Source organism: Durio zibethinus, chromosome 17, assembly GCF_047325235.1.
Source record: "Durio zibethinus cultivar Kanyao isolate XHJ-2024 chromosome 17, ASM4732523v1, whole genome shotgun sequence".
In the NCBI taxonomy this organism is placed as follows: Eukaryota; Viridiplantae; Streptophyta; class Magnoliopsida; order Malvales; family Malvaceae; genus Durio; species Durio zibethinus.
Window position 1 is genome coordinate 12,275,971 of NC_143178.1, and position 72,089 is coordinate 12,348,059.

At 29.1% G+C, this 72,089-nt stretch overlaps 1 protein-coding gene across 3 annotated transcripts; it reads right to left on the minus strand.

Moving 5' to 3' along the window:
• Nucleotides 1-16,917: 16,917 nt before the first annotated feature.
• LOC111282030 (mitogen-activated protein kinase 9-like) lies at nucleotides 16,918-28,449 on the minus strand. 3 transcript variants are annotated; one of them, XM_022869926.2, is made up of 11 exons: nucleotides 27,936-28,449; nucleotides 26,225-26,633; nucleotides 26,016-26,143; nucleotides 25,801-25,860; nucleotides 24,440-24,589; nucleotides 24,137-24,292; nucleotides 23,649-23,786; nucleotides 23,477-23,550; nucleotides 17,963-18,064; nucleotides 17,547-17,766; nucleotides 16,918-17,336 (listed from the first exon to the last, which is right to left on the minus strand). In XM_022869926.2, the coding sequence occupies exons 1-11, from the start codon at nucleotides 28,218-28,220 to the stop codon at nucleotides 17,262-17,264; spliced, it is 1,797 nt and encodes a 598-aa protein (XP_022725661.2). In that variant the 5' UTR covers nucleotides 28,221-28,449; the 3' UTR covers nucleotides 16,918-17,261. The 3 variants fall into 3 exon arrangements, with proteins under 3 accessions (XP_022725661.2, XP_022725669.2, XP_022725679.2); XM_022869934.2 differs by lacking the exon at nucleotides 17,963-18,064 and having other exon boundaries at nucleotides 27,936-28,353; XM_022869944.2 differs by lacking the exons at nucleotides 17,547-17,766; nucleotides 17,963-18,064 and having other exon boundaries at nucleotides 17,120-17,336; nucleotides 27,936-28,353.
• Between the last annotated feature and the right edge of the window lie 43,640 nt (nucleotides 28,450-72,089).

Genomic DNA, 72,089 nt, shown 5'->3' on the forward strand with positions numbered 1-72,089 from the left:
AGTTGAGATGGTCCTAAAACTTGTTTAAAATTTTTAAGATTTCACCAAAGAGTCGGGATAATCTTAAAACTTGTTTAATAAATTTTGGAAACTTACCAAAAAGTCAGGAAAATAGTCTTTTCCATATCTTCTTGTGCCATTTTAATTTGATTGTAGCCTGAAAATCTGTCCATGAATGAAAACAGAGAGTGCCTAGCGATATTTTCCACTAGAGTGTCAATTTGAGGCAATGGAAAACTATTTTTTGGACTTGCTTTATTTGGATCTCAATAATCAACACACATTCTCATTTTACCATCTTTCTTAGGTACTGAGACTATATTTGCCACATATTCGGGATATTTGAACACTTCTAAGAATCTCACATCAAATTGCTTTTTCACTTCTTTCTTTTACTTTCAACAACATTTCAAGTTTCATCCTTCTCAGCTTCTATTTAATTGGTTTGCACTCAGGCTTCAAAGGTAACTTATGCACTACAATTTTAGTATCCAGCCCGGTATATCTTGATACAACCAAGCAAATACATCTACATATTCATGTAGTAACTTTATCAACTCTTGCTTTATTGGTGATGACATCAAAGTACCAATCTTAACCTCTTTTTAGTTTCTTTATCCCCCAAATTAACAACTTCAGTGGCTTCTTGATGAGGCATGATTTGCTTCTCTTCTTGTTTCATTAATCTCAATAATTATGGGGATATGGCATGGTCTTTCACATTCTCTTCATCATCGAGTTCACCAATATAAACAAAAATTTCAAAATCAAATCTCAGAATATTGTTATGATGATCTTCATATTCATTATTTAGATACCTGAAAATAAGTGAAATAGATGAAATGTAGAAGGATGTATAATAATGCAAGGAATTGAAATGAAAGAGGCAAAAGAAATGGACAAATGTGCTACACTTGTCATTTATTCAATTGAACATGAGGAAACAAACACACATAAGACATTTAATGCTTTTAACAAAAGCATTTAGATTAGGTTCACCACATTACTTTGGAGAAAATTTAAAAACAATAGATAGCTCCTCAACATGGAATTTTTTAGTTCTGCACCAAGAGAAGTAAGATAAACCCATAGATAACTGGATCTTCGTTCTCTTTTTCTTTATCCACTATTTGTATTAAAAATTCAGCAAAGATATCTTCCAATGATGGTGTAAACTTTTTCTTTATGTTTCTTGCTACATCTAGATAGATATAGCGAGTTGAGATGAAAGTCTCATAAAGGGGAGGAAAAGATAGGCCTTCAGTCTCTACTTCTTACCCTAAAAAATAAGTTAACCTTTTTTCTCATTCCTCTATGAACTTCATTCTTTTTTTTCGAGTTGGCTTGTACCCCAACCCAAACTAATCATCTTTCTTAGGCATTATCCATGGTCGTTGCATCCCTTGCAAGTTAGTCCATACTTATTATCCTTTCCCTACCACTTCTTTAAGGGTTATCTTGGAAGCTTTGTCACATCCCTTGCAAGTTAGTCCATACTTATTGTCTTTTCCTTACCACTTCTTTAAGGGCCATCTTGGAAGCTTTAGATAGACATGGAATAGGCATTTTTAATCCTTCACCTACATAGGTTGTATTAACAAATACAAAGAATTTGAAACAACATTCTGGGGCTTCTTCAGTTATTTTAACATATAATGCAGTAAAGGGTTTAGTCACCAATAGATTTTTTTCACCAGCAACAATGACCACTTTTTCATCAATTATGAATTTTATCTTTTGATGCAAAGTGGAAGGAACAGCTCATGTTATATGAATCTATGGTCTTCCTAAAATATAGCTATAGGAAGGAACGATATCCATGACTTGAAAGACTATATAAAAAGTACATGGTCCAATTTGGATTGGTAGTTCGATATCGCCTATCACTTCACGATGAGTCCTATCAAAAACCTTCACTATCATATGACTCATTTTTATGTAGGACATGTCAACTGGCAATCTAGATAGTTTAGTCATAGGCATAACATTCAAAGAAGATTCATTATCAATAAGCACCTTTATCAGTGTATGATCCTTGTATCTTGTGGAGATATGTAAAGCCTTAGCATCACCTCTACCACTAGGTGGAATTTCATCATCACTAAATGATATAAAATTTCTCACTGTGATATTTCCCACTATGCGATCAAGTTTCTCTATAGATATATTACGAGCTACATAAGCCTCGTTAAGTACTTTAAGCAAGGTACTTCTATGAGGCTCAGAATTTAACAATAATGAGAGCATAGAAATCCAAGCTGGTAAGCGATTTAATTGCTCCACCACACTATATTCACTGTGCTTAATAAGTTTTAAGAATTCACAAGCTACTTTTTTGTAACTAAATTTTTACATTCTCAATCTAGGATTGGGGCTGGATGAGTCTCTTGAACATTAGGTGATTTATCTTCTTTTTCTAAGCTCGTCTCTTTTTCTTTTGCTTTTTCTTTTCGTGCTCTCTCAAGTGCTTCTAAGGTATAGTACCGCCCACTTCAAGTTATGCCTACTATGCCAGTTATGTTTCCTATGCTTGTATCACATGAGCCATATTGAAGAGAACCATTATCCAAACCTTATGATATGATATTACAATCATATTTTCAAGGGATTGCCTTATTCGATTTGTACAAGAATGGGCTAAGGACCTCAATTGTCACCTTTGGCATAGTTGTATAAAATTAGTTCACCAATTTTAGCACTCAATTTTTCATCATAAAAGATCATGATAGGCTTAAAATTCATATGAACTGGCTTATTAACCTTAACACTTGATTTTTCTTTACAGAAGATGGTAACAAGCTCAAAATTCATTCGATAAGGCCTACTTTTGGATGAATCTCCCATCACAACATTCATGAACTTTTTTCACATTCTTCATAAAATTCAACCAAGAAAGAATCCATCATTCTCTGTAACTTATGTCGAAATGCTTCACAATCTTGAAGTGAATGACCAACCATGCCCATATGGAATTCATAAGTGTGATTTGAATTATATGTGAAATTTTCATTATCTGAGTTTTCAAGTATTGGATGAATCATATTTGCTTTCATAAAGGTAGCAAATATTTCATTAATAGGGGTTTTGATCTTGCTTACTTCTCTTTTAATATTCTGAGTTGTCTCACTATTTAAAGCATTTATTGATCCTTCACCATGATTAGGTAACGGATTAGCCTTCACACTTGGTCTGACCTTGGTTGAGAAATTTAAAATTTCATTATCAATCAAGCTTTAGATCGTACGTTTGAAAGCTATACAATTTTCCAGGGAATGGCCTTAAATTCCATAATGATAATCACAAAAAGCTTTAAGATCATACCACTTCAAATATGGAGGTTTCAAGGGCTCTATGGGTTGTCGAGCCACCAAGTGTTTTTGGAATAACTGAGGGAACAATTTTGTGTATGTCATAGGAATTGGATCAAATCATTGTTGCTCTTAATTATTTTGAGGTTTCCTTTGATTATAGTCTGTGGTATTTTATTGAGGGAAAGATCATGGTGAAAGTGCTCGGGGATGAACATTGGCTTGAAAAGTAAGTGTTTGGGTTTGCACTGGTTGGTAATAGTATGAATTTTGAGAAATGTTAGAAATGGTTGGGTAAGAAGGTTGGTATACAAGATATGAGTGGTATGGGATAAAAGGTCTTGGTTTTAGTTTTTCAGTGGTGACAGCTTGCACTTCTGCTTTTTTTTCTTGGATGATCCCCCTTTCTTTGATCCAAAAACATCACTTCCATCAATCTTTCCATTTTTAATAGCATTTTTTATTATCTTTCTCGTAATCATCATATCAACAAAGTTTTTCATGGCATGACCAATGAGCCTGTCATAGTACGGTGTTCGAAAGGTATTGATGAACAAAATAATTGTTTCTTTATTGGTGAGAGGAGGTTGAACCTGAGTGCTAATATCTCGCTATCTTTGGGCATATTCTTTAAAATTTTCATTAGCTTTTTTTTTCATATTTTGTAAGGATAGTCTATCTAGAGCCATGTCTATGACATGCTTATATTGAGTAATAAATTCTTTAGCCAAATCTTTCCATGAATGAATACGACTCATGTCCAGTTGTATATACCATCTGGTAGCTGATCTAGTAGGACTATCCTAAAAATAATGGATAAGTAACTTGTCATTATTTGTATGCCCAATCATTTTTAGATAGAAACATGGTGATATATGCCTAAGGGCATGTGGTTCGTCATATTTTTTAAATTTTGGTACTTTAAACTTTGGTTGGATTATCAAATCTGGAACTAGACTAAGTTCACTGGCATCAATTGCACTAAAAATATTTACACCTTCAATAGTTCGTAGCCTTTTTTTCTAAGAGATCTAACTTTTGTTGTGCCTTTGTATTTTCAGATTGTTCGGGCATGCCTTTCTTTAGTTTCTCATGTTCTCTTGGGTCATCTAAATCTAGGACGATAATGGGCTCAACATGACTTGCCCCAATATTTAAACCAACATGTCCTTGGCTAGTGATTGAACCATGAAGGGAGGTAAATTAAACTGAACATATGGCTACCTTTCAGGTTGTGTCATTTGCAGATGCACTTGATGAGAGGTTTGAGCATAGGGTGGGGTAAACCCTAGTGGATACAATGGATCTTCCCTATCACTAGTATTTTTTTGAGCTTGAAGCTCTTTGTCAGTGGTTATTTCCTCAGTTACCCATTTTTTTTGGTCATTTTTCTTATCATGTCCACATTGCAGTCATTTCTTTTCGAGTCTCTTCTTGAGTCTTAGTCATTTGTTCTATCAACTCTTATTGAGACCTAATCATTTGCTTTTGCATATCAAATTAAGCTTTTTCTATCCTTTTTATTCTAGATGCTTGCTCGTTTTCCATGATCCTGACTTGTGAACGAGTGTTGTAACAATGATAAGTGATCTGATCTATGTTTTTTAAAGACCTAACTATCTTTGCACTTGATTAAGTTAAAAGATACTCTTGAGATTTGTTATTTTGAGGCATCTTTCTTTTAGTCATGATACATTCTTTAAATGAAATACACATATGATGCATGAATGCATCGATGCAAAGGATGTACTTATTATATATCTAATATTTGTAAAAAATTTTAAGTTTGAACTTAAACCACCATATCGTAACTTCACATTATCTTTACTAAATAATTCTTTCATTACAAAATTTTAAAAGAAACACCTTATATCTTCAAGCTGTGTAGTCATTGTGTTGATGGATCTATGCTAGCTTTCAGAAATCTTTTCTTATTCTTTTTCAAGCCTTCAAGATTTTGTTTCACTTTTATCAGTCTTATCTTTCCACTCATTAATCTCATGCTGAAGCCTCTTTTTTTCAAGCTCTCATATTTCTTTTTTTTTTTCAAATTTACGCTTCATAATTTTTATATCTTCAGGAATCTTTTTAAATGGGTGCCTTCTTGACGGTACGATTTGTTTTCTTTGGGACCAACATTGCTTGTGACCTGATGACTTCTCCATATTAGATATTCAAGTGTGGCTTTATCTGTATATCCCTTATAATCTACTATCCAGGTCTACTTCCATTCTCTGATAATCTTTTTTACCTTTTCCAAAAATCCTAATTCCTTAAAAGAGAATTCTAATTCTTGAAGCCTATGAGACTTTGGGACAAATTGCTCTAACCCTAATTATCGATGAATCAGTGCTGGAGCATAGCTTATACTTCCCAACGGTCCTAAGAATGGAACCCATGGCTTGTCACCACACCTGTATAACATGACTTCTCGTGGCATCCATGGAGCTCTTCATATAAGTGAGATTTTGCAAAGTCAATACCCAATCTTCCTTGGTCTTTGATTCTAGCCACTCAACATTGCAACATTCTTCAATTAGCCCACTTTTATTACTTTTATTACTACTTTTATGAAGCATCCTCATCTTCTTCTATAGTGATTCAATGATCTTAAGGTCTTTGCCAATATAAAAGGAACATGATTGATTTTATTGTCCATCTGCTCGAGAAAGTCAATCATTGATACCTCAATGTGCCCCTGGACCTTCGAAAAAATGACCAAGACATAAATTTCCAAAGCTATCATTCTCATGCCTTGTTCATCTTTTAAGTGTTTGATGATGTAGTCACATAAGATTTCCCACGGGATGCAATCACTTTTGCCTTTTGTTTGGATATATGAGTTCACATTTTGAGTGGGGACCTCTATCATACAGGCAAGTTTCTTTCGAGATCCAAGTTTTTAACCTCACAAATAGATTTTATCTGGATTGGGGAGATGCAGCCATAACAATGTAGTATACTCTTCGATCGTCGGGATCATATATATTTCGTTGAATATGAAACATCTGTATGCAGGGTCCTAAAATTGAATTAAAGCTTTGGACTAGTAAGGCCCCTGATCCTCACCCATAACGAGCGGCCGATGAAAAAAGTTCAATTTGAGTGAAAGTATTTCGTTAGCTCAAGCAGAGGCATTATAACCTCATGAAAGCATAGGTACTCTACTTCCTCTTAAAAAGGGATAGATTTGGAAGCCCGAGTATAGAGCTCGTGCATGAATGCAAATGTGCACATGTGTGAGGGAATGTAACAATTATTAATAAAATTAACAATATAATTAGCAATAAAATAATAACATATAAAAACTAAATGAAACCAAAAAAAAAATTTTATTCTAAGATGAGATAAGGAATTAAAATTAAATATAAAAAGGACCATAAAATCAAAATTTGGATGACGCACATTTAATTTTTGGCTTGACTTTCAAGTATCCCCAATAGAGTTATCAAGCTGTCATAACGATTTTTCATCCGGAGGACTCAATCGCTAGACTTGGTGAAAATTTTCGGAGTCGCCACCAATATTTTTTGTAGGGTGTGATTGGCTACCCAAAAATATCATCCTTTAATAAAAATCTTAAAATTAATTAAGAATTACTAAAATAAGTTTAGGTCTGCAAAATTAGGGTTAGGTCCAGGAGTATGGTTATGAGTGAGGAAGGTATTAACACCCTCACGTCACCCGTTTAAAGAACGGTACCAATTAAACATGTGTAATCTTATAATTTTGATGACACGATCATTTATATTTAAAATTTTTTTTTTAAAAAAAAATTTTGTTGTAAAATTAGTATTACTATTATTGTTTTTATATTCAATAAATTCTACAATGCTTTGGTGGAATTTATAGAAAATCACTATTTAAAAAATATTTCGAGAAAATTGACCATTTACAAAATTTTCGAAATCTTGTCATAAGATATTTTATTTATTTGTTTTAAAAAGGAATTTAGAAACATCCCAACTCTTTGGTGAATTTTCAAAATATATTAAACAAGTTTTAAAATTATCTCGACTCTTCGGTGAAATCCTATAAATTTTGATCAAGTTTTAGAATCATCTCAACTTTTTGACAAGATCCTAAATAAAATTATTTTTTATAATTAAAGGAATTTATTAATTAATCTTTATTATGATTATTTAAAAAACTTTTTATTATTTATTAATTATTTTTATTAAAAAAATTTGATTATCTCGACTCACCGGAGAAATCAAATATTTATATCTTACTCGTATTAAAGAAAATCGAACTCTTTCAATTTTTTTTTAAATATTCAAAATATCAATCATTATTATTTTTCTTTTTTATTTTTATTATTTTTTTACATTGTTTAAATAAACTTTTGCTCTAGCAAAAATAATTTTGGATTATTTCAATTCTTTGGTGAAATCTAAAAAAATTACAACACTTTGGCAGAATTGATAGACAATAACTATTTAGAAAATATTTCAAGAAAATTTACCATTCACAAAATTCTCAAAATCTAATCATAAGATATTTTATTTATTTGTTTAAAAAAAGATTTTAGGAACATCTCGACTCTTTGGTGAGTTCCCAAAACATATTAAACAAGTTTTAAAATTATCCCGATTTTTCGGTGAAATCCTAAAAATTTTGAACAAGTTTTAGGATCATCTCAACTTTTTGACAAGATCATAAATAAAGTTATTTTTTTTATAATTAAAGGAATTTATTAATTAATTTTTATTATGATTATTTGAAAAACTTTTTATTATATATTAATTATTTTTATTAAAAAAATTTAGATTATCCTGACTCACCGTAAAAATCTAAATATTTATATCTTGCTCGTATTAAAGAAAATCGAACTCTTTCAATTTTTTATTTTTTAAATATTCAAAATATCAATTATTATTATTTTTCATTTTCATTTTTATTATTGTTTTACATTGTTTAAATCAAGCTTTACTTTAGTAAAAATAATTTTGGATTATTCCAACTCTTTGGTTAAATCCAAAAAAATTATTTTTACTTGAAATAATTAAAGAAAACTAAACTCTTTTAGATTTCTTTAAAAATTACATTTAAAAGATTCATTTAAAAAATTTATTTTTATTTTATTTATCATTTTTTATAATTTATTATTTTTTTAGCAAAAATTATTTTTTAAATTATCCCAACACTTTGGTGAAATTTAAATAACATTTTTTTGTTTGCAATAAAATTTTATTTTCCTTAAAAAGTTAGTATTAATCTTTTTTATATTATATTTTTAGGTCTTTATTTTATTTCATTTTTATTTTTATTCTATTTATTTATTTGTTTCTAAAAAAAATTTATTACTAGTAATAATATAAAATAATAATAATATTATAAAAAATAACATAAAAATAACATAGAATAAATAAAAATCAAAATCAAAACAGAAAATAGAAAGAAAAAAAGAAAAAACCTGTGAAACGAGTCGGGTTGGCGCGCAGGTCAACATGCGGATCCTACGTAGGTCAGGTTCGATTTAGACGTCCAAAATAATGTCGTTTTGAATGGCTTATAAAAGGCTTGTTTCAGATTTTTTTAATATTTTTTTCTTTCCCCAGAGCCTCTCTCTCTACCCCAGAGCCTCTCTCTCTAAAAACTCAACCCCTCTTGCCAGCTGCCATTGGTACCCAGTTTTCGGTCAGTTGTTGCTATGCATTGGTGGTTGGAATCTTCAACGATGCAGAAAAATTTAAAGATCCCATATTTCAATGGTCAGAAAATTTAACGATCGTCAGAAAATTTAAACTTTTTCAGTTTTCGACGACCCAAAATATTTTTAAAAATTTCCAAAAAAATCCTAAATTGTTCATTTTTGTTTTCTAAGTACTTCCAAAAACCCAAACTTTTCAAAAAAAAAATCTAAAACCTCTTAGATCTAAAATTTTACTTTTGAAAAAAAAAAATTTTATTTACTGCTAGTTCCTCAAAGAGGACTGTGATTGCTACTTTGTTTTTTTTTTTTTTACAGATTCCCTGGTTGTTCCCCTAGGCTTACCCTTGTTTTCTCTCTATTTTGTTTCATAGAAATTAACTCTATTTATATAGTTTATGGGACTTCAAATCCCAAATCTCCTTGGATATTTTTGTGAAAAATTTGAAGGTCTATTCGATGACTTTTGATCATCGAATTTCATGCTGTCAAGTTAGGCAATGTCAATGGGAAAAAAAATCACTCGACAGTTTGATTTTAGTTGCCAGAGTTGAAATTAAAGATTTTTTAAACTTTTTTTCTTTTTTATAAAGATTAATAATAATATCAATAGTAATATTAAACTATAAAAAATAATTAATTAGTCAAAATTGGTGTCTACACTTCTCACTATACTTATAGAGAAGCCAATATCAGGTCTAGTATGCGTCAAATAAATTAATTTTCCTACAAGTCTCTAGTATTTGTTTTAGTCTGCAAGAGGACTTCCATCTTCGGTTCTCATTTTGACATTTGGGTTTATTAGAGTATCAACTGGTTTACACCCAAGCATCCCTATCTCTTTGGAAAGATCAACTACATATTTTCGTTGTGAAATAGAAATATCATTTCTTGATCAAGCTACTTCTATGCCAAGAAAATATTGAAGCTATCCTAAGTCCTTTATTTCAAACTCTTTAGCTAAAAAAGTCTTCAATCTAAGTATTTCCTCTTCATAATCTCTTGTGATGACAATATCATCAACATAAACAATCATAATAGCAATATTGCTATTTGGTGAATGCTTGACAAACATAATGTGGTTGGATTAGCATTGTAAGAACCCATTCTTTTTAACAACCTTAGTCAAATAATCAAACCATGTGCGAGGAGATTATTTGAGGCCATATAAGGATTTTTGAAGTTTACACACCTTGTCAATGTTGTCTTAATTGTCAAACCCTAGAGAAATCTTTATGTAGACCTCTTCTATTATATCAGCATTTAGAAATGCATTTTTGATATTAAGCTAGTAAAGAGGCCAATCTAGGTTTACAGCAGGTGATAGTAACACACAAACATAATTCAATTTTACTATAAGAGCAAACGTCTCCTCATAATCAATCCCGTACGACTAAGTGAACCTCTTAGCCACAAAATGAGCTTTGAATTTGTTCACACTTCTATCTGTATTGTGTTTGATAGTAAAAATTCACTTACATCTCACTAGGATCCTTCTTCTAAGAAGATCAATAATTTTTCATGTGCCATTTTTTTTAGTTTTGCATTTCTTCCATTACCATAGCTTTCCACTTTGATTGTTTAAGAGCTTATTGGATGGTATTTAGTATATGAACATCAGTTAATGATGTAACCAGTGTTCAATAAGTAGGAAATAACCTTTCATATGAAACAAAGTTACTAATAGGGTGCTGAATGTATCATCTCACACCTTTTCTTATAATAATAGGTTGATCAATATCACTAGGAAAATCATCAGAGATAGGTTCAGTAATTGTGTCACTTGTATAAATTTCAAAAGTCCCTAGATTTGTTTCAAAATCTTGGTCTATGTTAGAGATGTACAAGTCCCTATCTTTTTTTACGATTTCGATCTCCTTGAGTATATAATCATTTTCTTAGCTTGTGTCTTTTACCCAGTTTCAAGAGATTTTGAAGACTTAAGATGACTAGTTGACTTAGAAGAAGAAAAAGAAAAATTATTTGAAATGAAAATTTGAATTGACAGACAAGTAAAGGAAGGATCAGATGATGATTCAATCTCCTAAAGTTGATATTCCTTAGATCTCTTCCCTTGAATATCAACTTTAAGGAATATCAACTTTGGGATAGAATGACTGATTTTAAAAAAAAATTGACATTCATAAAAGTGTAAAACTTTATGGTAGTTGATGAATAATATTTGTAGCAGTTTTTGTTAGGTGAGTAGCCAAAAAATATACACCTGAGTGATCTGGGGTCTAGTTTACTATGTTATTATTGGTGTATATGAACAAAAATGGAACATCCAAACACTTTGACTAGTATGGAGGAAATGATTAGGACATGAAGGTAGGTTTTTAGAAGTGTTTAATAGGAGGTTTAGAATTTTAGTACTCGAAAAGGCATCTTATTGATAAGAAAGGCTATTGTTAGGATTGCCTCTTCCTAAAAATGTTTTGGGACATAAAAGTCTAGCATGATAGATCTTACAACTTCCATCAGGTGTCTATTCTTTCATTCGGTAACTCCAATTTGTTGAGGAGTTTTAGTATATGTGCTCTGATGAATAATTCATTAATTTAACAAGTAAGATGCAATAACTTGGTGATAGTATTTTTGCTCGTTATCTATTCTAAGCACCTAAATTTTTGCTTGAGATTGAGTTTGCACCATATTGTTGAAATTTTGAAAATTAAACTAACCTCTAACTTGTCTTTCATGAAAAACAGCCATGTAACTTTGATGTGATCATTAATAAAGGTAACAAACCATCTAAAGCTTGTAATATTGTTAACCCTTGATGGTCCCCAAACATTACTATGGATCATAGAAAAATGATGAGTTGATTTGTATGGTTGACTTGGATATAAATTGCGAGTGTATTTGAAAAACTGACAATTTTACATTGATAAGACTTGAAACTTTTATTGAATAAATCAGAGAACAATTTTTTGAGGTATAAGAAATTTGGATATCCTAAACGATAGCGCCATAACATGATTGTATTTTCTTACTCTTACTAGAAGATGAAATTGAACAAGCACTCTTCCATAATTGTCTATTAGATTCTTCATTTATGAGGAGATAGAGTTTAGCACATATCCTAGCATTTCCAACCTTTTTTCTTGAATTCAAGCCCTGAAATTCACACATATTAGAAAGAAATTTAGTAACACAATTAAGATCTATTGTAATTTTACTAATAGATAAAAGGTTGCAATCTGAATTAGGGACATGAAGAATAGAGTCAAATGTTATGTCTTTTGAAATAATGACTTAACCTATCCCAATTACTTGAGAAAGTGATCATGGCATAGATAGAAAGATAGAAAGAAATATATATATATATATATAAGTTTTGATAGTTCAAGATGAATGCTTTGATATAAAAAAAAATTCATAAAAATTTTATTTATGAATTTTTAATAAACTTTCTAGAGTACAAGATGATACATATAGCTAAAACATCAAATCTGGCAAATCCCATGATATCCTAAAGATAATAACAAATCACCTAAAAATCTTCTAACAATAAATGGAAACTACCAAATAGAAATTTGGTCAATGAACCAAATCCCTTTTATTTAGGAAGCAACCAAAATACTCAATGAATGATAACTAATCAAATCTAGTTAGGAATTGGTTTTTCATAATAATTATACAAAGTAAAATTAGAATTATAATCTTAACCTACAACATTTAAAAATATTTCAAAAGATTTTTACTATGATAAATAAATATATGATAAATAAACCAATGAAACAAAATAAATAGATGAGATTGAAACGTACCTACAAGATTAGTCCAAACCCAATTTAAACCTTAAAGCAAGACCATTGGGTTGAATAGGCTGAAGTTCGAATTGGTCTAAAGCATGGATCTAAGGTGGGCCATTTTAAGCTGGTTAAAGGTTGAGTCGACATCGGGTCAAGTCAGCTGCCTTCATTTTTTAAAAGGTTATACAACCCAAACTTTTTTTTTAACCTTATTTCAATCTTTCTTTAAAAAAAACTCCTTAATAGAAAAACAAAATAGCTACCCCTTTACCTAGTTTTTGGCTACGGCCGTTTTATACTAATAGTGATCGATGTCAATAATCTTTCAAAATTCATCTTCCAACTCCTCTTTTCGTCCTCTCTCTGATATCGTACTAGATTTTTCAAAAACTATGCCAAAAATCCTAAATCTAAGTTTGAAACTGAAACTTTGAATAAAAAAAAAACTCTTGCCGTAATCTGAATCTTCTATACTCATAATATGTTGCTTCCCTCTCCTTACTCTTCATCACCATCATTTGGATCTCCAAAAAACTCTCTTGTTGTTGCTAACTGCCATCCTCGTTGCCGTTGACGATGCCATTTTGTCGTTGTGGCCTACCGTGTTTCTTTTCCTTTCATTTCCTTACTTGAGCCTTAAAAAAGATTTTATAAAAGTAACCTTTTTAGACCTAAAACTAAATCTTAATTTATTTTTTTTTATTTTTTTTAGATTTTGGTTTTTGGGTTTTTTTTTCTATTATGGCTCCTTATTGGGGAATTTCATTGTTTTTTCTTTGGTTGCTTGATTGGTCTTGGGAAAAGGAGTTTAGGTTTCACTTTTATAGTTAGGGTAGTCATTATTAACATTTATGGTGATTGTAGGGGTGGATGAGGCCTCGATTGGAGGTGGTTTATGGTAGGGGGTCGAATGGGTGTTGGCAACGGTGGGCTTATGAGTGAATTGTTGATGGAGAGGGCAGTGGTTGCTATTGATTAAGTGGAATGGCAGTAGGTCTCATAGTGGGATTGGCTGGTAAAATCGATAAGGGGCTGGCTAATGAAGGGTGGTAGTTTTGGTAGTTAAATTTTTTTTTTAAGCTTCTATATCCATCTTCTTCTTAAATTCAATCCCAGATAAGATAAAAAATTTTAAGCATGGGAAATGAAATTTTGGACTCTTGTTGTAGCAATGAGTGTTGTCATTGTTCAGGCTGCATATTGCTGTATTTGGGGAAGAGATAAAGTGATGAATTAGGGGGGTACTATTTATTGCACTTATGTCTTTTATTTTATCTAATTATATGAATAGTCAATAGCGGTAAAATGAAAGGGAAAATTGAAGATGAACGAAATGGATAAAGTTGACAATAGAGGAGAACAAGGCTGACAACCTTTTTTTTTTGTTACTTTCTCTTTTATTTTCTTTTATTTTTTAATTTTTTAATTAATTTTAATAAAAATGAAATTAGGCTTTAAAATGAATTTGGGCTCACAATTAGACTTTGGGTCTTTAAATTGACTTAGATTTCTATTGGACTTTTAAGCCCAAGTAACCTAAGCTTGAATTGAATTAGGCTTCAGTCATACAAAATGGTCAAAAAAATGAAAAATTCGAAACAAGTTCAATAAGATAAATCCAATTAAAATGTTTAAATTAGTCTAAATCAAAATGTAAGATCAAATACAAAAATTAAAAAACTCGAATCGATCCAGATAAAATTAGGTATTTATAATTAAAAATTTTTAAATTTTTACTGGGACTTGTGACTTGATAATAGATGGTGGATCTCTTGTTGAATTAGTTAGAGTTAAATCTTCTTTTTCAAATCGAAAATAAATAAATAAATAAATAAATAAAACAAGTAAATTAAAAAAATTATAGAAGGTAGTCCAAGATAAACGCATACATACTTTTTGTCCTAGCGTATGGAATTCCTTTCAAAAAAAAATATTTTTTATAAAGTAGAGTATTTGTCTTAATTACAAGAAATTATAACTTGAGAAAATCACTCTGTTTTTCATTAAAAGAAATATATATTTATATTTATATTTATATATGCTTGCAACCATTTTAATGCATATACCGGTAATTAAATAAGGTGACTTAATTGAAAATTTGCAAGCCGACGAAAGCCTTCTTAAATTGGAAACATACAGATAATACCAATCATAACATTATCATGATGTGCATCATAACCCTCACAGTTTGTCTTCCACATTCAACCCAAACCATGACCATGATTCAAATAAAGGTGAGCAAGCCTCAATCTTCGATGAGAAGAAAAACCATAGAGGAAATTTTTTATGTGAAATTTATAAAAAAAATTTTATTAAAAATTTTGAATAAAATTAAAATTAAAAAATCAAAATTAATATATTGAAAATTTTATTATATAGATTAAATATATAAATAAAATTTAATATATTTTGATATATTTTTTAGATAAAAAATTTTAATAAAATTTTTAACATATTTTTTATCACTTAATAAGTACTGATTAAATTTGTATTATAAACAATATTTTTCATATTTTTCATATATATATATATTTTTCATTTAACTTTATCAATCTATTGATTTAAATGTTTTATTAAAGTTTTTAATGAGTAACTTTTAGTTAAGAACTTTATAAACTTCACTTAACAAACTTCATTTAAGTTATGTCGTCATAGATGAATCTTTCTACCTTGTGTTGGGATTTGCAAGTATAAATATATTCACAAGTAGATTAATACCAAATAAATAACATATAAAAGATAATATTTAACGTGATTGAATCTCAATTGGCTTTAATTACCTATATACATGAAGAAAAAATTCATATATTACAAAGAGTATAAAACAACAAATGAATATATACTAATCCTAAACCCCCTAAACAATCTTAGTTATCAAGCTCTATACCTTTTACACATAAGTAGTGTTTGGTATAGGTAGTGTTTGGTATAAGGTGATCATTTCAAAATCATGACAATCTACATATAATGATTAGATTACTATATTTAATAAGCACTAAGTAATCTTATGTGATGATGATCTTGAATCACCGAGAGTAATCAAATCATTTTCTTAAAAAGTGATCAAATTCTCAGACAAAAATATGAAAAACTTTTATCTCTGAGATGAAATGATATGTAAAATTAACAATAGTCAATATTACTTATTTAATAAGTAAATAGTCATTTAATATATAAATTAAAAACTTGCTTACTTTTAAAATTGTAATTATTTTATATTATAAATTTTTTTATTTTCAAATTAACATTAAATGTAACAAGTTCAAAAATAAATTATTTTTTTATTTTTTAATATTTTATATATAATATAATATTTTTATTTTTATTTCATTATGAATTTAATAAATTAATTTTATTTTCTAATTCAAATATTTTTATATAATTTATTTTATAAAATTAATCCTGCTATTAATTATATTTATTAAGTTAATTATATTTATTACAAAATAAATAAATTATTACTGATATTTTATAAATTATTATCTTTAAACAAAATTAAAATTATTAACTAATGTAACTATTACAATATACATATTTATTTTTATGCTTTTAAACAAAATAATATTTGTTTTTTAAGAATACCAAATATAATGATTTTCAATTTTTAAAAATTAATAATTATTAATCAAATAAAATGATTTCAAATCACGAATGACAAAATCACCTTAATAATAAAATAATTTCAATGATTATATTACCATGATGATTTTATGTAATGTTGATGATTATATTAGTAAAATGATTTTACAAAAATTATCAAATGTTACTATATAAAATATCTTTTATCCCATATAACCTAATGTTTTCTATAATTCATCATGGTACCCCTGAAAACTCGTCTTCCACGTAAAAATCACGTATGGCTTAGATCTCTCGCAATTTTAAAAGTCACCACCTGCTATAAATTTGGTCTTGACTTGTCCACCAAATAAACTTATCACCAAACAATATTTTAGAAAATCCACAAAATATTTCAAAAAAAAAATCTTTCATCAAATCTTTTGAAATTTGAGTACATATTCTCAACATTTTGAACAATAAAACACTTTGAAAATAAAACAGATTGTCCATGAATCAACGTAGAAACACTGGCCATCACAACTTTTTTTCACAAAACCCACTCCTATGTATAGCACAAGGATAGCTGAGTATGAATACGACCATTTTCACTAGAAGTTGCAATATTGCAGGACAGTCATTTGAAATGGAAATAGTATATAGTGTTTTCTTCTTTTAAATCAAGTTTCTTACTGCCTAGCAGGGTATTCTAAAGTTCATAACAGAACAAATACACCTTCTGCTTCGTCAAATGTAAATAGAGCTACATGACAGGCCAAGCCTTCTCTGGACTGCGTTAACACAACGATAGCCGCTATCATAGTCCAACTATTAGCTTCTGTCCAAAGAAAAAAAAAAAAAAAAAAAAAGGAAAACCTTTGGCGCAAATCACCATAAATCACCCTCTTACCAATAATCAGGGGGAAAAAAATGGGTAATGCACCAAGCCTACTAAATCCTTAAAGAGCCAATTGGAAGTTTCAATCAAGCATTAAGGCCTGCAACCTTATGAGACAGGGCATCAACTGTCTCGTCGGTGGCTTCAGCAATTGGTTTCTCCTGCAGCAGGAAAAATAAATATGGTGTAAATAAGATAGATACATAACATTCATTTGGTTCCGCAGCAAGAAGGTTTTGTCAGTTGCAAGACAAACAGTTGAATCTTTTAGATAATGGTTTTTAGTTTGTTTCCATTTCAGATTATGTTCTGTTCATACTAAGTTGATGTTAATTTGACAGAGAAGGTTTCAGTAAAGAGAGAATGTCTACCGCTGAGTCTTGTTTTTCTTTCACAACAACACACTTGGAGGCACTAATGCTAGCACTCTTCAATAGGCTACGAGCACTATAGTTTGGTTTGTTAGGGCCATTTTGTCCTTCTACATTTGTGTTTTCTGAACCATCAGAGAGCCGAGACCTTGAAGCTGCAGTACTCTCCAAATCATTATCTTGAGGAACTTTCTCATCCTTGGATGCAGGAACTCGCTCTCTGAAAAGAAGATAGAACGGTTAATCAGGCAAATTGAAATACGACACATGAACTAGACAAACTAAATGTGCGTTTTTCCATCTAAAGTATGACAGCAGCTCCCCTGGTTTTATGATTTTGAAAAAAAAAAAAAAAGAGAGAGAAAGAAAGAAAAGGCACAAAACTAATATGATTTCCAAAATTTTACGAAGCATACCTAGGCAAAGAAGCATGCTGTCTTTGAAGTGGAGTACTTCTTTCACCTTTACCATAATGTTCCTCCAAATGTGCAAATTGTCGCTTGAATCGATCAACACCACTATTGAATTGAATTGACAAAGAAAGGAAAATGTTGGTTGTGATGCTAGCAGCAAATGTTTTCAACCAGAATTTCTGGATCTTATTTTTTCCTTTCTCCTTATATTTCACTTTAGTGCTACATGACCAGGAATTTGATCCACGAAGCCCACTCAAAAGGTCTTACTTTGCTAAAATGTATCTAAATTGTACAAGAACAATCTTGGACATCATATTGAGCAACAAAAGCTAAAAAAGAGTTCAAAAGTGTTGTAAGGTTTACAAGGTTGAGAATGTAGACACCTCATGAGACTAAGGAAGAATACTCATTGGTGTGAATATTGTTTTTGGTGATCGTTTGGTCAGATCACACACGAGTGCGCAAATGCATTTGGGTTTGGATTTAATTTATCACAACTTTAATAAGAAATCCAAAACTGTCAAAATCATATTGATTTAAAACTTCTCCCATTTAAGAAGGGACACAAAACCCAACAAACAACTAAAATGAAGACCATGTAAGGCACTGAGTTGAAGCTCTCATCAAACTTAATATGATTTCAGGAAGCAACATCACATTTCCGCAAAACAAACTTGACATACTTTTAGGAAAAGAAAATACTGACATATACATCATATATGGATAACACCAGTTTTTTCACAACAAGATTGGACTGGCAAGTTGAACGGATTGGACAGGGAACTGATGGCCTTTCCGGTCCAGATATGTATATTGAATTGGGTGTAGATAAAACTGCTCAAAAACTAGTAAAATCAGAAAAAAGAAAAAGGGTGAACCATTGAACCAGATTAAAGTTGAACTACTTTCTATTTATTTTTTTTATTAATTTTCATATTTTCTATTGATTCTTTTTTTTTAACATTTTAAAAAAGATTATTTTACAATCTTAGAACTGGCTGTTGAACCGATTAAACCAAAAACTGTCCCTCCACCATTTCGTACACTAGTTAGGTTTTCAAACTATAGGGTAATACTAATTTTTTTCTTAGATATTCTTGTATCACTATGTGGGAAAACACTTATTTACAGCTGGTTGTAATCTTGTAATCTGTATATTTATATTTGTATCTCTAGAATTAAATATTTGTATCCCTAGAATTAAAGAAGATTTAGTTTCCTAGTTTAACCCCTAGTTAGTTGTATATAAACCTAAGATTCTTGTATAATTGGAGATAAGCAGTTTTTCAACATACATTCAGTTTCCACATGATATCAGAGCTTTAGGCTCTTCTTGGGAAGAAAAATTTTCAGCCTTCATTGCTGACTTTTTTAGGCCTTCATTGCCGAACCCTTTCAAAGAAAGATATCACTATCACCCAATTTGAGGAAATGTTAACTGGAAAAATCACTGGAGTACTACAGATGTCTCAGAAACAAGGAGAGTTCAACAGGGAAGAGATTGAAAAGCTGAGAAACTTATTGAAAATCCTTGAAAAGCCGACTATGGTATGTTCTTTGGGTAAAGTTTCTAGTTCAGGTAAAGCTTCCGGTTCTCATGGATTAAATGTCTCAGCTAAGCCTATTACGAGTTCTTGGGTCATTGACTCAGGAGCCACAGACCACATGACACATTCCCTACAAAAGTTTAGTACATATAACCTGTGTCCTAGTAATAAGAAAATTGTTGTTGCTGATGGTTCACTTACCACAGTGGCAGGATTAGGAGATGTTCAAGTTAATCCCTCGTTTGTTCTAAAAAATGTTCTTCATGTTCCTGGATTGTCTACTAATCTGATATCTATACAAAAACTTACCAGAGATATGAATTGCAAAGTAACTTTTTATCCCTCTTATTGTGAATTTCAGGACCAGAGTTTGAGGAAGATGATTGGACTTGCTAAGGAGAAGGATGGACTATACTATCTTGAAACATCAAATAACATAAGTAATATCAAAAATAGTTTACCTTTGTAATTTCTTTCTGAAAAATCTTCCAATAAAGACAAAATCTGACTTTATCATTTTCGTCTTGGACATCCTTCTTTTGGAACCTTGAGAAACATGTTTCCTTCTTTGTTCAAAGAATTAAATGTTGAAGATTTTCATTGTGATATTTGCGAATTTGCAAAACACAGACATGTGTCTTTTCCAATCAGTAACAAAAGAAGTTCTACTCCTTTTTACTTGATTCATAGTGACATTTGGGGTTCCTTTACAATTCTTAATATTTCTGGTGCGAGATGGTTTGTTTTATTCATAGATGATTGTACTAGGGTCTCTTGGGTTTTTTTACTTAAATCCAAATCAGATGTGAATAGTGTGTTTTTAAGCTTCCAAAACATGATCCAAAATCAATTTGGAGTAAGAATCAAGAGATTTAGGTCTGATAATGCAAAAGACTACTTCAACCAGAGTCTATCCACCTATTTCCAAAAAGAGGGGATTATCCATGAGTCATCTTGTGTTAATACTCCACAGCAGAATGGAGTGGCAGAGAGAAAAAACAGTCATTTATTAGCCACAACCAGAGCCTTTCTTTTTCAAGCAAATGTTCCTAAATCTTATTGGGGGGAGGCTGTTCTCACTGCCACACACATTATAAATAGGTTACCTTCAAGAGTTTTGGGATTTAAAACTCCTATGGAACTACTCTCACAATTTTATCCCAACCTCAATACCACAAACAATCTCACACCTAGGATATTTGGTTGTACATCATTTGTTCATGTTCACAGTCATAACAGGGGAAAGTTGGATCCAAGAGCGATTAAGTGTATTTTTGTGGGGTATTCTTCAACTCAAAAAGGATATAAGTGCTATCATCCTCTTACCAAAAAATTTTATGTGTCTGCAGATGTCACTTTTGAAGAAAATAAACCATTTTTTACTCAACCTTATCTTCAAGGGGAGACTTCATTCATGGAAGATAAGGATAAAGACTTCTTTTTGCTTGATTTTCCCCTTCTTCAATATTTACACCCATTAATTCTTATGAGTCGAAACCTGTTTCTGCTGAACCCAAGTCAAACATTGAATTTGAGTCTGAACCCATTCCAAATACGAAAGATGTGACAAAGGATAATATTGTTCTTGATTCTATGAAGGAATTACAGGTGTACTCAAGAAGGAAAGTTCCAGATCCTGAACCAGTGCCAGTCCAAGAACCTGATCCTAACTATGGAAATGAGGTAACTACAGTTTTTGACTCTGTTTCTCAAAATGAGCATGAATCTCCTAAAACTATAACTAGTGATTATGATTTGCCTATTGCCATTAGGAAAGGAACCAGAGAATGTACCAAGCATCCACTATACCCAATATCTAATTTTGTGTCATTTGAAAAATTCTCACCATACCACAAAAATTTTCTTGTGAGCCTAAACACTATTTATGTTCCAACTACATTATCTAAGGCATTATCCAGTGAGAAATGGAGGCAAGCCATGAAAATAGAAATCGAGGCCTTAGAGAAAAATCAAACATGGGAACTGGTAGAGTTGCCTAAAGGAAAAAATCCAGTAGGGTGTAAATGGGTTTTCACTGTAAAATACAAGGCAGATGGTACTGTTGAAAGGTATAAAGCCAGGTTAGTGGCTAAGGGCTACACTCAGACCTATGGAGTGGATTACCAGGAAACCTTTGCTCCAGTTGCCAAGATGAATACAGTTAGGATTTTGTTATCATTAACTGCAAATTACAATTGGCAGCTTCAACAATTTGATGTAAAGAATGCTTTTTTACATGGTGATTTGGAAGAAGAAATATATATGAAGGTTCCACCGGGATTTGAAGGTCATCTAGAAGCAAACAAAATATGCAAGTTAAAAAAGGCTTTATATGGCCTTAAACAGTCTCCTAGAGCTTGGTTCGGGAGATTTGCCAAAGTGATGCTAGCAATGGGATATAAACAGAGTCAAGGAGATCACACATTGTTTATCAAGCACTCTAATTCAGGGAGAGTCACAGTTCTATTAATGTATGTTGATGATATAATTGTAACTGGAGATGATGAAAAAGAGAGAGAATCTCTAAAACAGTGTTTGGCTAGAGAATTTGAGATAAAAGAGCTAGGGAGATTGAAGTACTTCCTAGGAATTGAAGTAGCTCACTCACGGCATGGTATTTTTATCTCACAACAGAAATATGTGATGGATCTTCTGAAGGAAACTAGGAAGCTTGCATGTAAACCTGCAAATACCCCTATAGATCCTAATCATAAAATTGGAGAAGCTAATGAAGATGCTACTGTAAATAGAGAGATGTACCAAAGATTAGTTGGAAGACTCATTTATCTCTCACATACTAGACCTGATTAGCATATGCTGTGAGTGTGGTAAGTCAATTTATGCATAGTCCTAAAGAAGTGCACCTACAGGCTGTCTACCGTATATTGCACTATTTGAAGGCCAATCCTGGGAGAGGTATCTTATTCAAAAGAGATTCGGGGTTAGTTCTAGAAGCATATACAGATGCTGATTATGCAGGTTCAGTAACTGATAGAAGATCTACCTCAGGCTACTGCACTTTCTTAGGTGGTAATCTTGTGACTTGGAGGAGTAAAAAACAAAATGTGGTGGCAAGATCAAGTGCTGAAGCAGAGTTCAGAGCAATGGCTCAAGGAATTTGTGAACTACTATGGTTAAAGATTATCCGAGAAGACTTGAAGATCAAGTGGGATGGACCAATGAGACTCTACTGTGATAACAAGTCTGCAATAAGCATTGCACACAATCTTGTGCAACATGACAGAACAAAACACATTGAAGTAGACCGGCATTTCATAAAGGAGAAACTAGACAGTGGGTTGATTTGTACACCTTATGTATCAACCAAGGGTCAACTTGCAGATGTGTTGACTAAAGGTCTCAGCAGTGCAACATTTCAAGAAATTATTTCCAAGCTGGGAATGGAAAACACCTATTCACCAACTTGAGGGGGAGTGTGGGAAAACACTTATTTACAGCTGGTTGTAATCTTGTAATCTGTATATTTATATTTGTATCTTTAGAATTAAGTATTTGTATCCCTAGAATTAAGGAAGATTTAGTTTCCTAGTTTAACCCCTAGTTAGTTGTATATAAACCTAAGATTCTTGTATAATTGGAGATAAGCAGTTTTTCAATATACATTCAGTTTCCACACACTATAAAATTCCTTCATAAATGTATTGTCTTTAATACCTGTATCACTATAAAATTCCTTCACATGTAAAGTTAATGAGGAAACTAAACCAAAACAAAATATGTTCACATGCTTACAGATCGTAAGAAAAAAAATCACATTGGTTTAAAATAGCTGACCTTTTCCAAGACAACGGAAAAAAGAAAGAACATACAATTATTTAAGAAACTATGAAAAAGATTTTTAAACCTGAATTCCATATTGTCATGCGCATATTATAAAGAGATGACAATCATAGTTCCCATTCATGTGTAAAGCTAATCTAACTTAGAATAATAAGTGTTCTCTAACCTTGGGTACATGAAGTTGGTCTGATCCCCACCACGAAGATACTCCTGCAGCATCTGCGGATGATACTCTAATATCTGTTCACTCCAAGCCAGGAGTTGTTTAGGCCATATGATATTAGAAAAAAAAAAAAAAAAAAAAGCCAGATAATACCAAAGCAACAAATGTGGAGTACCTCTCGATAAATCAGCTCTCTAACATCATCTTTTGCCAGTTTCCTTCTCTCAAACTCAAATTCTAGTTTTGAAATAGGTTGAGTGGATGGTTCACGATCCACATTTGCCAAACCATAAAAATATGGATCAGCTAATGCCTGCAAGCATATTGCATAACCATTAGGGATATCAGAAGCTTGTAAGTTAGGATCTAAGTTGCTCATTTATCATTTATACTTGATTTGATGTCAATGGTGAGAGGAATTATCATATCTTTAATGAATTGAAGCAGAAAGGACTTCAAATCAAAGAAGTTGCATTCAAGACCATCCCTTCATAGATTTCAGTTTTGTAGGATTTATATCCTTTTATGTTTTCTGAATATATAAAATGTTAGCACGGAATTACTTTTGTTTTGGTCAATTTCAGGGCTATCTCTTGTATGCATACTTCCTTTCCCTTTTAGTGCTTTTGAAATTTTTTCTTTTAAATCACGCAGATTGCTTACTTCTTCAGCTGTGGGACGATCTTTTGGATCAAATGCAAGTAAATGCTCAAGTAGGCGAAGAGCCAGGGGATCCACATTAGGGAACTTTTGTGAGAAAGGAACTGGTATCTTTTTACGCATGCCACTAAGGTACCTCCTTGCCTTTTCATTTCGAATCTGCCAGGTTATGATAAATTAAGCATTGATGAGTCAGTCAGTAGTTAATCTCCATTAGAACCTGAAAGGCTATAATAAAGCTTGAAAAGAGTGTCAGGATGAAGCAAATGCAAATCACAGTTGAATACAAGAAAATAAGATACTAACCCTTGATATGGATTCAACAGGAGGTGTGCCAAGTGTATCAGTCATGAGATCCAATTGGTGCACCACATTTTTTCCAGGAAATAATGGTTTTCCTGTAAGCATCTCAGCAAATATGCATCCTATGCTCCATATATCAATTGCAGGAGTGTACTACAAAAGGACGAAAGACTCAGAAATTACAATTATAGCCTAACAAAACATATTTAATACAAATATTTATACATCAAAAGGCAAATGAAACTTCAGATACTGCATTTCTCATGTTCCAAAAGATATAATATTAACAATTGATCACCCCATCCCCACCAACACTGACTCACAACAAAAAAAAAAAAGGGCTGATGGAGACAATTGATAGGTGCACCAATAACATCAAAAGTCGCTAAATATTCATGAGAACATAGCATGACATAAAACCAGATCCACGAAAACAGGTGGAACTGGAAGAAAGAGCACTACAATTCTGTGTCTTTACCTCCTAGGCTAGGTGATAATATGCTCAATTGCATTTCTTATTTAGCAAAGATTTGAGGATACAGAGAATAAACCTATCGATTACATAGCCTTTCTAAGGTCACATTAGATCAAGGTTCCTAATAAAAAAATTCCAATCTGCAAAATAAGTGCTTAGAAAGGCAGTTACCATAATTAATCATTAAAAAGGAACTTTAACAACTTTCAGGTGACATGTCAACATTTTAAAACCAAATTGCAATAGCAACAGTACACATTCTTAACACTGCAAGATTCAGCTTCAAGAATTCTCCATGGAAGTTGATGTAGTAGAAAAGAAACAATAAACAAGGATTTACATGAATGTCAACCTTTTGACAGCTAAACTAAACATAATGCAGCAAACTGAAGTTCTACATAAGTAAGAAAAACTATTCACTGAGGAAAAGCGAAACAATCTGCCATTAATGCCATCAAAGACAAAAACTTAGAATTAAACTAATTTCCAAGAACTTTACTCAAACATGCTGCTGATAACATCAAATTACACAATGAATAATTATGTAAATGCACAAAGGATGTTAAAGGAAATTCACTATCCATCAAAAAGTAGAAGGAAATGCCCTAATATGGTTTTTACTGTTTTCAAACAATCAAACTCATGAGCAACAGTTTCAAGCAAGTTTTACTCAGGATAAATATCAACAATAACTGTTCCACAGAAATTAGAAGGGGGAAAACCAGGGGAATGAAAATATTTCAAGAAATCAAAGCAAAAAAAATCCATATTTAATGACAAGGTAATCAAAATGTAAACATATCTCTTTCTACTCTTTGAGCCATTTCAGCAATTGGAAACAAGAATATAAAAATGAAAAGCCTAATACAAGAAGATCATAAGAACTTACTTTGGAGAAAAAAGATCCACAGAGTTCAGGAGCACGATACCAACGAGTCGCTACATAGTCCTTAATGGATTAAACAAGTTTAATTAGCCTAAGGTTGTTAGAGGCTTACCCTCTGTAACGTAGAAAACAAAATAAAAGTAAAAATTAAGCATTTGGAGAAATACTACAGAAAGATGAATGCAGAAGCTTCAAGATTTCATGACAGAATAACATACAGTCCAAAAAATCGCTGATGGGGCATCATTAAACGATACTCGTGCAAGCCCAAAATCGCATATCTTCAACTTACAATCAGCATTAGCAAGGATGTTCTTTGGTTTTAAATCTCTATGGAACACATTTGCTGCAGAAATTTATAAAAAAAAAAAAAATCAATAATAAAACCAAGAAGTGGATGTAGGGAAGCATATAGAAAAGCACTGACCTGTATGTATAAACTTCAGACTGCGAAGAAGCTGGTATAAAAAAAACTGATAATGCTCAGGAGTTAAGTCATCATTGGCCTTAATTACTTGGTGAAGATCAGATTCCATCAACTCAAAAACTACATAAATATCTCTAAATTCTCGTCGTGATGGAGGGAGCATAATATGCTTTATTTCTACAATATCTGGATGTCGGAGCAACCGCAATAGCTTGATTTCTCTCAAAATCCGTGTTGCATCAGAGACATGCTCAAAAACATCATTAATCTTTTTTATTGCAACCTTTTCACCAGTGTGGGTGTCAATTGCAGAAGCAACAACCCCATAACTTCCTTTTCCTATCACCTCCTGAATTTGATATCGGCTTGCCTCTCCATACTCAGTGAAAAATTCTGTTTCAAGAGCACCCTGTAAAGCACCATTGTTCAGAAATATCAAAAGTCCTATCAGAGACAAGGAACAAAAATGGAGCGCGACAGAATATGCATGTATGGAAAAGATAGATTATTGACTCCTTTATTTTATTATATGACTGGCGCTACAATAAAACCCAAATAAATGAGGTTTAAAAGTGCAAGCTAGCTGATTAAAGGAAAATTTCTTCATAAAAACAGTCATAAGAAACTTCAGGATCATGGATGCAGCCTCTGAATAACAATTCCTATGAGCCTTCCAAAATGACAGGAACAGGGTTCTCTTCATACCTCTCAGCAGCTGCTATAAATAAATTTAAAGATGTATATTAAAAGGGCCATGGACCCTTTTCCATGTTGACATAAAATTCAGCTACGAGAAGCAGATTGACAACCTAGACACAGCAATGTATTTGGTTTCCAAATTATGCAATAATAGAACAACGCTGCTGAAGATACTAAGGGCAATATGGTATCTTTGAAATAATAGGTTGAGTATGAAAGAAGAAAATAAGAGATACTAAAGGATACTAATGGCAATATACAATACTTTTCCATGAGTTGTACAAAACAAGATGACTGAAAATGATAAAGGATTGAAAAAGTAATATCCGCTAATTCTACAGGAGGGAATTTGATTTTAAAAAATAAGAATAAAATCCTCCAATTATTAAAAAAAGCAAAACATAATTTGCAACCTTATAATATTAAATTAGCTAGCAGGATAATTTTCTAAAATTCGACTCCAAGCCTCTAAAATATTGGCCATCCTAATGCAGTTAAAAACATATATATAACAAAATGAACAGCAAAAATTATTCATCGGATATAATTCAAATTAAATGTCATCAATCACAAGTTCTGTTAACCTATCTGTTAATTAATAAGGACATCTTACATGGCTAACAATAAAATGGCTAAGATTAAATATATTAATTTGATTTAAATTACTCATGAATTTAATTTTGATGCAATAGTGAAAAAGAGTGTAAGACTTACACTATTATAATCCTAGTCTTAATTAATTATCATTAAAAAAGTAATTGAACTGTTTTTATTATGAAAATTAATGAAACTAACGTTTTATAAGAACCAAAAAAAAAAAAAGCTTTTAAGCAGGCAAATTTGGTCAGTTTTAAAGAGCTCCGACATGATCCATTAAAAAAATGCAAAGCCATAATTTTGTTGCTTTAATGACAATATCTCCCCTATTTTCAGTGTGTAAATGAAAAAATTTGCATTTTAAATTGTAAAAAAGAAGAGAATGAAATCAGATCTGAGAGAAAAAAGAAAATACCTTTTTGTGAGAATCCATGGAAGCAATAAGAGGGTAATTACGCTTGGGAACTTTGACGAGCCTCAGGGAAGAAAAGTCGAAATCCTGAACAATGAGTTCTTCTTCTCCTTGTTGTTGTTTTTGAGAAAGAGTTAAAGTAGAAGTTGAACGATCGTGCTGATCGACGATAACATTATTATTTTGATTATTATTATTATTATTATTATTAGAAGAAGAAGAAGTAATAAAAGGGCGACGTTGAAACCAGCGACGAACACCGTCCACGAGAGTGCCACTTCCCCCCATATACTCTCTATCTCAGCCAATCAATTCCAGCATTGCCCGCCTCCGCTACCGCTTCCGATTCCTATTCCTATTTTTCCTCCTCTTTCTCTTTCTCTTCTGTTGTTTTTCTATTTCTATTTCTTACCCGATTGATGCGTAGAAACAGAGGGGTCGGTCCAGAAATTTATTCGCACCGGAAATTGGAAATTTTTTTTTTTTTGTTATACAGGTGATATATGCACAAAGGGTCATAATAATTTGGTGCTAGCTGTTATATTAGCATTTTGACGACAATTTTGTTTTGTCTTTCCTTCTTTATTCATTTAGTTTAGTTTCCTAACTTGCTGACCGCTTTCACTTGATTGTGTCTACCGTTTGGTGAAAATTTATATATAAAAAAATGCATTGGACTGACCCTACTGGATTTGCATCTATTCTAATGTCACCCACTAGCAAAGTTCATTATTTTATTTTTTTTATTTATGTTTGGATTCTTTGATTGAAATTTTTTTTTGGAATATTGGTGAATTTTTTTTATTACACTATATTTTAATATTGAATTTTGTTCATTTTATTAAATTTCGATACTGTACATTTCAAAAAAATTGATACTATATTTTAAATTTTATTGAATTTTGATATTATATTTTCAATTCCATTTATTTTTAAACAAAATATAAAGATATACATAATTTGATTTTAACTAAATTAAGAAATTGAACCAATTTAATTCGATTAATCAGTCGGTTACGGAATTAATTTCGGTCAATTATCAAAAATAATTTTAAAGAAATTTTGTTTTCGGTTAATTCGGTTAAAAAACAAATCAACTTAATTAACCAAAAGTTTAATCTAAATATTATAAAATCTATATATAAAACTAAAAACACATGAATTTGTTCAATGCATTTTAAGTTATTAGAGTTTTTAACTTAATATTTTGATATTTGAATTTTTTGTTAGATAATTTTATTTAATTTATTTCACATATGAGAAAATAAGAATTTAAAACATAATTTAACTTAATGTATTTTATTATTTGGCTAGTCGAAAAAATTAATCGAACCGATCGAATTAATTTTGATCAATCAATTTTTTATTTAACTTAATGTATTTTATTATTTGACTAATCGAAAAAATTAATCGAACCGATTGAATTAATTTTGATCAATCAATTTTTGAAATTAAAAAATAATATAATATAATTAGATTAATTTAATTTTAGATAATTCAATTCAAAATTAACCAAACTGACCAAATGAACATCCTTAACAAAAAGGAACAAAATCATAATATTTTGCAAACTATTTTATGAATGCAAATGATAAATTTTACTACTATACTTTCAATTTTATTGATTTTCAGACAAAAGAAATAATATTATAATATTTAAAAAATTACTTTGTCGATGAAAATAATAATTTTATTATTTTATTATTTTATGTCTAAAACTTAACAAAATTGAAAGTATCAATAACAAAATCAATGAAATTGAAGTATAATGACAAAATTCAATGTGTCAAATTAAAAAATCAATCAATATATTCAAGTGAAAATAAAAATTTAGTCTCCGTATAATAATTTGAAGAAATTTAGTCTATATATTTCTCAAGATGTAAAATACATCATTTCAATAGAAGTTTTTCCTTTTTTCTCTTTTTTTTTTTATAGATTTTTTCTATTTTTTCTCTTAAATACTATAAAGTATCGATATTTTGCATCTCAATAAGTACTAAGACTAAATTTATTCAAATTATTGTCCAAACTCTAAATTCTAATTTTCACCTAAAAATAGGAATTAATTCCATAATTTGACCAATTCAACATTGACCTATAATACACTAGTAAAAGTCACATTTTCGTCCATTATTCTTTTATGCATAAAAAATTAAATATCAATTCAATTTTCTTGTTATTTTCTAATATGTATAATGTTAGAAAATATTTCTATAATATGAAAATAAGATTAAGTAATAACTTAATCAAACAGAAATCATGTTAAGTTAATAAATAATTTAAGGCTTGGTTCCTAAGATTAATAACATGATTTAAGATTTATAAGAATCATATTGAGAAAGCTATACATGCAAGCAATCAACTACCATACTCACAGGAGTTGATTGTCTTAACCTTTAGGTAAAGCAGTCGATTGCCAAGTACATGGAGTCAACTACTTTTACAAATAGAAATTGAACTTAGATTTTGTATAAAATAATATTCGATTGCTAGCCTAGAACAATCAACTGCTATGGTTAGGTATGAATGGAATAGATTTCAAACCCTAAGGGAATCGACTATTATTATTTGATTTGTCATTTGGAAAATAGTCTGAGATTATAATAGTTGGCTAGTAACAAATAAGAGTCAATTGTCCTATAAAATGTTGAATGTAGAACTATTCTAGAAATGACTATTATATAAAGTATTCAATTGTTCATAAGTTGAATGTATTCTATAAGATTAAAGGAGTCGATTGCTCTAAAGAGGAGTAACTACCATACTTTAGAAAGCATTTTGAAAATTGGAAGCATAAAAAGGCAATCGACTGCCTTTAAGGTGGATTCGATTGCTTTACGTAAAAAGTTATAATTTTCAAAAATGTAAAAAATGATTTCTCTTTGTATAAAAAGTTTGATTATTCAAATAAACAAATATGTTTGTAATCTTTCAAAAAAATATTTTTAATAAAAAAGAAGTGGTCTTTGATCGAAACAACACAGTCAAAAAGTTGCAACCTTAGAATTTAATCTCTTTAAATAGAAATTTATGTGAGTTCATTTATAAAAACACAATTCAATTGAAAAACATAATTCGATTCAAAAATAACTCTCTTCTTTCTCCCAATCCTTTCTCAATTAAAGGTAAGTTTTTGTACATTGTTTGTTATAGAAAACCTTGTTGAAGATAAGTTATTTCCATTCTTACCAAAGAGTATTTAGTTATTTGTTTTACTAGTGTAAAATAATAAACAAGGCTTCATTGTTTTTTGGAGACATTTTGGTTCACCTTTTTTGCATATTATAACTAACTAGGGCAAAATAAGCCTTAAGGAAAATGGCATTTGCGATACCTTAAAGTCATTTCATTTGTGTTTAAAGGTCCATATTGTTCAACTCTAACTACAAAATAAAAAGGCTACAAAAAGTTTGCAAGTTATCAAGATATTGAAGTATTTACTAGTTGATTTCTTATAATATTGTTCACATATTTTATTTAACAATAAACAATATATTTTATCTATTTTACATTTAACTTATACTTTCTTTATGATAACCACACACAATGAAACATCATATATTTGTTGTTATAACTCTACATTTATTTAATAATTGATTAATTCATAAATTTTGAGAAATATACTTTAATGAAACATATCTTAATCTTATAATCTAAGCAAATATTGACTTTCCCAAGATTTCTTTAAGGATAGTTATGAGATGATTTTGGTAATAAACAAGTCATCAATTATTGATTTAGAAAGTATAATTATAATTAATTATTAAAATTAGTTGTAACGTCTAACATCACTTTCATTATTATTTTTCATATATTATTTGTTGGTTTCAAATCTACTAATTGTTGATGAAGACCTCTTGCACTAATGGTTGATCGTTTGCACCAAAATGGAGAATTGAAAGTTTTAACGAAAATGGTTTCACGACATGTTATGAAAACACTTTCTTTTATACTTATTTGCCTTTACCAGTTCTTAGGATGCAATGGGAGTTATTCAAATAGTTTATAAGATACAATGAAGCCTTGTTTGAACTCATTTGACACTAATAAAGTTCAAACTACTAAATATCTTTGAAGAGGTATGGAAATACTTGTCTTAGGCTAGGTTTTCTATAGTAAACAAAGTCTAAGAGGCTTATTTCTACTTTGAAAGTGAGAATGAGATAAATCTGAATATTGTCAAAGTATTTTTCATCATTTTTCAAATGTGGTCATCCATCTGCTTTATTTATAAAGAATGAAACAAAAAGGTTGTGACCTTTTAGTTATGTTGTTTCAATTAACAATTATGTTTGTTTTTTATAAAGAACACATCTTTATGAATAATTATAATTATTCACTTGTTAATAGTGAAAGATCAATTTTATGAATGAATATATTCCACTCCATTAGAAACAATTTGCACTCAACAAATTAAACATGATGTTTAAAATAAAACATTTGAATGCTAAACCAAGAATTTGAATTCTCAACCAAGCATTTGAATGCCCTTTTGTATTTTGCTCAAACATAAAGTCAGCATTCTAATGTTTAGGAATTCAAATGTCGTAGTTAGAAGTCTCAAACAGAAAGCTAGCATTCAAATGTCAATGTATGGGCATTTGAATGCCCTATTTAGAATTCAAGCAAATGAGCTCTTCCATGCTTCCAAAGCTTGTTCCAAACTACATTAATCTTTGGTTTCTCATTTTCTTGGTTAAGTATCATACTTAACTAAAAATCTTTCACTATATTGAAATATTTTCAACATTATCTACACTACTTATATAAATAGGGGTTTTCGTGTACTTTTTCATATAAGTCAAAATATTAATAATATAGCCCTTTAGGCATTTTTCCTACAAATGTAGGCCACCATGGCGAACCACGTATGTCTTTGTGTTCTATGTCTTTGTGTTCTTATCTTCTTGTCTTTTCTCTTACTCATTTACATTCACACAAACATTATTATTTAAAACTTAACATGGTATCAAAGTTATAAACTCTAACAAGCAAAATAACTTCTTCTTTCATAACTCTTTCTTTTTCTAATCTAATGGCTAACACCCATTCTTAAACACTAAGCCTAACGAACTCATCATCCTCTACACTTATAATTCTTAATCCTCTATCTCTCATCATCCTTTTCATCTCTATCATGTTTCAAACATTTCTTTCTCAATATCCATTATTAGATTTTATCTTTTTATATTGCGAGCTTTAGTTCTTGACTTTAATTCAGCTTTTCGACCATTAAATTTAGGGGATGCTTATATATTTATTTTGTAAGATCGCTCTTACAAAGATTCAACATCTTCATTTCACTTTAAATCAAAATGTAAGCTCATTTTTCATAACTTTTCTTTCTTCAATGATCATTCTTATAAATATTCACTAGATCTCGATTTTTTTCAACTTTTTTCAAGTTATCCACTCTAATCTTTTATGCGCCAACTTGAGGGGGCATATTGTAAAATATTAAAAGTGAGAAAAATCCAAAAATCGAAAATCGATTTGAAATCATAATGTTCAATTTAGATCAGATCTATTTTTTCTTGTTTGATTCAATTTAAGTTAGGATATTAAATATTTCTATTTTGTTTTATATCAAGAATTGAAAAACAAAAAAAATACTTGCACTAAATCGATTTATATATTTTATTAGTTTTTGCATATTTTAAATTTTTATAAAATAAATTAACTATTTTATATCTAAATTTATTTAAATATAATAAAATAATACAAAAATTTAGAAAAATAATTTTTAAATCTGATGAACAGAATCAAATAATAGAGTTCATTGATTGGTTTAAATTAGAGTACATTTCAAATTCGAATCAAGTTTTAAAAATCCATTGAACTATGTATTAACCAAAATAACTGAACCATAATCGAATCAAATTGATAACTCTATAAAATAAATTTATTTATTTTTGCTTAATTCTTAGCTAAATAAGCTTTTTGTTTTACTCCTACTAGGTTTTACTTCAAGAAGGATTCTCCCATTTAAGTACATTCTAATGGAAACAAAAATCTACCAATCAGAGTCCAATCTAGCCGAACACTTTTTGAATTTCTTGGTCTATAAATAGCTTATCTTAGGTCTTAAGAAAAAGTATGAGGTTGGGGTGTTAGATCACTCTATAGTTTTCTTCGTCTTGATTTCTTTTAAGCTTTCTTACTCTTTAATTTTTCTATTTCTTTTTACATTCGATTTATTCAAAGTTTCTTTTATTTTCAAGTTCAATAAAATTCAATTTTGAGGTTCTTTTTAAGTTGATTGCTTGTTGGTTGAAATTTAAATGCAAGGTTAAAGTTTTAATGCAAATTGCAAAAACACATTTCTTTATTCTGCTTACATATTGTGATTTAGCTACTGGTTTATTATTATTTTGTATAATTTATGTCTCAATCATCCTACGGCATTGGGTTATTATTTTAAATTTTTGATTAGGTTCATATTATTTCCTATTTGCACGGTTGAAGTTTAAGATTTGTTTAAAGCTGTATGTTTAATTGCATAATAGTTTCAGGTTGCATGTTTCTATTATTCATATTAGTTTCTGTTCATAAAGTTTAGTTTGATTTTAATTGTGTCTTGATCTTATTATAGGTTTTAGATTAGGTTCGTGCTAATATTGGCTAGTGAGTGCATCTTTGCATCTATTGCATGTGTTTAAGGTTAATTCAAGTTCAAAATAGTTTTGGCTTTTATACTTTAGGTTGATTTTGGTTTAATTTGTTGCACCTTAGATCTATTGCATATTCTTAAGTTAATTTAAGTTTAATAATAGTTTTTTGCATATTTTAAAAGTTCATTAGGGTTAGATAAGTTAAATTAAAGTTAAATTTGTTTCAATCCTTCGTTGTTTAATTCAAGTTGGTTTAGTTTTAGGTTGGTAAGTTTAATTCTTATAATTTTGCATATAATTGAGTTTATTTAGCTGAGATCTTATTCTGTTTACATTTAGTTGTTCCAATGGTGAAATGTGGCTTTTTGCAAAAATAAACAAAAGAGAAACGGTAACAATTAGATAAATCTTTGATCAGGGGCTATTATTCACTTATATGGGATATTTTTCTCACCTTTTGAAAGTTGAAAGGGGAGGTGGTAGAAGTGGTGTGGAAAAGATAATTAATTTTTTTTTTTTTAAATTGGAGAAGCTTTGAGAGGGTATAATTTCTACAACTTGTTTTTCTTTGAATTTTCATAGCATTCTATAACATGATCCATATTTTTCATATCATTTAGCCTTTAATTTTTTCTATTTTTCTTGATAAAATCCATCACTTTCCATATCTTTTAATCTAAGGTTGAATAAATATTTCATCCAACTAAACAATGGTTTTGATTAAAACCAAAAGAATCAAGCAACAAAAAACAAATCTGCCATTAAAATGCTTGTAAGAGATTCGACCAACCTCTATTCCTCCCATTGCTGAACCTCATTTGGCATGTTTTGGATAATTTTCTTATTATGTTTTGGATAATTTTTTTATTTTAGATTATGTATATAGATGTTTGGATTATTGGCTTAAATGTTATTTGCATGTATATTGGTTAGTTTAGTGGTTTATGTATAGTGCTTAATTAATGTTCTTATTTTTATGGATCCATTTTTGTTTAGTCTATTACATATTTGATAAAACTAACAAATGCCTTCATATGATGATTTTACAAAATTTTCAAGTATGATTTAGCTAAATATAAATGGTAGCATATTGTGGGAAGCCATGGAAATGTTCAGCCAAGCTTTGTCATGCCATGGCCAAACCATTTTTCCTTGCTTCTAGCCAAATGATGCTCTAATCTTACTTATTTACATGTTTTTTTGGTTTGTTCATCAAATTCTCTATGTGTTTGGTCAAATCTTCAATGAATAAAAAATATCGAATTAGTACACTTTTAGTGATTTTTCTTGTTGTTTGCTTGAATTTTAAAATAAAAAAAAATGGTGGCATTCTTTTTTTTGATCCATTTTTACAATAATGTTGCATCCATGTTTAATTTATAATATATTTTCAAATATACCTAAGTTTGTAATAAGTTTTTTTTTTTATATACATGATCCATGCATTAAAGTTTGCATTTTTATTAATGGCATTTTCGTAATTTTTTGTTACATTATATCCATGCATCAAAATTTGCATTTTTATCAATGGCATCTTATTAATTTTGTTACATGCATCAAAGTTTGCATTTTTCATTAATGACAATCTTGTAATTTTTGTCACATACTTTTTCCATGAAACCCTAAACCAAACACAAACCCTAAACGCTAAACCCTTAAACTAAACCTTAAACCCTAAACCATAAACTTAAACATAAACACCCTAAAACCATAAACCCTAACCTAGACCCTAAAACCAAAACCTTAACCCAAAACTTTAAAACCATAAATCTTAACTTAGACCCTACTCCAAGCCCTAAAACCATAAATCCTAATCTAGACCCTAAACTAATTCCAAACCCTAAACTGACCTCTAAACCTTAAACCAACTTGTTCCCATTCATTCATTTGCATTTCATTTTATTTTGTTGTCACATGCATTCTTTAATTGTCATGCATTCATATTTTATTATTCATGTTTAGCCATCAGGTATTCATATTATTATTATGTTCATGCATACATGCATTAGTTTTATGAATAAAGTTTTTCAAAGGAAAGTGTTTTAAACTAAAATAATATCCCAAGTAAATACAAAATTTGAGAATTTGGCCTAAATATAGGAGGACTCTCAACAGTTATTATTTATGTAAGGTATTATATCGATTTTATGGGGCAATTTAAAATTTTCTAAGTTAGAGATATTTTTGAAGTTATAACTAAATATAGAAGAGTGGAAAAGGTGCATTAATACTTAAGACATTTTCATCTTGATCTAAAAATAAATTATTTTTGCTTTCAAAAAAAGAAAAATTAAAAATTATTTGCTTTCATAACAAAAAAAGAGAAAAATTTTTATTTTTGGAATAAACAAAAGAATTAATTTTTAAACATTAAAAATAGGATCATTTTTATCCAAATTTAATGATAACATGCAATTCATTGGTATTGATTTCAACGGACGTTGTGATAGTACTAATCTTTTCCTACGTGTAACCAACTCTTGAACCCAACTTTGTTTTTGCACACTACAAAGTTTTCTTTTATAAAACTTTAAACCTATTTTAAATATTTTATAAAAAAGATAAAAATTTCGGGTAGCCAATCACACTTTAAAAAAATTGGTGGTGACTCTTTATTTTAGTTTTATATTGAAAATGCTTTTTTGGCACCCATTAATTTTCTCATTCATTAAGTCCAATGGTTAGGTTCCTTGGGCCTACATGTTACAACAACTAATTATGTAGAACTCATCTGATATGCTTGGGATAGATCTTACAATTATAATAAATAAGCTACACACCAATCCAAACATGAAACCAATTTGGCAAATGAAAAGGCCTAAAAAAGGCAATAGAGGAAGAGATCAACAAATTATTGAAAGTACGCTTTATCAGGGAAGCATACTACCTTGAATAGATTGCTAATGTCATAATGGTAAAAAGCACAATGAAAAATCGAAAATGTGCATAGATTTCATCGATGTCAACCAAGCCTATTGAAAAGATAGTTTTTCTCTTTCTTGTATAAATTGGTTAATAAACGACAGCGTCAAGCATGGTTTACTCAATTTCATGGATGCTTACTCTAGTTACAATCATATCAAAATGTTTAAAAAAGATGAAGAAAAAATAACCTTAATAATTGAGAAAGGTCTATATTCTTATAAGGTGATGCCCTTTAGTCTAATGAATGTTAGAGCAATCTACCAAAGGCTTGTCAACAAAGTCTTCAAGTATTAGTTCAGTTGGGATGTAGAATTGTACGTTGATAACATGATTATGAAGAGTAAGAGCTCTGCCAAACACCTATAAGATTTGGAGGAGACTTTTAACACCCTTAAAAGATATAATATGAGGCTCAATCCAAGCAAATGCATTTTCGAAGTTACATCAAGCATGTTTCTTGGTTATATGAATAACAAAAGAAAGAAGGAAGACAGAAGTCAATATATTTCGTAAGCAAAGTATTGATAGGGTTTGAGATAAACTATTCCATAATAGAAAAATTAGCCTTTATTATTATCACATTGGCCAGAAAGCTTAAGCCATACTTTTAAGCTCACATAGTTAATGTTATAACTAACCAGCTATTTAGATAGATTCTATAAAAACATGTGCTATCAAGAAGATTAATCAAATTGGTAGTAGAGCTCAACGAATATGAACACATATTTTACCTAAGTTCGCTTTCAAATCACAAGTGTTAATAGATTTTATCACTGAATGCACCTCGATCAATACTAATAACAGACTTAAAAGGTTGATGATTGGAAGGAAAAAATGTGAAAGTTTTTTGTTGATGAGTGGGCTACCAATTAAAGAAGTAGAGCCAGCCTAATTTTGGTCAGCCCAAAAAATGTGCAATACTAATATGCTTTGAAGTTTAGGTTCAAACCTTCAAACAATTAAGTTGAATATGAAGCACTAATAGCTAGTCTAAAATTAGCTATTAAGCTAAACATAAAGAACATTCTTGTATATAGTGATTCACAACTAGTCATTGACCAAATAAATAAAGAGTTCAAGGCCCAGGAACAAAGAACAAAGAAATATCTAGACAAAGTGCTGGCACACTTGGCTACATTCTTTAAGGTAGAGATTAGAAAGATACTGAGATAAAAAATACCTTGGTTGACTCGCTATCCAAATTGGTAAATAAGATAGCAACAGATAGCTCAACCCATGTTATGGTAAAAAAGCTAGTAGAAAAAAGCATCAATGAGAGATAAGTCTACCAAATTAAAGAGAAAAACTCATGGATGACCTTAATCAGAGCTTATCTGATGAGTGATAAACTGCTTGATACCTAAGGATAAGGAACGAGCTAAGGCCTTAATAATGAAAGCTCTTTGGTACACCATTATCAATAAAAAATTATACAAAAAGTCTTTCAGTTTACCTTACCTATGATGTATAGATGAAGAGCAAGCAAACTGTATGCTTAGGAAAATTCATGAAAAAAATCTATGGCAACCACCTAGGACCTAGGCCATTAGCTTACAAGGTGCTTAGATAGGGATATTATCGGTCGAACATTAGAAAAAATGCAACCGAATTGGTAAAAAGATGTGATAAATGTTATAAGTTTACACACATACAATGTTTTTCCTTTATTGTGCTCATCTATATTATCAACCCTTGGCCATTCACGTAATGAGGGATGGATGTCCTTGATCCTTTCACCTTAACCATAGAGCAAAGGAGATTTGTGTTGGCAGCAGTTGACTATTTTATTAAAAAGTTCAAAGCAAAGGCCCCCGTTACCTCATTTGAGTCTTCGATTGAGAAATTTGTTTGAAAGAATATAATTTGTCAATTAAGTATACCTCGATCCATAGTAATAGACAATGGGAAATAATTTGATAATTTAAATTTTAAAGAATAGTGCTCTAACCTTGGCATTAATCTAATGTTCACCTTAATTGTACATCTTTAATCCAATGGTCGAGCCAAGGTAGCTAATAGTACCAAACTTGAAGCCTTCAAGAATAGGCTAGATAAAACTAAAGATAAATGGGTTGATGAATTATTTAGGGTGCTATGGGCTCTCAAACAATCACAAAAGCCTTTTTAGAAGAAATTCCTTTTAATTTAGTTTTTAGAACAAAAGCGATAGTACTTATGAAGCTTGGCATCATTAGTCTTTGAGTTGAGCTTAGAACTAAAAAAGGGAATGAGGAGACCCTTAAAGCTAATTTGGATTTGAATGAAAAGTTAAGGGATGTAGCTTTGATCAAAATAGCAACTTATCAATAGATAGTCTCTAACAAAAGAACATAAAAAGGGATGACCTGGTTTGTCTTGAACATAAAAAGAATATAAATAAGAAAGTTTGTCTCGAACTAGAAGGGCCTCTATATATTTAAAGAGGTCATCTAAGATACAACTTATAAACTATAAGATATGAATGAAATCCCATTCTGAGGACATAGAATGTAGACAAATTAAAAATTTACTATTAGTAATGGCTATAGAGTTGAGCTCACACTTGTAATTTTCAAGAATATTTGTACTACCAAAGTTTTAAGCTAGATAAAAGCTTTAAATTCATCCTAAATATCTACAGATTTGAGGTCTGAGCTCAAACACCAACCAAGCTCACAAAATCAAATTAAAATCAAAATTTTTAGAGTTTAAATGTCCAGGCTATCATCGAAGATCCAAGCTAATACTCATTTTTAAAATATAAATTCAAAGTCTTTCATCTGGATCAATAAAGCTCTTGAAACCAATTTAAAACCTATTTATTTTTTCATTAACTTAAATAAGATCTATTAAGTTCATAAAGTGTAAAGTCTCTAGTCAAGATTCGTTAGAATGGCAAAACTGATTTCAGACTTGTTTATTTCTAGAGAAGTTGATTAAGTATTTTAAAGCTTGAATTGAGATTTAACACCAAGCCTAAAGTTTGAAGTCATTTTAATTACTTATCTACCTCTTAGTTTACTTATGAATTATAGAACTAAGACTTGGATGGCATGGGCTTTAAAGAATAGGAAATCTTAGCTGAAGGTCATGTAAAAAATATTTCTATTTCATCAAAAATATATTATTTATGGAAATTATCCAAACTTACAAAAATTATCAAAAAAAAATCCTAAGCCCCCTTATTAGGCTGCTCATCAACTTGTACCTTAAGCTATTTTTCAACCTATTCCTTAGCAACCAGTGTCTGAGGTTCCCCAACTACAATCTCCACCTCAAGCTTTCCACTTTACGAGGCCTTAGTTTCAACTTCAAATGTAGCATTCACAATAACCTCAACCTACATGTCTTTCTCATCCTTAATAGCTTCAGAAAGTGCTACGACCTATAACGACCTCAGGTTGTTGATGCTAATTGAGGACAAGTCCAAATTAATAAAAAGGAACATTACCTCTTTCAACGCTAAGTTGAAAAAGCCAAAAACTAGATCCCGAGTAAAGTTAGTCTACATGTTGTAGAATTTATCAGGCTCAAAGAAGTTTTTCACAATTTTCTACTTGACTTTCTTTGTAGTTTCAAGCTCTTGCTTTCGCCTCTCTACCTTAGCCAAGGCTTTACTCATTTTGAGGTTGGAATATTGCCACAAGGACCCAATCATGGCTTTTTGGATTAACATGTCTTTAAGCTAAGTCAAGTCATCGACCTTCTTGTCGAGCTCATTATTATTTTTTCTAAAATCAGCATTAGAGGCATTAAGCTTTCTCATCGTCTGTATCAGAGCATTTAGGTCCTAAGCATAGATTTTGAAAGTCCTACTTAGTTTTGTAATAATGAGTAAGAGTTCGATAATAATTCATCAGGAAATACCCTGTAGAGAGATGATTAGAGACTATAAAATCAAGCTTAGACATTGTAAACTGCTAAAATAAAATGTGGCTAAGTTCAAAGATGCACTAACCTTTTTTGGAAAAGGTAACGCTAGTGATCTTTCTCACCATCTCAGATTTTCATAGGCATTCTCTAAAGAGTTGAACTTCTTATTGATTGCCACCTTATCCGATGTAGGTTGCAACTCAACTGTAGTTGTAGGTTGAAAAGGAAAGCCTCAGTCTTCGACCTCTTCTAAGCTCTTTAGGTCATGCTCTTCTACCTAAGCATCTAAAGCATAATAGGGCTTTTGCTATCGACCTAGCTAAGCTAAGGATATGGTGGATTTATTATTTTAATGTACTTTGGGAAGGCATCGAGCTCATGAGAAAGCCTTACCCCTCTCTCTCCCCTTGGGAGGCTATACAAATCGACACATATCAAAAGTTCCACCTTGACTAGACATATTTGAAAGAGAAAAATGAACTATAAGTTAGAATATTTTATGAAAGATAAGTACAATGTAAAGTTACCTCACACTACTCCAGTACATAACATTATTAAAAATACTAAGAGAGGTCAACTCATAAGCATCTATAATTAACTTTTCCTTTTGACGGAAGTTTATTATTGTGTCCCAAGCACTGAGTTTGTCTATGGTAAGGGGTCGACCTTGACTTCTTAAAAAATGCCAAGCCCATTTTTTATTTCTCAAACCCTTTTCACCTTTTCTATACAAAGGAAAAAGAGCTTCCAACTCATTATTTAGCTCAAGCAATTAGCAAAAATTTTCTTAGCAAGCTAAACTATCACATAAAACTAGCTTTTTTCGTGTGGATGTGCATTTATCGTAAAAAATTCCCTAAATAAAGAGATGACAGGAACTAAACTTAATTCTCTACAAAAATAAAAAATAAAACCTACTATGTACCAATAAAAATTTGAAACAAACTAAATGATAGTTAAATTATAAGAAGGAGCTCTACAATAAAAAAATGTAAAAAAAAATCTAAAACCAACCACTATAAACTCTCAATACACCCAAATCTTATTGTCATCCAAGGGTATAGTGACTCATCATTAGAGGTAGATAAAACTATACTATACCCCTTATTTGAAAAGTCATATTTGACCTTTAAAGCAGATGAGTGGTATGTTGAGCAAATGTTAGGATAGTCTTCAGGATTGGCCCTACTCTTCAAGCTCTGTATCATTTCTTATGAGGTCACACCTAAGGAATATAGTGTGTAAAAAAGAGAAAGGTCTTCATCATCATTGTCATTGGTGACTTTTACCTCTCATTCATCTTCACCTTCCTCCTCAGCCTAATCAAACCCTTCCCCCTACTCATTATACAAAGCCTACCCAATCTCAGAAATCTCATTGTCCCATTGCTCAACTTTTAAAAAAAGAGCAGGCCTCTGGGATTAATAAAGACAAAAACATCCATAATGTCAAAGGAAAAAAATTGATAAAGAAATAATAGACTCATCAGGCTCAGAAGACAAGCTAGAGTTAGGGTCTAAGCTCGAATTATTTGTTCATTAAGAAAAATAAAAAAGGTAAGAAGATTACAAGAGACAAGAATGACGAGGATTATTAAAAAAAAAATAGAGAAAGAGGAAATAAGATCAGCTAAAAAAGCTAAGTTAACTTCTAGCATTGGGTTAGAGGATTCTAGAGCTCTGATCTATTATGATAAAAAGCTCATCCATCTCATGCCTCTTGCACAGACATTGTCTTCAATTTGTTTTTAGCCAAGCAGACATCTGATTTAATCAATTGGTAGCTCGATTATAATCCCTTCCTAACATAATAAAAGAGACTTGATCATCTAAACAAAAAACTTCACGGTCGAGCTAACCTCTCCTTTCTTTTACCCTAAAGTTATTAGATGTACTAAAATCAAAAAACATAATGAAAAGGGAAAAAAAAACATACCAAAAAAATTAAAAGTGAGAAATTCGATTGAAATAATACTAAAAGTATTGGAGGGCGGTTAAATCTGGTCAGCTTGAGAGTTGGAAGACCGTGAAATGAGACATGAAAACCTCAGAGGGCCCCTAATTTAGCCAACTTAAGGTTCATATAAATGCCCCAAATTATGCCACATCACCAAAATGATTATCGGGGATGACCTTTCACATTCTCAGCCCACATTCATTTAACCATCAATTTTTCTCTTTCCTTAATAAAATTAGATTTTCTCTTTCTCTAATAAATGCATATACAAATGAACTGCAAGAGGGGCACATCGATCATTCTATCATAAATTTTTTTATTCATGAAAGTCTAACGCTTCACATTGACCATATTGCTCAGTGAATGGATAGAGTGTTAAGAGTATTTTTAGGTTCAGTGGGCAAAATAAACATTTCTCCTCATTAGAGACAGTCAGTAGATAACTAGGGGCATTTTTTACTTTTTGATCGAGCTTACATGACGAGTCGACCTGAATTCACAGGCTCATGTCAGCTCGACCATTTTATCAGCCTATAGACTAGACCCTCCTAAATTTTGACTTGTCACTTCTGAATGAGTAGTCAATGTCCAACTCAATCAATCTACCAAGTTAGCCTTGACGTTAGGGCTTAGATTGCCCAAAAGTCCTCATTTTATAAGTATAAATAACACCTTTTAAGTATCATTTAACCGTCTTACTTTTCTACTACTCTCATACTTTTTCCTTCTCACTTTTTTTTTCTTGATCCATCTCTGATTTGAGTGTCAGAACACAAACACTAAGACCCGTCTTAACTTTTGTCTTTAACTAATCTATTTTATTTCCTATTAATTTTTAGAGTTTTACCCTCTAGAGACAGTTCGGCACCAACAATAAAATTGGTTGATGAACTTCAAGAAATGAGTTATGAGAAACTCAAAGAACAAAATGTTTTTTTTTTTTTTTTTATGTAGTTAAAAATTTAGACAAACTTGTGGGAGATGCACAATAATTTATTGTAAGTTCCCCAATTACATACTAGAACTCATATAATACGAGATATATTTTTGTCCACTTACACACTATTTTATTTTTTAAGGCTAGATCTGTGAGTTCACAAGAATTTTTAGAGAAAATAAAGCTGAAAAGAGTAAAAAGAAGATCAAGAGGGCTTCGAGGTGGATTCTGGTAAAATTTTGTGGCTGTCCGGACAACACACGGTGGTGGTATTGCATTTGAATCTGGACTTTGGATGGTGATGGTGGAAAGGGTGAAGAAATAGATAGAACGAGAGGTTATAAAAAGGAGAGATAGCGAAATAAAAATTAAAAAAAAGCTTTTAATAATAACTCACGTGGCATGTACGAGTATATTTAACAAATTTCAATAATGTTAATAGAATAAAATAAAATTTAGTGATTTACGTGAGATTTGGATTAAAGTTGGCTGACTGTTTGTGAAATTTACTTTTAAAATTTTCGTACAAAAATAATTTTATGCTTCCCATGTTTATAGGTTATATGTGATGCCCGGTTTTACCCTTGAGGATATGGGGTTCCTTTGTTTAAAAGGTTCGGCCTAATGTACGCGTACGCATCGTTGCATGCTTGGATTCACACAGTCACACCGAATTGCCAGTTTGCATCTCTTTTAATTGACAAATAAGTACCCAGAAAATGACCGTAACCATAAAAAGTAAACCACCAAAACACGCTCAAATTTTGTCTCTCTTAATTAATTAATTAATTAATCAACCAATCAAATCAACTTCAATCACGAAAATATTTGAATTTTATGAAAATAAAAGCAAGGGTGGTAGATATAATTTTCGAACAATAACAAGCGTAGAAACAAATATATGGCCCAAATTTATTCTTTTAAAAAAATAACAAATTGGAAAAATTAAGCCAATAATGTGAACAAAAGAGTCAAAGTTATACGCAGAGTTGGATTGGCTGCAATTTTCGTGGCGGCAATTGAGGATGCTTGAGTACACGTCTCAGTCATAGTGCGTAAAGAAGGTGGGCCAGAATCTCTATCTATGGACTTTTATAATTATATCTATATCTATATCTATATTTATATATCTTTATATTATGTTAAAATAATCTCTCTTTAACGACCCTCCCATGAGTTAAGGAGGGCTTGACACGTAATCAAAATAATAAAAATATTTTTTATAAATAATTCAATTATTATCATATTTTTATCATATTTATAAAAATATTTATTTAGTTACATTTATTATTATAATGTTTATTTTATAATAATTATAAAAATATCTCTCTAATCATATTGATTATAATTATTATAATATTTTTTTACTATAATTATAAAAATATATTTTTTATCATAATTAATAAAAAATTTTATAATACTTTTATAATTACTTCATAGTTACGTGTTCAATTTTACTATAATATAAAATTAAACACATTAAATTATTAAAATAATATTATCATTGTCTCATGAAAATTTAATATGTGATAATTTATAAAACTTATTATAATACCCTTATTAAGTTATATATTAAATTTATTATATAAAATTTAACTACATATTAAATTATTATAATAAAAAAATATAATATGATAATTATAGATGTAAAAAGACATACCAAAAAAATTAAATTATTTTTATTTTGTTTTAAATTTTTTTTACAAAAATTTTATAAATTACAATCAATTAAAAATTATATATTTAATTAAATGATTAATAAAAATACAACGATCAAAATATAGTATAAAAATTAATAAAAAATTATAATCAAAATATATGAAATTCTAATATATTAATTTATTACTTTTACAATATTTTTTATTTTTATATTAAAATAATTATAAATATATTCAAAATAAATTTGATAAATGATAATAATAAAATTTTAACCAAAAAAAAAAAAAGTTCAACCAAATATGGCGGGGTGACTATTTCTTTTGTTCTCCTTCTAAATCCAACAATTCCTGTAAGCAATGGATAATTCTCTTTCATAATAAGAAGATACCTTAAAAAATTTCAAATAATAAAAATACCCATTGACTAGATCATTTGAATGGTTCTCTTTCATTGACAGTGAAAGCAAAAAATCACCATTAAGCAAATTATTTCCAAGATATAGCCTTCGTGGATGCAAGTGAGGTTTTGAAATAAAGTAAAAGGCTTGATCTTTTAAGATTACAAATCAATTGTTTCAAAAAAAAAAAACGCAAAACAGCAAGAAAATTGATATAAAATATACGAGGATTTTGCATCAATAATTAAAACAATCTACTAGATTGGTTTCTGTTTCTAATTTTTTTTTTAACCATAAAGATCATTTTTATTCATAAAAAATCAGCAATTACAATATATAAAAGCCTGGTTCAAAAAGATCAGCAAAACAAAGCCTCAATAAGCCAACAACAGCTCATACCAAATCTTCCTCTAAAAATCAAAATAGCTTACAACCAAACAAAAAAGAAACCAGCTCAATCCACCCAACTTAGCTAAAGAGTTAGCATAACATTAGCTTTTCTAAACATATGAACAAAATCAATCACTCCAATCTTCTTACTAAGCTTATCAATCTCATTCACAGTGTCCCATTTCTTCCAAAGTCTGAATTCAAACTTTATAGACCCAAGATAATGCTATCATTGAGTGGGAATCAGCAAAAAAAAAAAAGAACACTTTTTAAACCAAGAAGACTTTGAAAAACCTGCAGCACCATTATAATTACCTAGATATCGGCAATATTAACATCTTGTAAGCCAAGCAATCCGAAAAAAACATTCCCAAAACTCAACTAGAATAATCCCTTAATTCCTCAACACATATTGCCTTACCTTGTTTTCCTTTAACTCAAAACCAACCTTAAACTCAAACCTATTAAAAGGACATGTCATGAGAACATACATGATACTTTTGACTCCACTAAAGATAAAAAAAAGAATAGTATTGAGGAACATTGCAAAATCATTCCCTCTATAGCAACTTTTCTTGACACGTCTAGAAAACAGCATAACAAATTGATATTCTCCATAAGCCTCATTATGCAACCTCCCAACATCCCAATATCCATTTCGCTAGATAGCACTCAAAATGATCCACATGTTGATCCAGAAAACAAGGGTCGCAGCAAACTTCAAGAAGAAATTAAATACAAGTGCCTTATAAGTTTATCATTTTCCATCATCCAAACCAAAGTTCACTTCCATCCCAAGGTCATCATGAAAATTCTTTTCCACTCAATTTGTCGTCTGCAAAATTAGCTAACTCAATCACCTATCAAATTTATCACAATTATTGAAATGAAACATCACCACCTAGAGCAAACCTAAATTTGCTTTACAGCTTCAAATTCCAAAAATCCACCCCATAACATCAATTAATTATCAACCAAATCTCATGAAACCAAAAATTTACCACAAAGTAATAAAATACATATAAGATCCATTCCCTTAATAAAAGCAAATCAATCATAGACCATAATTGATCACACCTAAACTCTTACTAAAAGAATCATTTTTTCCTATTGATAAAAACACTTTCGATCTTTCGCTAGCTAAAATTGAAACCCAATTACCATTATTAGAGTCTTATATCCTCTCAATTCTCTTATTATTGCATTAATCCAGTTTAGTCTCCTAAATAAATATGGGTTTCTATTCCACCTTAATTTAGTGCTTAGAGCTTTAGGATCCTAAAATTGATTTCTCTTTTAAAATTTCAAAAAATTGATCTTTGTTAATAATAGAGAAGAAGAGTAAATCCTTTCTAATTGAATTTTGAGAGGATTATACTTAATTAAGTATTTTTTGTTTTTTATCTGAGGTGGAATCCACGTATACATACTACCTCAATTTAGAATTATGTTTAAAACAATTCTAACTTAGTAAATTAGGTTAATGAGTGCTTTAGTTGAGGAAAAACTCGACTATTTCTAGTATAAGTTCATATTTATAATGGCGGTGGCAGCAATTGAGATTTTATTTGGATTTTGTCTAGGTTTTTAAAGGGACATTTTTTCTTTTGAAAATCATTGGGTGTGGGACTACGTCATCTTTTAAAAAATAAATATAAATTTTATGTTAAAATTTTATTTTTAAAAGAAAATCAACAAATATTTTTCTTAAATTTTTTTAGTTTCTTAGAAGTTTAAAAATATTCAAAACAATAAAAAAAATCTTTACTTTTTTCAATTTTTATTTTACAAATTTGTATTTTGTAATTTCAAAAATAAAAAATTTAATAAAAATAGTTTTTTTTTTTAAAAAAATTTTAACATAAAATTTAGATTTTTAATATACGAAAAATTTTAATCTCTTTTCGATTTTCTTTTCTTTTTTACTTTTTTAATTTTTTAGAATAAAAATAAAAATTTAAAAATATAATATAAGATAAAATGTTCATATCCATTTTGTGTAAAAGATTAAGGAAGTATTTGCATATTAATCTTTTTTACAACCAAAAATGACAAATTATAATCCATGTAAACATCATTTTACACATTATTTTTCATTTAAGATGTCAATTGTGCAATACAAATTGCTATTAGCATCATTTAACGGAATTAATTCAATTATGTAACTTTGATAGTTTATGATTTTATTTACAGTAAAATAAAAAGATTATAAACTTATTAGAGAATGATATCCATTTTTTGATGACACATTAGGTATTAAGTCTTTTTATAAATTTCCCTTTCCATAATTTTTCATCTATTTTGTACAATAACTAACGAGAGAGAGCATGGACATTACCTAAATATACTAGAAAATCAACTGTTTTTTATGAATTACATGAATAAATACAAACATTAATTTAGATAAATAAAAAATTAATATATAATTAAACGAGATTTGAACTTAAAATAAGAGATTTTACATCTTCTTGACTCGTCTTTGTCATTGAGAGTTGAGACGGATAAAAAGATTTCTTTAGGAACAAAATTAATTTTTTGTACAATAACAGTCACTTATTTATCATTTTTTTTTTACTTTCTTTTTCATTACATTAACTTTAATTGTTACTATTTTGTTACGTCAACTTTAATGATTACCAGAATGTTGACCACGTCTTCTACGAAATTTAAAAAAAAAAAAAAAATTGAAATTGGTGAATTTTTTTAATTTTAAAAAATATTTAAACTTTTTTTTGTATTTTTAATGATTGTGAAAAAAAAAAAAAAAAACTAATGTTTAAGACGTCTCGGTGATTTTATAAAAAACATTTTTTTGCTAACGAATACTTTTGAAAAATTCTTTAAAATAGGTTAAATTATTGAGTTAATAGTAACAATACTCCTTAAATTTTGAGTTAAAGTTTTATTTTAATCTATAATTTTTTTAAAATTTTAATAGGATCCTTATTTATTCAAAATTATTTTAATTTTATTCTTTTATTTATAAAAGAGTCTAAATTAACAGTGACTATTAACTGATACCGTATGAATAATATTAGTTAATATCTTACATTTACATGATAGAAGGAGATCACAATAGACTTTTGCTCAAAATATTATCTCAATTTTTATTTTAAATATACTTTTATAAAATACTAGATTTTTCATAAATATTATTATATTTATATTTAACTAATAAAATATATTATAATTAAAGAATATAAAAATATTATTTTAAATTAAATATTTATAAAATATAAAAAATATAAAAAATTTCAAAATAGTAGCATTTGTAATTGCTAAATTTTAAGCAAAATTTTATTTTGATCCCTCCATCAGTCCATCTACCATGAGAGACGCCGACTACGCCATTCACGTAGCATCGACTTTTACAATTAATTTAAATAGTTCCATAAACGAAAGAATTAAAAAAAAATTATAACTATGAGCAATTAAGAACCAATTAGAATTTTAAAGATTAGAGACAAACATAAAAATTATCTCAAAATTTAAGAACTAAGAATGCTATTAACAATTATTATTTATAATAATGTTTTTATACTAAATATAATAATTGGTAACTATCTAATAAATTTCAATGCATTGAAATAATTTATTATCTAATATAGTTGTCTTAAAAATGTCCCCATTAAAGACACTCGTGATTCACAAAATCCTTTTATAAATGGGTTACTAGGTTTTTTAATACGTGCATGGCACGATTAATTTTTAATATATTATTTGAAATTAAAAGTTAAATAACTAACTTTTTCAGTGTATTTATTCTTACAGAATTTTTAATATCATAAACTAATTAAACTATTATGGAGAAATTTATATTTAAAAAACTCTTGTAACTAATTTAAACATCTCTCTGTGTCAATTAGAAAGTGTTATAAGAAAATTTTTGGAAGAATAACAGATAATATTTCATTCATTAGTTAAGATTGCATCAGCAGATACAATATTTTGAAAGAAAATCAGGACATTCCTCTACCTAGTATAATCCATCTTGAATCTGCAACCTAAACTTAGCCAAGCAATGAGCTGCTTCATTCCCTGATCGTCTGATATGAGCTGTGCTATAGGAATTGAAGTGTGTTGCTTTTATTCTTGCTTCTTCTATAATTGTCCCTATTGAACAGTAATCGGGATCTATTGTTCTGAGTTTGCTCAACACTGTTAAGCTATCTCTTTCTAACACCACATCTCTGAAACCCAAATCCCTGGCCAATTCCACAGCACGAACTACAGTTAGGGCCTCTATAGTGAAGGGGTCTATTATCCATGGCCCACTAAAGCTGTGCACTCCCATGAGTAGTCCATCAGAATTTCTTTATTAACACTACTATTCCACCCGTCTTTCATTCAACATTCACAGCTCCATCAAAATTAACTTCATATACAGGGGGTTGCCATCTTTGCTGACTCAACATTTGCATTCTTGGTTGTTGCTGTTGGGTTTTGTTAAATTCCAACTGGTAGTTCTTTGCAAGCATTGCCGAAACATTTGGATTCCTCCTCGGTTCACCATTTAGCTCACTATTTCGATCATTCGATATCATCCAAGCAATAGTCATTAACTGAATTTGGTCGTTAGGTAGTTTTTCCAGTGCTTGGTGGAGCCACCGTCTTATCTCTATATGTTGGTCATTCTCTGCTCCCCAATGAAAGTTTAGAGATCTCCACACCTCCGGAGCCCAATTGCTTGATACGCTGTCTCGTTATTATCTCCACATCGATAGCTCACTCTGTTAACCGGGATTTTCCTCCTAAACAGGTTGGTCGTTACAGGAAGAATTTCATGGCATACAAAACCACATAATAATTCTGATCTTAGGTGGTACCTGAATTGACCATAAGCTGTTCCAAACATTTTAACTGTTCCTCGACACCTAGTTCATTGCTTCATCTTTAGCATTCACATGCAGTGATTAACATGGCATTCTATATCCACTGTTAAATGTGTACACACCTTTGCAATCAAAGTGCCGAATCAATCGTCAGGTAATCCTATTTTGTGATCAGTAGCGTACAAATTGCCTCTGCTTCATCTGGTGAAAATCTGTCGTGAAGGGCTGTCCACTTCTACCATCGTGTCTGTTCATCAAACAGTACAGTAATTACCTCATTTTTATCCCAGCTTCCCCTTGACGATTGCGGCCTAAAGGACTCCGTGAAAGGCAGCCACTTATCCTTCCATATGCGTACTGTTTTGCCATCACCCATCCTCCATCCCACTCCCTGTTGAATGATTGCCTTGGCTGCCCAAATGCTCCTCCAAGTTAAAGAAGGAAAGTGTTAGGTAAATGGGTCAGTCTCATGTAAGTGGTTTTGGATTAAGTAAAGGTCATAGGCTTTGATTTTTTATTTTACACAGAGCTTTAGCTACTTAATAAAAAAGAGGTGGGGTTATTTTAAGTATGTGTCGAAAACTAAATAGAGAAAAAAGAAAAGCCAGGAAAAGTAAAGAGAAAAAGGAGAAGAGAGAGTTGGTTGAACGGAAGTTGATTCGTGGTCCGATTGAGTTGGAATCTTGTCGGAGTTTTGATTCAGAGTTCTACATTCTGAACGGTGAAAATTGGGTTTGAAGTTCTCTAAGAACAAATTTAGGTTGTATTTGTTGAATCACTTATTTAATGAGATTTCTTCAATTATTTTTCTAGTTGTTGATTAGCTCTAGTTTTAGCTAAAGAAGAACTTTGTATTCCTATTATTTGATAGTGAAGATTTTTCTGATAGTCCGTAGTTTTTTCCTCTACACTGGAAGGTTTTCACGTAAATCTCGTTGTGTTTTATTTTTTTTTATGTTTTTTGATTATTGATTGTTGTCTATTACTTCTGTATTGTTGTGATTATTACTTCAGACGTAATAAAAAGTTGCTCAATCTAGAATCCACGAAAGAGCCTCTTGAGAAGTATTTAGCATTTTACACTAGATGTAATAAAATGTCGGTGTTGATTAGTATCTCCCATCCTTGCTTTGCCAATAGTGTTTTTTTAAAAATTCCCATGTCCCTGAATCCCATTCCATCCTTACCTTTAGGTAAACACAATTTCTTCCAACTTATTCAGTGTATGCCCCTTTTCTCCTTTTAATGCCTCCACCAATAGTTGCTAATTAGGCTATTCATCTCATCACACAGATGGCAAGAGAAAATAGCTCATGGTATAAGTAGGGATGGCTTGGATCATGGACTTTATGAAGACTTCTTTCCCCTTTGCGAGAGTACTTTTTGGCCCCGTCCATTCAATCTTGAGTCAACTCTATCTTTTAGTTTCCAATCCTTCCCAACCATGGAGGGTAGTCCCGAATATCTCTCCAAGTTTTTGGTAGCTTGGATTCCAAACAAATCTTCTATTGTAGTATGTTGCACCTTTGCCATCTTTTTACTAAAGAACAAGGTTGACTTCTCAAAAGTAATCTTTGGTCCTGAGCTTTCTTCGTATCTCTACAGCATGTGCTTTACCCTGTTGCTTTCACTTCTATTTGCCATTATAAATAGCAAGCTATCATCAACACAGAAAAAGTGATTAACTCTAGGGCCAACTATTAAACACTAAAGAATATGAAACAGTTGCAACGCTATTCATCAAAAGTGAAATCCAATTGGGATGAAACCCCAATTTCCTCATAATTGCCTCAAGAAAATTTCATTCAACACGATTATAGGCCTTGCTTCTGTCAAGTTTCAAAGCAAAGAAACCATTCTTCCCCTGTGTTTTAGTCTTCAAAGTATGTAAAAGTTCATAGGCTACTAACACATTATCAGAGATTAGTCTACCCGAAACAAAAGTGCTTTGGGATTCACTAATACAAACAAGTAAGATGGTTTCGAGTCTATTAACTAGCACTTTAGAGATAACCTTATAAAGGACATTGCAAAGACTTATAGGCCTATACTATGTTTTCCTTTTTTTTTATCTTTAATTTTGGGAATTAAGACAACATGAGTATGATTTATGTCAATCAAGTCCCTAGCCTCATTTAAGCAAGATAAGCAAAACTTTATCACATCATTACCAATGATATGCCAAACTTTATCACATCATTACCAATGATATGCCAAAAGTTTGAACAAAATAAAGCGAGCACACCATCAAGTTTTAGTGCTTTAGTAGGCTCCATTTGCTCAGTAGCATGATGAATTTCCTCTATTTTAAGTTTTGCAAGTAAGAGCTTATTCATCTCGTCTGATACTCGAGTCTCCACAACCTCAAGAATATCTTCAAAGTTTTGGGATGGGTTAAACTTCATAATCAGGGAACATGGCAATCCATTGTTTATTGCCTACTTCATGATCCAATCTCTCTCTCACATTATTAGCTTGTGTATTGCCCCTTTCGCATGTATGCCAACGTCCATAGAAACCAAAATCTTCCAACCCATTATTTGCTAATGCATCTCGAAAGGCTTCCATCTAACTTTCTTTCCTAAGAAGCTTCCCTATCATTTCATGCTTCCGTAATATTTCATTAAAGTCTCCCACATGTAACCATGGTTTGTTAGATTGTCGTGCCAAATGTCTCAACAATGCCCATGATTCATTCCTCTTTGTTGTTTTTATCTCTCCATAGAACCCAGCTAGCCTCCAAATGATTTGCCCTTGACCTTCATCCACTATTATGTCTATTTGGATTTTTGAGAAACTAAGAAGTTGCAACGAGAAGTCCATCTTCCACATCATAGATAGCCCAACACTACTCCCTATCGCATCTACCCCAAAACAGGCATTAAAACCACATCTCTTTCTTATTCTTTCTACTTGGCTAACATGCAGTTTAGTTTCACTTAAAAATACTACATAGGTTTCTTTACTCTTCAATAGATCTCAAAGAGCACAAATCATACACGGGTTCCCAAGCCCACAGCAGTTCCATATTAAGCATCTTATTGTTCTCGACGAGACTAGAATCCAGTCTCTTCAGATATGCCAGTTGGTTGTGTATGCTCTTGATCTTTCTCCCTACTTTTCTTCCATTGATGGTCTGTTTCTATGAAGTCACTGTCTTGATCTCAAAACTTTCTTTTTCCAATGTTTTTTCTTGCCACATCATTCCTATTGCTTACTTCCTTTGCTTTCTTCTTCCACTTTTGTTTCCCGTCAGTTTATGCTTTGAAACATTCAATTGTACCGCTTTTATCTTTGAAAATATTTGTTTGCATGGCCACATCATCTTCTGAGACTGACACCTCATGCAAAATTGCCACATCATTTAGTAGAGTGGTAACTTCTCCTTTATTTTCACTATTGCCATACAAGATGGAATCTTTAGTCAACTCATCACAATTTGCCAGATTTTTTCCCTGTTTTTTCCATCTATAACCATTGGCTGCTCATTAGTTGACCCACCATTTTAGCCCTAAAATTAATTGTAATCCTCCCATTTTCGCTTCCTTCCCTTTTCTCATGCATATCTTTTTATTAGTTCCAGAATTATTGGTCTTACCCCTGGATCGATTCTGGTTCAATTTTTCGTTGTCCGTTCCAATATTTTCCCACTTTGGTCCAGCCTATACCAAAGTGCTCTATTTCATGCCATTTTCATTCCTTCCCTTTGTATTACGAGGACTCATAACTATGACATCTTCCACGTTGAATACTTTGCTGTGTTTTTTAAAAGCTCCTACAAGCGACATCCCTCATTTCTTAGTCGGTGAAGCTCTTAGACATTCATCATACTGTCTTACATCCTCTAGACCCCTCTTTGCAATTAGCTCAGATTCGCATTCGTTTTTGGTATGTCCTACCATGCCACATACATAATAGAAGTTTGACATCATTTCGTACTTTAGACACCCCCAAATATCCTTCCCACCCTTTCTGGCTAATGAGACAAACCTTCTTAAAGGTTTTGTAATGTCTATTCCACCTTAAGCGTAAAAAAACTTTCCCTTGTAGACTAGGATTTATTGTTATCCATTCTTTTTAGTAATATCAGTTTTATCCTTATCTTCTCCACCATGTCTGCACTCATCATTATTAGAGGTAGTCATATACCCGGATCCAAAATGTGGCTCTGTCAAAGATGTATTCTTCTAGTCGCTGATCACCGTCATAATCTCCGAACACTATAAGGTTTTTGTCAAATGACCAAAGCTATCCCTCCAAGACCCAATTTTCTATCATTTTTGGCCCCAAACTTGAATAAAAACGTATTTTCATCCAAAACTGTTATTGTCATCTCCCTTGACACCTTCCAAATTACATTTAAAGTCACAATCATGGCTTCTTTGTTGAAGGCACATGCGGTTAAGAGCTTTCCGACCATCCAATTTTGTTCTTTCAATAAATCTGTAATATCTGAGATTCCTTTTGTATCCCCACATTCCTTTTATCCATCTGTAAGTTTCAATTTGTGCCGTGCATTTTCTAGTTTGTCTACTATCGTTGATCCCCCTCGTCCTTTTCTAATGTGGATAAAAAATTAACCCCTCTTTATGATTTGCCATTGACTACTTAACAAACTGCTAATAACGCCCCAAAAAATCCTAAGAACGAAAACTCTTGTACCGGACAAGACTTCTCTTACAGAACCTAAAGTTTCTGAGACTAACTTTTGGACAAGTCATGACACTTGATTATTTTTGCACCCAAAAAGAGATGATAAAAGTTTAAAATTTATTAAACACAAATAAATGCAAATTATATGAAGATTTTATTACATAACTAAATATTTCCATATATATAAATTACTGTTTTCCTTTTTATGTAAAAATTATCTCATCCGTTAAACTCATAACTGAGAATAATTAAGAAAGAAAAACTCAATCGTGTGTAAACAAATAATTACATTGGTATATCACTTTTGCAACATTGTTTGAAACGTTTAGTTGCTAGTACATTGTGCAAACTATTAAGCATTAGTAAATTACAAAGTTTAAAGATTACAAAACAATGTGAACTTTGATGTTGAACTAGTGATTTTTTAGTAGCCTTCTATTTTGCACCTTGAGTAGAACAAAAATGAACCTTCAATGTAGAACGGAAATGGCTTCAAGGCATGTTGCTAATGCCACTGCCTTTAAGGCTTATTTCATTCTTGAATTTATATTTGATGCATTGTTAGTATATAATTGTTATATAATGTCAGTACATCATACAATAACATTTTATAAAAAATTAGTTTTAAAATTTTAAAAACCTAAAAAGAAAATACACTTAATCCTAAAAATATATTTAAATCTAATTTTTTGTGAGGTGTCACTATGTGATTCACTAGCAATGTATAATATCTATACACTAGCAATATATCAAGTATAAATCATTTCACCTTTATCAATGATAGTATGCAAAAGAAGTTGAATCAAAAAGCCTCTAAGATACAATGAAGTCTATGTTTGAATTGCTTTGTACTAGTAAAATAAAAAAACTAAGAGTACCATGATGAGTGACAAAAATACCTTGTTGTTAATAAAGTTTTCTACTATAAACAATGCCTAAGAAATAAGTCTTTATTAATGAAAGAATGGGAGAAAAAAAAAAGGAAGCAATCTAAATCACTAAATGTCTCAAATGAACCCTAACAATCTCTATTTATAAAGATTGAATTTTAAGGTTGTGACTTTTTATTATGTTGTTTCACTCATAGATCACTTCTTTTGATTAAAAAGATGTTCTTTTGAATAATTAAGGATAAATTGGTTCATTAAATTGATCAAATTTTTCATACCAAGAAAAATTATTTTTCATGTTTTTGAAAATTATAACCTTTCATACAAAGCAATTAACTCCATCAATATGGTAATCGATTGACCCTTTGTATTTTAATTTCAAGAATGCTATATGAAGTAGGGTAATCAAAAACTTTTTAGAGTAACCAACTCCTTTTATATAACTTAATATGATTTCTCTTTAATTAAATCTTTTACTTAATTATATTAAATTCATATTTTGAAAATATTTTAAACTTTAAATTTCTAATTACATGGTTTTTTTTTTTAATATGAGTTTGTTTTCCTTTATATATATTAATATAATCCAAAAGTTCTCAACATTTAACAAAAAAATTACGCTTTATAATTAAAAAAAAAGCAATTTAATGGCAAATCCTCATTTGATGCATGGAATTATCAAGGACAAGTACTTATCAAAGTCAAAGGTGAAAAATAATTAATCAAATAAATTAAAAATCCATATGCATAGTAAACATACTTCTTTTGAAAAAAAAAAAAAATGTTGCAATCAGTCATGATTAATATAACATCAAATTAAATGATAACCTTAAACCCTCTTAATTTTTAGAATTAAATGTAAATCACTAAAATAAAAACTATAAAAAAAAAGAAAACAAAAGAAAGAAAATAGAGGTTCACATGTATGTATTAATCAATTTTAGACAAATCAAACGTTCATTTATTAATCAATTTCCCTCATCCTTATATGATTACATTTTAAAAAAAAAAAAAAAAAACCTCAAATGATAAATATAACAATGAAAACAAAAAAATTAAGCACCGTTTTGAAAATTGATATAAAAAAATTTTTGGAAGAATTTCTTATACCTTATATTCAACTATATTTTTGTGTTTTTATTTTACTTAACATCTTAATCTCTTGTTTCAAAGCCAATTTTTCTTTTTCTCTTTTCACATTAGTTGTAAATTAATCAATTTTTAATATATATGATAACAATCCGTGCTTTATTTTATAATTAGATATATATATTATATAAATAAATAAGAAATTTAGTTAGAAAATTATTGGCATTTGGTTCAAGGGAAAGTAAGATTTCTAGTCGAAATCTTACTCTTTTATTTGATTTTCTAGCTTGGTTCAAGAAATACGATTCTTGAGATTTTTTAAAATTCACAACAATCATGGGCTTCGATCTTAAGCCTAAGTTCCATAAGGCCTTAGACAGCAAATTAACTTTGTATGTCTAAGTTGGTGTACAAGTACTTAAGAAGAGTGAGCCACTCAAAAAACACCGAAAGGCAATAAGAACAAGAAAACAAGAACACAAAGAGATAAGTTGAAATGCTTTGATAACTTGATTGCACAAATGTGTGGATGGATACAAATGAAGGTGGGGTGAACCCCTATTTATACTTGAGACCCTCATACATCTATGGCTAATCCTAAATTCAAGGGATTACATTAAAAACATAAAATTACATCATATCTCTTTGATTCTATGGGTGTTTGGTTTGGGAGAAAGTAAGATTTCTAGTCAAAATGTTTATTTCATAATTTGATTTCTTAGTTTGGTTTAAGAAATGCAATTTCTGAGATTTTCTTAAATTTCCAACAATGTTAAAAAGAGGAAAGTAGGGAATAAAAAACTCTCATGCCTTAAGATTTTTTAGATTCTAGAAGGAAAGTACAAATTTTGCCTCATTTACCTTCACTTAATTGTATTTTTAAACTATACTATTCTTTCTAGTCTTTTAAAATTACAAAGTAAATATGATGTTTGTTATTTATAATTTCAATAAGTATTGCATTTGTAATACCCCATCCCAAATGAAAATTAGGCTAGATTATTACCCAAACTCATTAGTTTATTTAAGTAATTATTTACTAAAAAGAAAAAGGGTTGAGGATTTATATGAGAGAAAACCTCTTCATTTTTGTTTATCATGAAATAAAAAAGAAAATGAGAGTTCTTCTTCCTTATCTTTTTTAAGGTTAAAGAGTATGAAAAATCAAATTGAGGATCCAAAATTGAAAACTACAATCGAGTTAATCTCCTAAAAATGAGTATATGCCTTTTTTTTATTTAAGAAAACATATCATATTGGTTGCTATTATTTGGAATTGAAGTTATGAGAGAAAAATCAAGAAAAATTATGAAATCTTTCATTAATCTTCATGATCTATTTAGGTAAACTATTGGGCTTTATTTTTTTTCATTTTATTAAGATTTAATGATGAGTATTAAGTGGATTTAAAGGCTAAAAGTAGAGATTTGAGTTTTTAAAAATTAAATGAGAAATTATATTTTTGGATGAGATGTTATTATCTAAAACAATGAATTAAAATGAAATTCTATATTAATAAATAGGTTATTACTGTAAGTATTATATATCATTGAAAAGTTTATTTAATATCCTTTCCAACAAAACAAACAAAAATCAATTTTGAATTTTCTTCATGGTAGCTACACCAGTGATGAATTATGAAAATTGTCTTAAATTTTATACAAAGAATTACAAATTGAGCCTTATATGTTTAGAAAACTTATTAAATCTATTTCCTAATTAAATGAGTGAAACTAATTTTTGAGTCTCCTTTGAATGAATATTTAATTTTTACTAAAAGGTATACATATTATCTAGTACCAACATATGACGTGGATTGTAAAAATTATTACAATTAATCTACAAAAAATTACAAGGTGGATCATATATGGTTAGAAAGCTTATCAAGTATAGTTTCTGATGTACTATAAAGATCTTAATTTCTAGTTGGATGTCTTGAGATATGGTCATTTTAGTAAAGAAGCTTAGGCTATCAATATTAATTAGTTACCCTTGTGTAACTTTGTTGTTTTTAGTATAAATGATCTAAAAAAGGGTTAATTAATTTCGGATATGTTGAAATGATCTTGAAAAGGTCATCAATTATTTTGAGAAAAAAACTAATTGATGGAATTGAAATGAGGTAGAATCTTACACACTTTACTTGTTTTCAAACCTATGTATATATGTATGTTTCTAAATGAGTAAATATTTTATTTCTTTATTTTGGTATATGAAATATGATCAAGCATATGATTATGTTGTGTTTTGTTATGTAAATGATGGATCATGCTTATTAATAAAATGAGAAAAGGATTTATATCTAAATAATAATTTTATGATAGTTCTGAAATTATATCTCTAAGAAGTGAGATCATTAACACCAGATTTAGTTCTACAGTCTTAGCTAACGGATAATAGTAGTTAGCATAGATATGATTATATGACCTCGGGTAATGGGTTATAGTAGTTAGCATAAAGCTCTAGCAAGCGAGTTTAATAGTTAATAATGATCATGAGGATGAAATTATTGATACAGCCAATATCACGGGTTATAGTACTGACCGTAGAATGAACCAATGATTTATGATGATTTATAATGATTTTAAAGATTGATCCATGATTTGGTTTGATTATGATATTGAATGATGGCATATTTTGAAATGATTTATGAATTGATATGCTTGATATTATTTATGAGTTTACAAAATGTTTGATAGAATAATGATCTTTGAAATATTTCGACATTATGATTTGATAGTTATTTTTTAATGATTTATATGGTATATATGAAAATGATGTTTGATTTGATAAGGTGCAGGATCTTATACTTGCTGAGTTATGGTTTGCTAATTCCCTTTTACTTTCTCTTTACAAATAAATAAATGATAAGTTTGCTTAATCTTGTGAGAAACTAGAAGATTAAATTAGAAAGATTATTTAGGCATTAGAGACATTGTTGGCTAGTGAGATCTAACAAAATAATTTTGTATTTTTATTAGTTTACATTTGACTATATGAAGATTTATCATTAGTTGAATTAAAGTTATAGATTTTACTTGAATAGATTGTTTTATTGAAAAATTTTAAAATGATTAAAAAACAAAGCTTCTTATTACTTTGGAGTTTTACTTCAAAGTAATATGATTGTATTACATCTTGGTCTCAAGGTGTGATAGCATTTTTAAGATAAAAATATAATGGATACTGAAATTATATTTTAAAAATTTTAAAATTTTAACAAAGACCCCATTTTTAAGATAATAAAACATAGTAGATCTTGAAACTTTATTTTTTTTAATTTTGAAAATTTAACAAAAACTGTATTTTTAAGATAAAAAATATAGAGGATGTTGAAACTATATTTTTGAAATATTAGATTTTAACAAAGATTGCTTTTTTAATATAAAAAGTATAGTGGATATTGAAACTTTATTTTCGAGATTCTAGAATTTTAACAAAGAATGTGTTTTTAAGATAAAACCAAAGTAGATGTTAAAACTATATTTTTGAAATTTAAAAATTTTAACAAAAATCGTGTTTTTAAGATAAACAACATAGTGGATGTTGCTACTCATAACAAAATTAAAATAAAACGTAAAATATATTTATTGAAATTTAAAAATTTTAACAAAAATCATGTTTTTAAAATAAACAATATAATGGATATTGCTAGTCATAACAAAAGTAAAATAAAACGTAAAATATCTTACTGAATATTGTAAACACCCTATTTAGTCCAAATTTTTTATTAAAAATTTAATTAGGTTTAACTTTCTATTCATTTATTATTTTTGGTTATTTTATTTTATTGAGTCTCATTTTATTTTGGTTGTTGTTGTTAAAAAAAGAGAAAATGATAAATTTGGCTAAAACTACAAAAAGAAATAAGGAATTGGAGAAAGATTAAAATCCTTAAAAGGACTAGGGTTTGAAATTGTTATATTAAATAAAATTGAAATGCTTGGCTAATGCATTTAGCCTAATTATTGTGTAATACCAAATAAAGGTTGGATTTAAAGTTGAAGATTAAAACTTGGTGGAGTTAAATTGGGAATATAATTTGGAATTATATCTAAGCTAGGATTTAAATGCCTATTTAAAGACCTATAGATAAAGTATAATTAACAATCAATAATAATAATAAAAAAAAAGCTTAGCATTCAGCAAGCAAAAGAGAAATAGTAATTTTTTTCTAGTCGTGTACTTTTTGGTAGATTTTTGGGTAAAACAATTCTGGGATTGCTTGTAGGTAACCTCAATTTAGGAGACTAAATTCAAAGGAATAAGATAAAAGACATCAAAATCGAGTTTAGGGAGTTTTTTTGGGTAGTTTGAATATCTCGATTGAATTTTTCAATGACTTTAAATTTTTTGTTAAAATTTCCAATGATTTGTTGAAATTTTCGATAAGGGTTTAAAGATTCTGACACCAATTTTTTGGATTTTTGAAAGAGGTCAGAGGAATTTTAGTTTAAAGAGAAAAGGGAAAAACTAAAAAGTGAGGGAAAAAAAAAGGAAATTTTATACCAAGCAAGGAATAACATAGTTTTCACTTAAAGTTTCTTTGCAAACTCATGGCCTGACCCTACTAGAAGAAAAAAAAAGGAAATTTTATACCAAGCAAGGAATAACATAGTTTTCTCTTAAAGTTTCTTTGCAAACTCATGGCCTGACCCTACTAAATTTGTACGTTGACTTGAGGTATGGCCTAATCCATTTTGCATAGTTTTGCTTTCTTATTTTCATTTCATTTTCTATTTCTATATTTTATTCATTTTTATATATTATTTTCTTTGATTATTTTGGTTTTTAATTATTTTTTAGATAATTTATTTTCATTATTTATTTCAATTATTTATCTTTATTTTTTTATTTTTTATTATTTATACTTGGTTAATTATGTTTGACTTATTTATTTTGATTTGCTTGCTTTGATAATTATTTGTTTATTTAATTTGTAAAAATTAATTTGTTAATTATATAAAAAATAATTAGTAACAAATGAAAATTCGTCCAATGATGAAATTATAAAAAATTTACGATCATTTAATTTTTTTGAAAATTTCTAAATAAGGGAACTTTTCTAAATTTGATTTTAAATGATTTAAAAAATTATCTCAATATAAAAATTTTTATTTATTTCTAATTTGAAATAAAATATGGATTAATGAATAAATTATGGTATGATTAATTTTCTTTCGAGATTAATTATTGTGATTGTGTGTCATAAATTTTGTACTTTACCATATATTTTATCATGTATTTATATTTAATTCTCTTTCATAAAATATTTAATAAATCCAACAATAAAAACTTTTAAAGGAAACAGGCATGCTACTTTAATACTCTTAAGGGACATTTGGTTTATAGAATCTTAGATTTTGGAAGAGAAAGTGATCCCAAGATAAGTGTGGATTCTTGACAATAAGTGATTCATATGTTATGGCAATATTAGATATTGCCAAATTTTTTTATTAGAAATTTAATTAGGTTTAACTTTCTATTCATTTATTATTTTTGGTTATTTTATTTTATTGAGTCTCATTTTATTTTGGTTGTTGTTGTTAAAAAAAGAGAAAATGATAAATTTGGCTAAAACTACAAAAAGAAATAAGGAATTGGAGAAAGATTAAAATCCTTAAAAGGACTTGGGTTTGAAATTGTTATATTAAATAAAATTGAAATGCTTGGCTAATGCATTTAGCCTAATTATTGTGTAATACCAAATAAAGGTTGGATTTAAAGTTGAAGATTAAAACTTGGTGGAGTTAAATTGGGAATATAATTTGGAATTATATCTAAGCTAGGATTTAAATGCCTATTTAAAGACCTATAGATCAAGTATAATTAACAATCAATAATAATAATAAAAAAAAAGCTTAGCATTCAGCAAGCAAGAGAGAAATAGTAATTTTTTTCTAGCCGTGTACTTTTTGGTAGATTTTTAGGTAAAACAATTCTGGGATTGCTTGTAGGTAACCTCAATTTAGGAGACTAAATTCAAAGGAATAAGATAAAAGACAACAAAATCAAGTTTAGGGAATTTTTTTGGGTAGTTTGAATATCTCGATTGAATTTTTCAATGACTTTAAATTTTTTGTTAAAATTTCCAATGATTTGTTGAAATTTTCGATAAGGGTTTAAGGATTCTGACACCAATTTTTTGGGTTTTAGAAAGAGGTCAGAGGAATTGTATTTTAAAGAGAAATGGGAAAAACTAAAAAGTGAGGGAAAAAAAAAAGGAAATTTTATACCAAGCAAGGAATGACATAGTTTTCACTTAAAGTTTCTTTGCAAACTCATGGCCTGACCCTACTAGATTTGTACGTTGACTTGAGGTATGGCCTAATCCATTTTGCATAGTTTTGCTTTCTTATTTTCATTTCATTTTCTATTTCTATATTTTATTCATTTTTATATATTATTTTCTTTGATTATTTTGGTTTTTAATTATTTTTTAGATAATTTATTTTCATTATTTATTTCAATTATTTATCTTTATTTTTTTATTTTTTATTATTTATACTTGGTTAATTATGTTTGACTTATTTATTTTGATTTGCTTGCTTTGATAATTATTTGTTTATTTAATTTGTAAAAATTAATTTGTTAATTATATAAAAAATAATTAGTAACAAATGAAAATTCGTCCAATGATGAAATTATAAAAAATTTACGATCATTTAATTTTTTTGAAAATTTCTAAATAAGGGAACTTTTCTAAATTTGATTTTAAATGATTTAAAAAATTATCTCAATATAAAAATTTTTATTTATTTCTAATTTGAAATAAAATATGGATTAATGAATAAATTATGGTATGATTAATTTTCTTTCGAGATTAATTATTGTGATTGTGTGTCATAAATTTTGTACTTTACCATATATTTTATCATGTATTTATATTTAATTCTCTTTCATAAAATATTTAATAGATCCAACAATAAAAACTTTTAAAGGAAACAGGCATGCTACTTTAATACTCTTAAGGGACATTTGGTTTATAGAATCTTAGATTTTGGAAGAGAAAGTGATCCCAAGATAAGTGTGGATTCTTGACAATAAGTGATTCATATGTTATGGCAATATTAGATATTGCCAAATTTTTTTATTAGAAATTTAATTAGGTTTAACTTTCTATTCATTTACTATTTTTGGTTATTTTATTTTATTGAGTCTCATTTTATTTTGGTTGTTGTTGTTAAAAAAAGAGAAAATGATAAATTTGGCTAAAACTACAAAAAGAAATAAGGAATTGGAGAAAGATTAAAATCCTTAAAAGGACTTGGGTTTGAAATTGTTATATTAAATAAAATTGAAATGCTTGGCTAATGCATTTAGCCTAATTATTGTGTAATACCAAATAAAGGTTGGATTTAAAGTTGAAGATTAAAACTTGGTGGAGTTAAATTGGGAATATAATTTGGAATTATGTCTAAGCTAGGATTTAAATGCCTATTTAAAAACCTATAGATCAAGTATAATTAACAATCAATAATAATAATAATAAAAAAAAAGCTTAGCATTCAGCAAGCAAGAGAGAAATAGTAATTTTTTTCTAGCCGTGTACTTTTTGGTAGATTTTTGGGTAAAACAATTCTGGGATTGCTTGTAGGTAACCTCAATTTAGGAGACTAAATTCAAAGGAATAAGATAAAAGACATTAAAATCGAGTTTAGGGAATTTTTCTGGGTAGTTTGAATATCTCGATTGAATTTTTCAATGACTTTAAATTTTTTGTTAAAATTTCCAATGATTTGTTGAAATTTTCGATAAGGGTTTAAAGATTCTGACACCAATTTTTTGGGTTTTAGAAAGAGGTCAGGGGAATTGTAGTTTAAAGAGAAAAGAGAAAAACTAAAAAGTGAGGGAAAAAAAAAAGGAAATTTTATACCAAGCAAGGAATGACATAGTTTTCACTTAAAGTTTCTTTGCAAACTCATGGCCTGACCCTACTAGATTTGTACGTTGACTTGAGGTATGGCCTAATCCATTTTGCATAGTTTTGCTTTCTTATTTTCATTTCATTTTCTATTTCTATATTTTATTCATTTTTATATATTATTTTCTTTGATTATTTTGGTTTTTAATTATTTTTTAGATAATTTATTTTCATTATTTATTTCAATTATTTATCTTTATTTTTTATTTTTTATTATTTATACTTGGTTAATTATGTTTGACTTATTTATTTTGATTTGCTTGCTTTGATAATTATTTGTTTATTTAATTTGTAAAAATTAATTTGTTAATTATATAAAAAATAATTAGTAACAAATGAAAATTCGTCCAATGATGAAATTATAAAAAATTTACGATCATTTAATTTTTTTGAAAATTTCTAAATAAGGGAACTTTTCTAAATTTGATTTTAAATGATTTAAAAAATTATCTCAATATAAAAATTTTTATTTATTTCTAATTTGAAATAAAATATGGATTAATGAATAAATTATGGTATGATTAATTTTCTTTCGAGATTAATTATTGTGATTGTGTGTCATAAATTTTGTACTTTACCATATATTTTATCATGTATTTATATTTAATTCTCTTTCATAAAATATTTAATAAATCCAACAATAAAAACTTTTAAAGGAAACAGGCATGCTACTTTAATACTCTTAAGGGACATTTGGTTTATAGAATCTTAGATTTTGGAAGAGAAAGTGATCCCAAGATAAGTGTGGATTCCTGACAATAAGTGATTCATATGTTATGGCAATATTAGATATTGCCAAATTTTTTTATTAGAAATTTAATTAGGTTTAACTTTCTATTCATTTATTATTTTTGGTTATTTTATTTTATTGAGTCTCATTTTATTTTGGTTGTTGTTGTTAAAAAAAGAGAAAATGATAAATTTGGCTAAAACTACAAAAAGAAATAAGGAATTGGAGAAAGATTAAAATCCTTAAAAGGACTTGTGTTTGAAATTGTTATATTAAATAAAATTGAAATGCTTGGCTAATGCATTTAGCCTAATTATTGTGTAATACCAAATAAAGGTTGGATTTAAAGTTGAAGATTAAAACTTGGTGGAGTTAAATTGGGAATATAATTTGGAATTATATCTAAGCTAGGATTTAAATGCCTATTTAAAGACCTATAGATCAAGTATAATTAACAATCAATAATAATAATAATAAAAAAAAGGTTAGCATTCAGCAAGCAAGAGAGAAATAGTAATTTTTTTCTACCCGTGTACTTTTTGGGTAAAACAATTCTGGGATTGCTTGTAGGTAACCTTAATTTAGGAGACTAAATTCAAAGGAATAAGATAAAAGACATCAAAATCGAGTTTAGGGAATTTTTCTGGGTAGTTTGAATATCTCGATTGAATTTTTCAATGACTTTAAATTTTTTGTTAAAATTTACAATGATTTGTTGAAATTTTCGATAAGGGTTTAAAGATTCTGACACCAATTTTTTGGGTTTTAGAAAGAGGTCAGAGGAATTGTAGTTTAAAGAGAAAAGGGAAAAACTAAAAAGTGAGGGAAAAAAAAAAGGAAATTTTATACCAAGCAAGGAATGACATAGTTTTCACTTAAAGTTTCTTTGCAAACTCATGGCCCGACCCTACTAGATTTGTACGTTGACTTGAGGTATGGCCTAATCCATTTTGCATAGTTTTGCTTTCTTATTTTCATTTCATTTTCTATTTCTATATTTTATTCATTTTTATATATTATTTTCTTTGATTATTTTGGTTTTTAATTATTTTTTAGATAATTTATTTTCATTATTTATTTCAATTATTTATCTTTATTTTTTTATTTTTTATTATTTATACTTGGTTAATTATGTTTGACTTATTTATTTTGATTTGCTTGCTTTGATAATTATTTGTTTATTTAATTTGTAAAAATTAATTTGTTAATTATATAAAAAATAATTATTAACAAATGAAAATTCGTCCAATGATGAAATTATAAAAAATTTACGATCATTTAATTTTTTTGAAAATTTCTAAATAAGGGAACTTTTCTAAATTTGATTTTAAATGATTTAAAAAATTATCTCAATATAAAATTTTTTATTTATTTCTAATTTGAAATAAAATATGGATTAATGAATAAATTATGGTATGATTAATTTTCTTTCGAGATTAATTATTGTGATTGTGTGTCATAAATTTTGTACTTTACCATATATTTTATCATGTATTTATATTTAATTTTCTTTCATAAAATATTTAATAAATCCAACAATAAAAACTTTTAAAGGAAACAGGCATGCTACTTTAATACTCTTAAGGGACATTTGGTTTATAGAATCTTAGATTTTGGAAAAGAAAGTGATCCGAAGATAAGTGTGGATTCCTGACAATAAGTGATTCATATGTTATGGCAATATTAGATTTTTGTGTTTGGTTCGGAAGAAAGTTAGATTACATAATAAAAGCTTTTTACTATAATGATCTTCATTACATGTGAATTACACATGACCAACATTTCATCTACATATTATGTTATTAAAATTAAACCTATGACAACTATTAAAAAACCAAAAAAAAAAGTTTTCATTTTTATAATATTAAAAATAAGCAGGTTCATTTTTACAAGGACTATGTTTTTTAAATGGAAACATGGTTTTTAATTGACAAAAAAATTATTGTACAAAAACTATGTTTCTTAAAATGAAAACATGGTTTTTAATTGAAAAAAATAATTGTACAAAGACTACTTGTTTAAAGCACAAAACGTGGTTTTTAATTAAAATTTTGAAAAAAACATTATTATAGAAAAATTATTATACAAAGACTATAGATTTTAAATGGAAGTGTGCTCTTTAATTGAAAAAAAATTGTATAAAGACTGAGTTTTTTAAAGTTAAAACGTGGTCTTTAATTGAAAAAAATTACTATACAAAGATTACATTTTTTTAAAGTGGAAATGTAGTCTTTAATTGAAAGAAAATTGTACAAAGACTACATTTTTTAAAATGAAAATGTGGTCTTTAATTAAAAATATTATTATACAAAGACTACGTTTCTTAAAGTGAAAACATGGTCTTTAATTGAAAAAAAAAAGAGTTATTGTACAAAAACTACATTTCTTACTATTTTTCTTAAAATGAAAACAAGGTCTTTAATTCAAAAAATTATTGTACAAAAACTACGTTTTTTATTGTAGAAACGTAATCTTTGATGTTTTATAAACATCTTTTTCCCATCCACTTATCAGAACATAACACCACTCAACAATACTAACTTTATTTCTTTAAATCCAAAAGCAAAAACCCTACCACCTTTACTCGCGGCCACATTCGTTGTTGTCGTGGTTGTCACCTACATTGTTGCCATCATTGCCGTCGTTTCAAGTAACTAATTATTGGTTCATGATATGTTATTATGTTTAAAACCCATAAAAATCAATAGTATTTATGTTAGGAATCAATCCATGTTTTGATGCTTATTCATATTGCATTCGACTAAAGTAAGTTGTTCATTTCATTTTTTTTCCTTGCATTTGGCCTATGGTTGTTCATGTTGCATGGTTTTTCATCTTGGTTTAGGGTGTTCTTTTTGGTTTATTTTGGTTTATTTAAAGATTGTTAGAACACAAGTATATTTTGGTTGATAGAATAGAGCATTTTTTCCATGTTTTTAAACACATGTTTATTCTTTTTTTTTTCCATTCTATATTTATTTGTATATATTAGTTCATATAATGGATCCTAAAAAATGTCTTTCTCAACCGAACATGAAGAAGAACATTTGGTTGATACATCACATTCAAAAAAAAGAAAAAGTAAAGGACGATCAAAGTTGCTTCAAGCAACTGGGAAGAAAATACACTTTAAGTTCAATGTTGATGGCTAACTTATTTTAAATAGTGCATCAAAGATGGCTAGCCATATTGGATATCTTGTACAACAAACGAATCCATTAATACAACAATTGGAAGAATGTTCCAGCAGATAAAAAAGGTTATATATGGAAATCGGTTATGGTAAGTTATATTAATCAAATTGATTGATCTTTGATGTCTATCACTTATTGAATGCAATTACATTGCCTTGTTCAAATATTTTAATTTATTCTTTATAGGAACACTTTGACGTCCCAACTTAGTATAAAAAGATTGTATTGCAATCTGATAGGTTAAAATTCAGAGACTTTAAATACAGATTGACTCAAAAATATATATTACCTAATGTTGACAATTTTGAACTATTGGTTCATTTTCAACCACATTTTCAAATGTAATTATTGACGCAAAATGGATGAAGTTTGTTTCAATTTGGCTATGAAATGAATTCAGTGCATGCATAGCTATCTTTTTTTTTTGTGGATAATTATTGAAACTGGTTTGTTTGTTTCATGTGTTATTAAAATTGTTTGTTTCATATGTTCTTGAATTTGTTGGTCATAGAAAATATAAGCCTAAAAAATGTTTTACCATTGAGCATCAAGAAAAGGGTATGCAAATGCGAAGCAAGAACTTGTAAGTATTTTTTATTGTGTATTATACAAATTGTTTTAGGAATATGAAATTCAATTACTTTTAAGTTGCAAACTTATATTTTCATATGGATATAGGAAACATCTAAATCAAGCAATGAAATAGCAAGATGGAATGTTTGAAAAAAAAAGCAAATGCATTAAAAAATGGATAGTATATTGATGAAATAACAAAAGAAAATTACTAAAAAGATGGTAAGTTCATATTGGATTTATATATAATTTGCATTACCATTTATTTGTGCATTTAATATGTCATGTTTATTTACATAAGCCTTTTGTGTTTTAGGATGACATAGCTATTAGATGCACATCTAGTGAAATTCAAACTAGTGATGGCATAAATGTGTTAACCTTAGCATTCGATTCAATTGACAAACTTGATTGTGTTAGGGATGTTAGAAGCTTTGTTAGTTTAACAAATTATTTCAAAACAAGACTAAAACCCCACACATCCAAGACTGCTAAATATTTATCTATAATAGCTCAGCAAAATCAACAAATTACTGAATTGAAGGCACAATTGGCAGTTATGACAACTAACATAATGAGTCAGTCATTTACTGAGAATGTAGGAAACGAATTCGTGGATGAAATTTTTGACCAATCTTCTTTTTCGATAATACACGTTATGAACTAATTAATTTGATTATTTGTTAAGTGTGATTTGATTTTATATGAATACACTTTTGTATATAACATGGTTTTTATACTAGAATTTTCCAAAATCCGCCTACAAAATCTAGTATGCAAGCACTTTAAAATTATGCAAACTAGAATTTACTTGGTGGATCATAAATAAATGTAAAAATCAAGGATGAACTATTTAATTATCCATCAGTGACATGGATTGAGCAAGAGGAGATTGTTAGATTTTGTTTAATGATGGAGATATCTGTTGTAGAAATATTAATGTACATGAGGTTAGCTTATATATTCATTTAAATATATTACCTAACATTTATATGTAGACATCCAATTTGGTCCAGGCTCGGATCAATTGGGCCTAGTCCAAATGGGTTGGTCCAATTTGTTTTTTTTAATTATTTAATTATTTTATATTTTATTTTATATTATATATATATATATTTCTTTATCTTTTATGTATTTATTATTTACTTATTTATTATTGCTATTTTTATTTTTATTTTTTTTCTTCTTTTCTTTTTCTTTCTTTTCTATTAATATTCATACATATATGTTTATTTATCTAGTTATATATTTATTATTGTTTATCTATTATTATTGTTAATTTATCTGCTAATTTTTTGGTTTATCTGATTATCTTCATTTAATTATATATTAATATTTTTTATTTAATTTTTATTTTTTGATTTTTTTCGGTTGAAAATTGGATTGGTTTTGAAGAAATCCCACTATGAATTGGGATTCAATCAGAGTCCATATTAGATCAATGATTGAATCCCAATCCGAAGAGGAGTTGGGATTGATCAGAAACTCTTCTGATCAATCCCTATAAAAGGACCCACAGATCAAAAGAAAAATAGACAGAAA

Excerpts from the sequence above, each read along its gene's own strand:
- LOC111282030 (XM_022869926.2), bottom strand. The coding sequence starts at position 28,220 with ATGGGGGGAAGTGGCACTCTCGTGGACGGTGTTCGTCGCTGGTTTCAA. Across the intron at positions 18,065-23,476 it reads ACCAACTTCATGTACCCAAG|TGGTGTTGATCGATTCAAGC; the intron begins GTTAGAGAACAC and ends TCAATTCAATAG. Across the intron at positions 17,337-17,546 it reads AAGAAAAACAAGACTCAGCG|GAGAAACCAATTGCTGAAGC; the intron begins GTAGACATTCTC and ends TTCCTGCTGCAG.